At 31.5% G+C, this 62,099-nt stretch overlaps 5 protein-coding genes and 1 pseudogene across 5 annotated transcripts; 2 read left to right on the top strand and 4 right to left on the bottom strand.

Annotated features, from left to right (window-relative positions):
• Positions 1–8,241: 8,241 nt before the first annotated feature.
• Positions 8,242–12,498, top strand: LOC114423762 (annotated as a pseudogene).
• A 3,780-nt stretch (positions 12,499–16,278) lies between these two features.
• On the top strand, positions 16,279–20,130 carry LOC114423752 (probable pectinesterase 68). The gene is made up of 5 exons (XM_028390624.1): positions 16,279–16,708; positions 16,901–17,090; positions 17,833–18,039; positions 18,521–18,759; positions 19,782–20,130. Exons 1-5 carry the CDS (start codon positions 16,410–16,412, stop codon positions 19,936–19,938), a joined length of 1,092 nt encoding a protein of 363 aa, XP_028246425.1. The 5' UTR covers positions 16,279–16,409; the 3' UTR covers positions 19,939–20,130.
• A 1,775-nt stretch (positions 20,131–21,905) lies between these two features.
• LOC114423743 (40S ribosomal protein S30) lies at positions 21,906–22,628 on the bottom strand. The gene is made up of 3 exons (XM_028390614.1): positions 22,473–22,628; positions 22,253–22,390; positions 21,906–22,143 (listed from the first exon to the last, which is right to left on the bottom strand). The coding sequence occupies exons 1-3, from the start codon at positions 22,474–22,476 to the stop codon at positions 22,097–22,099; spliced, it is 189 nt and encodes a 62-aa protein (XP_028246415.1). The 5' UTR covers positions 22,477–22,628; the 3' UTR covers positions 21,906–22,096.
• A 1,440-nt stretch (positions 22,629–24,068) lies between these two features.
• On the bottom strand, positions 24,069–31,731 carry LOC114423734 (protein transport protein SEC16B homolog). Its single transcript, XM_028390602.1, has 13 exons — positions 29,566–31,731; positions 29,089–29,409; positions 28,477–28,605; positions 28,278–28,400; positions 27,971–28,138; positions 27,703–27,828; positions 27,486–27,620; positions 26,915–27,042; positions 26,732–26,840; positions 26,337–26,645; positions 26,098–26,232; positions 25,709–26,007; positions 24,069–25,234 (listed from the first exon to the last, which is right to left on the bottom strand). Exons 1-13 carry the CDS (start codon positions 31,312–31,314, stop codon positions 24,724–24,726), a joined length of 4,242 nt encoding a protein of 1,413 aa, XP_028246403.1. The 5' UTR covers positions 31,315–31,731; the 3' UTR covers positions 24,069–24,723.
• Positions 31,732–37,624: 5,893 nt separating this feature from the next.
• On the bottom strand, positions 37,625–44,984 carry LOC114423728 (protein transport protein SEC16B homolog). Its single transcript, XM_028390589.1, has 13 exons — positions 42,799–44,984; positions 42,323–42,643; positions 41,915–42,043; positions 41,716–41,838; positions 41,409–41,576; positions 41,140–41,265; positions 40,921–41,055; positions 40,363–40,490; positions 40,179–40,287; positions 39,790–40,098; positions 39,547–39,681; positions 39,157–39,455; positions 37,625–38,656 (listed from the first exon to the last, which is right to left on the bottom strand). Exons 1-13 carry the CDS (start codon positions 44,569–44,571, stop codon positions 38,137–38,139), a joined length of 4,275 nt encoding a protein of 1,424 aa, XP_028246390.1. The 5' UTR covers positions 44,572–44,984; the 3' UTR covers positions 37,625–38,136.
• Positions 44,985–55,084: 10,100 nt separating this feature from the next.
• On the bottom strand, positions 55,085–56,325 carry LOC114423717 (zinc finger protein ZAT9-like). The gene has a single exon (XM_028390580.1). The coding sequence runs from the start codon at positions 56,188–56,190 to the stop codon at positions 55,300–55,302; it is 891 nt and encodes a 296-aa protein (XP_028246381.1). The 5' UTR covers positions 56,191–56,325; the 3' UTR covers positions 55,085–55,299.
• Between the last annotated feature and the right edge of the window lie 5,774 nt (positions 56,326–62,099).

The following is a 62,099-nucleotide window of genomic DNA, read 5'->3' as shown; positions in this document are numbered from 1 at the left end:
AAATTCTAGAGTGAATTTTGGGATTTCACAATGGTTGATTTGATTGTGTTCTCGTTGTTTTGATTTTGTTCATTCTTCTTTTACATTTTGCTTGTGGTTATGTTGTTGATGCTGGTGTTTGTATGAGCTACTAATTTCAGTTGATGGTATTCGACATTATTTTTTAATTTAGAGAAACAATTTCTCATATTAGAAACCCCAATTTATGGTGAAGGAACTCACATGTCCTATAGATACTCTCCAATGGGGTTTATTTTAAGAAATGGTTTCTTAGAGTTAAGCACTTGGGAAGAAATCTTCATTGAAGATGCTCTTAGGATCTTGTGCTTTTTGCTTATAGTGTAGGAAAGGTAAGAAATAAGAAGAATAATGTTGAGCATGCATATGCATGCGTTGGGTTTTAGGGCTAAGGAACATTCAGCCCAAAAGTAATTTTAGTTTTATTTTTTTTTTTGAAAAAAAGTATTTTTTATAACCTGAGGAATGAGATGCCCATTATTAGTTGTACCCAAAAAAAATACTAAGGAGTAATTACTTGATATTTGTCCAATTTTTTAGTTTAACATGTTTGAAATGTTAGTAAAATAACTTACATGGTCCACTAATAAGAAATTATTATTGGTATGATTTTTAAGGTGTTTTATATAAACTTACTATATGATATGATAATTAAATAACTGTGAATGTGAAAAGATTTTAAATTGTCATTACATTTATTTTATTTTTTGCTACAACATGTATTATTTATTTTTAGTTTTTATTAAATTTAAGTTTCCAATCTTATGCATAAAAATAATTATTTGTCAAAAATAATTTTATAATTCTCTTGATCTGGTAGCAGACAAGTGTATAAAACAACAAAAAGATTAAGAGTATTATTAATAAATTTAAAAATAGCATAATAGGTAAATTAATTAAGAAAATGATTTAAATTTATAAAACTAATAAATTATATATTATAATTATTATTTAAAAATAATAATTTTCATTTTAATTTTTTTCATATAAAAATATAAAATATTTAAAATATGATTAATATAAAGTATTTGACTACATTGAATAACATAGTATAATATCATAAGATTGAATATTTATAACATAATAATATAATAAAATTTAAATTATAATATTTAAATTTAATAAATAAAATTATAATCAAATATATAATTGTTTGATTACAACATAATCAAGGGTGTGCAAAATTTAGTTCTTTGAAAAAATGAACCGAACGTTTTCATTTGTTCGGTCAGTTATCCAAATAGTAGCTGATTTGAAATCAAATTGTTTTTTATGATTTGATTCTGAATTATTCTGATTTCAAACTGTTCTAAGAATTGAAACGATTTCAAATTGATTTTTAAAGTCAAATTGTGTTATATTTAGTAAAACTAACCTATAAGTTATAAAATAAGAGTTTAAAAATTAAAAATTAATTGAAAGCTTATAAACTAATTGTTTTAATTAAAAATTAAAAAGTGTTTAACAACATAAAGGTCTCATCCTCTGAAAAAAAAAACATAAAGGTCTCATCCTGCACATCCATCGGGTGAAAAATAAGTTTAAAAAAAAAACGCAAGATCGATGTTTACACTAGATGCTCATCCATCGGGGTGAAAATAACTTTTTCTTGCTAGAAATTCTACAGTGCCTCTAACTAGGACCATGCCCATTATTTGAAGGTAAATTGTCAAGACTAAATTAACTCTTTGTGCTACGCTCAGGTCCATCCTCTGTGAGTTAACATAATTCAAACTCATTTATGCCACCATTATACTCCTAAAAAATGATGCCAGGTTAGATTTCGCTCTATCTTTCAACTTATATGTCACTTCACTATCAAAACTCTAAGCAATCAACCAATTTGTAAATTATAATTTGTATATCATATAGTATGTTTAGACATTCTTACAAAATCTATCATACTAATCATTAATATTTCTCAATTAAAAAAATAGTTTATATTCACACTAATCTATCATACTTTTAAGATGGTCCAATACTTATGATATTTCTCCTCATTATGTCAGTCATAATTCTTGATAACTCTCACACTTATATTCACATTTCTGAAAGTAAACATTCGCTTGATTTTCCTTCCAGTTTCAAAGGCCTCAAATCATACATAGTGTCAATCACATAAGTTGAACTAGAAATGAGTAAAGTAACATCATAAAATAACTTCAAAAATGATCAAATTAAACACAAATTCTCTATCACCATATATAAGAGCATTACTGGAGATCATTAAATTGCTGTATACATATTAAATACTTCAAATAAGTAATTTTTAGTATTTTGAATGGTCAAAATATCAACTATAAAAAAACATAATAAAATATAAAAGACCAAAATGAGAATATTAGAAAAATTTAATGGACTGAATAATACTTTAACCTAATGAAATTGAAGTAAGATCACTTTTATAAATAAATAAATTAAATTAAAAAATATTAATAACGGTTTTATTTTTAGGAAAATGAATTAGGAGGAAAGTTCTTTCCATGACCACTTGGCACGATATTATTTGTAATAACAAAGCGACAAAATTTCGTCTTTACTCTCGGAGGAAAGTTCGAGGAAATTTCTGCAATGGCCCCAGTCGGACAAAATTTCTCCTTCTAAATAGACCGACCAGATATCACACCTAAACCTTTATACGCCAATTCTTCTTTTGTGGATAGATTAAATATCTATTTTTAAATTGCAAAATCCGGTTAAATTCAAAATTTCTCCTCAAAATTTTCATTCCATTTTAGTTTTTAAATTTTTTTTTTTGGTCCCTCGTAGTATAATGTAAAACAGATTATTGGAGTCAATGAAACATAATATCTCATTAAAAAGCATAGATTATTCCACGTGTTCTTTTAACTACGCAAAGCTTCTATTTTTTTAATGTGAATAATTAGATAAATTTATCGTTAACCAAAAGAACACAAACCCAAGCAGAAAAACCTCATACTTTATAATTCTTAATTTACAAATTATATACGAAGTTGCCTTTGAATTCAATTGTGTTTATCAAAATTAAATTAACGTCTATAGAACTCGACAATTTTGATGTAACATATATAATATTATTTGACATCACGTGTTTGCTTGTGAATTAAATATTTAAATGTATCAAGAAATAGCATTAAAAGAATTATCAGAATGGATGCTTTGGGATAAATAAGTTTCTGTGAAAATAATGTAGTTTTTTTTTTGGGTTTTCCACAAGTATCTTTTTTTTTATATAGACAATTCTATAATATAAACAACTTTTCCGTTGATGTATAAAAATCAATTTAATTATACACTTTTCCTGTACGAAAAAAAAAAAAAAACTTGTCGATACACCAAACCTTAGACTTACATAATTACGTACTTCATTTTTTGGTGAACGCATATATACGCGCATGTTTATTTTTTCCACACCCAAATGCAAAGTTGTATGATTATATATAACAACTCTGGGACACTGAAAAAATCTCTCTAAGCCAAACCAGCCTTTACCCACATGCTAAGGTTATGATATGCTCTTTGGAAAGAAGCAGGGCCCGAAGGAGAATCGAACATAAAAAAACATGACCAAAATGGACATGGAATTCTCATCATCTTCCCCTTAAGTTTATCTTCATTATTATATTGGTTAATTTGAAGCTGCACGTACAGTGGTAAGTAACGGAAAATGGGGTTGCACATGGTGGCTGTGGCGAAGTTCCACTTGCATGTTGCCAGACACAGTGTAGGCCCTGTGGTGGCTTGGACCGTTTGTCCTATAGCCTTCAAGCTCTTATTGAGTCTGAGGATGTTCCGAGAAGAAGCACTTTACTCAACGAGGTTCTTCTTCTTTCGATTGGGGCAGATTGTCTTCAACAGGAATGGTACAAGGTTGGAGCGAGCTTTCCGACTGATGCTGCAAACATTTACTTCCACCACCACTGCTCCAACAACACAGCAAGAAGAACAGCTCAACCAGGACACCTTCAATACTCTTTTAACTCTCACACTATAGTCGCTTACTTTCTTCTTCTTTTTCCCCTTGTTTTGTTGGATTAATAAATGTTATTAGTTAGCAGAGGTTGCAGTACTCATATCATATGTGCTCTACATATCACTAAAATGAATTCATGCATTTTGTTATTTCTTCGTTATCCTATAATCTGCAGTCTGGATCTCAACTTGTCCGTTTCACACATTCTGTTTTCATGTCATCGTAGTTGATGATATTTGGAAACAGTACTGGTATTCTTGGTTAAATGTAAACACTGTTATGCATTTTTGATTTATATCAATGTAATTGGATCAAGCTTATACCTCAAAGATCGTGAATTTGAATCACCTTATCAGTGTAAAGATCTTGTTAGCTAGTCAATAATCTATAACTTTTTAAGTACTTTTATAAGCATTATTTGAATCTTCAAACTTGTATTGACAGGTAAGACTCAGATCCAACTTATCTAAATTTTATGGGGGAAAAATGCCATAAATTTATGCAATTTAACTATTATGCCGTTTAGTAAATAATAGCTGTCCTGATCGAGACAGAAAAGAAATGGGGCAAAAGAGCATGTGTTCCAGGTAATACGTGAATTCAATTCGACAGGGTTCATGGATGCATTCTTTCCAAATCAAAGAAAGACACATGAGGGATATTTTCCGAGTTCTTCGTCAGTATCATGACTCATGAGGGATATTTTTCTAAAATAATTACGAAGAATGTTAATCGAAAGTGCAAGGCAATGACTAAAATTATTATTTAAAAAAATTTCTAATCATGTACTTTGTTGTAACTTTCGATGTATTTTCGGTAACTTTATCTTAAAAAGTAGGATTCTCCTTTTCAATTGTTAGATTTCCCCCCTCACTAACACATTTTAATTGAAAAAAAATAAAATAATGGAAATTTGGTTCCATCCCACTATTCATACTTTTTCTTTGCAGACTCATTTTGACACTTAATAAAACTGTACAGGACTATGAGAATATTAAAATAATGAAGAAAATAAAGTTTTAAGAATCAAAGTCTAAGATATATTAATCTAAAATTAAAAAGTAATTGATCGGATCATGGAATTATTTCTAGTTGGAAAAAAATCATCATTGAGATTACAAATTGCCCGAAAGTGATTCGTAAAGATGTCCTGACCTCGTGTATCAATGAAACACAATATTTATAATATCAAAATTCCCACGGCTTGGCCTATACAGAGCATGTTTAGAAATTAGATAAAAAAAAATGTTTTTGATGTAAAAGTACTTTTATTAAAGGATTAAAATTCTTACTTTTGATTTTATTTTATTTTTATCTATTACATTTGCATTAGAACAATTTCAAACCAAAACATGCACATAATTGGTTCAAATTTCCTTCAACCCAATTAACACGGTGGACATTGTCCATATAATAGGTATATTGTTTCTTTATGCATCCTGGGCCGAAGCAGGGGTGTTATTCTCACCCTAAAGAATTGTAAATTACCATACTACCCTCCTTCCTTTCCTACACCCCCAATCCTCTCCCTCATTCCCTCACCATCCTCTCTCATGACATCCCCACCCCTTTTTCATCACATCCCAAATCTCCCTCGTATCAACCTCATTCATTAGCTGATTCATTTGATTAGTCTCTTTCACTGGTAGAACTTGGATTCGTGACTTGATAACTTTTATGTTTCATTTTGTGTCAACAAAATCATGCATGTTTCCATTTTATTATAGAGAATCACAAACTTGGAATCGTACCCTTGGAATGTTGCAAAGTACCACACCAGAAATCACCAACCACTGTCTTTGTTGTGTTGGAAATCACAATCACCACCGTATTTGTCATGCTAGAAAGTTTGACCAAAAGGCACAAAACACAAGTGGGGAAGTGAAAATGAGAATAGGGTTTCTAACAACGAACAAATATTTATAGATGTTTAGATAGGGGGTGCATGGCCTCAAGTAAATAAAGAGTCATAATGATTACAATTGCGTACAACCTTACTGCGTCCCTTTGTTCCACTAGGCATGAACAACAAGGAAAAGTCGTGAGTTATAGTGCTACATGTGATGCATTCAAATTAAAATGTAGCTTTAAGAACCATTATGAAGGTTGTGACTTTTCTCCTTCTTGTTGGGTATATGCTGACCTAGTATTGCTTTTAGCCTGTTGGCTCTTTGCACTTAAGTTTGAGGGAGGGGGGTACTTTTTATCAAGTATATATTGACCTAGCCTCACTTCTAGACTCTGCGCGCTATGCACTTGAAACCGAGGGTTATGTACCCTTTGATCGGGTATATATCGACTTAGTCTCGCTTCTAGACTTTTTACGTTATGCTCTCCAAGGCTGGGGATTATGTATCCTCTAGTCGAATGCATGTCGACCAAATCTCTCTTCTAGCCTCTTCATGTTATGCACTGAAGCCTTGAGTATGTACTCTCCAATCGTTTTAGGCCAAAAAAGACCAATGCTTTATGTCGTTCAGCCTCCAACCGAGAATAGACATTAGGATCACGGTTTCTGTATGTATCTAGGATAGTCACTTATTATAATGATAATTGTTGTGCATAAGTATAATTTGTAATTAAAATATAAAAAAGTGTCAAAATTTTCCTCTTTTATATTTTTTGTGTGTGAATAATCAAAATTTTGGAATCACCTAAGTTTTTGTTCAATAGGTGTTTAAACTGGTAAATTTATATTGTTTTGGAATTATATTTGTTGCAAAAATATAGAATAAAGCTTGGAAGAGAAGTTGAAGGTCTGGATACTCTCGCTCAACATTCCATACGTGCTCAGCGTGACACAATCGCTCAGTGAACAACACTCGCTTAGCATTAAGAAGTCACATGGAAAGCCTCACATCATGTGAATATACGCTTAGCACGAGTCGCGTGCAGTCATGCTTAGCTTGAGGTTGCAAAAAATAACAGAACAAAATTACATTTTAAAGGAAAAAGGAGGATTATTCATTATTCATTCATCTTTCACAAAATTATTGAAAATTCTAGAGAGCAAAGGCTAGGGCTCGTGCAAGAAGAAGGGAAATCACCCATTAGGAGCCATTTCATCCCTCCATCTCTACTCTTCTTCACCTTCTTCACTCCTCATCACCTTCTTTCAACCAAACACTTTTGATGTAATGATTCTTATTATCTATTTTATTATTTCAGTTTCATTGTTTCTTTTATGTGCGTAATTTCACGCTTGTGGTTTGATCACCCTTATTCATGCTATGTTTTAAGATTTAGGCATTGGAAATTATTTATCTCTTAAGATCTGGAAAGTGACATCTAAATTACTCATCTTTAGAAATAGAATAGTGCTATTTAGCTTGTTGAATGCATCTTCATTAACAATGCAATTTAACTAATTTATCTCTTAAGGGATTAGGAGAGGAATTAGGTAAATTAGGCTCTTTCATGTGAGAAATCATAGCTAAAGTATATGAGTAGATGTAAGTGATAATTATAATAATATCAAACAGAGAAAAATTACTAGCATTTCATCGATAATAATTTTGGTAGGCTAAACCCCAATAAATCCATATCCTGAATCAACCGTTGCTTCATCGCTCTAAGCGCTTATTTTTCTTCCCTTGCACATGATAGACAATTAATTTAATTTTCTGTCAATTTATTTTTAATGTTTTGTCTCACAAATATCTAAATCAATTCATTGATTACTTAAAAATTAAATAGATATAACTTTAAGTACAAACAAAATTTATATTGACTCAACATTCAAACTTTCGTTTTACTTTACTGCTTAGGACAAATTGATATATTATCTAATGAATTAAAATATAATTATGCCTAACTTAAATCATATAAAGATTTTATATATAATCATAACAAGTAAAAACTCATCATATCTCTACTATATGTTATCATATATTATTTCTTTAATTTTAAGAATAAGATACGATTAGATTGCATTTTGAGTCTTTATGTAAGATATGAAAGAATCAAGAGTAGAGACAAAATACATTTTATATTCTCGTTAGACAATTCTAAATCCTAGAAAAACTCCAGACGAGAACATAAAACATATATGTCACGATTAATTCATAGACATTTTTACCGAGAGACAACACAAATATCTGCTAATTTAACATGTACTAATAACCAGCACATTATATTTTGTACTGTAGAATCTAAACTTGTGTTTATCCCCTTGAGGATTACAAGAAAAAAGAATATTACATAATGATGCCAAAATATAAATTTATTGGTATCTTAGTAAACTTTGGTCGCGTGTTAAAGCGTTTTCTTTCGTGAGTTGATTCGTTCGTGCCGAGTGTAAGCTACCGCGTACCGGCCTAGCTAGCTACTACCATTTAAAAGCTGTTACTTCTGCCTCCTCTGCTTTGTCCTCATTGATTGTTGATGAAAAAGTCCTCTCTCTCTCTCTCTCTCTCTCATAAAACCCCTTCGTTTCGTACTCCGCCTTCCCCCTACCACTTGTTCGAAGTTTCATTCTTTCGTTTTGGCGAAATGGGTCGCAATGCAGCAGCTTTTCTGAGATGGTCGACGACGATGCTCTTGTTGTTATTGGGCATAGTAGGGCTGTGGCATTTACCCTGCACCAAAGCGACGTCGTACAGGAGGAACGCTTAGGCGACGATGATGTACGTCAACAACACACTTCCTTTTTCCTTTTTTTTTCCCTCTTAATTGTTAATATTTAATATTTATATATTTTTGGATTTATTCCTTGGTTTTTACGGCGTAGCGTTTCCTTCGATTAGTAGTATTAGAGTAGTGTAGCTGTTTCCTATGTTTCGGATGAAGCCAGAGCCTTCCTTCGGTAATGTAGTCACATCACAGCTACCGGTATTTGGGAATTAGCCTTCTAATAATTAAACTAGTAAATTATTATTATTATTAGGTTAGATAATTATTTTCATCTCTCTGAAGGTGGAATTTATCTTTTAAAGATGAAAAGCTAAAAAAATATAACAAATTCATTTATCTATTAACTTCTATCAATTATCATTAAAAAAAAGAATCACTGATAAATTTATCATCGCACACAAATTACTATTTATCCTTAGATTAATAATGTCCATTGAGCTAGTGAAGGTTGAATTGAAATTCCATTCCCAGCAAGCAATGCTCGGTCTACTTAAAATCCAATTAATCCTTACTTTAATATTACTATGAATATTTCTCTGTTTATTAACTTAAATGAGGGTTATTTAATTGAGAATTTAATATATATATATATATATATATATATATATATATATATATATATATATATATAGAGTATGTTATCTCATTATAGGTTATCATGTTTTTTTAAAACTATACTGACAGTACTTTTTTATTGGTTCACAGTTTGAATTTTTTTATATCACAATGATTTTATAGTTGATTGAAAGTATAATACAAAATTTTGAAGAATGCTAATAATACATTGTTTTTATACATTCTTTATTATTAATTAGTTTTTTTAAAACTACTATAAAATTAGAAGAGAGGACAATTAAATACTAGTAAGCAAAACTCAAAAAGTTATTATTTTTAATAAATTTGAGTCAATGATAAAAAATATATTTATAAGAGTAGTATGTTGTTAATTAGAGATGATTTAATTTAAATTAAGTTAGCGCGTTAAGTACAAGAGTTGCAAAGGACGGTTTGAACGAATTGTTTATGTACTGCTTCTAGTAGTTTTTGGTGGCACCAAACCAAACAGTTATGTTACTAGCAATCTAGCATTATTGTATGACCACCTGATCTGCTGTGCCTACCATTAAACAACCTATGACTCCACTTTCATTACATCAGGGGACAGGGAAGGCTGGTTGGGCTGTGCTGGGGTTTCGGACGGTCAACCTTCATTTCATAATTCCACTAGAACTAATTTGCCATGCACATACACTTGTTTGTTACTATTGAGTATTCATTTTTAATTTCTTTTCAATACTAGTATTAAATTGTGTAATATTTCTATTTGATAATTAAAAATTAGTGATAACAATTTGCAACTAATTTATTTATTGTTGAGTAATGTTTCATCTTCATCTTATAATATTCTCTCGTTCATCTTCTTAATATTTTATAGAAATATTAAATAAAAAATCAAATTATTTTAATATCTAGAAGATATAAAAAATACAAAATTTCCATAATCAATAAGAATAATAGCAACGAATTGTTATAAGAAAAATTATTTTTTTTACCTGTCAAATGAATAATTAGAGAAGGCATGAATATCCCTTTGCCAAATAGTGAAGTTACTTTCACTTTCACCAACTAGTAAAAGCAATTCTTACATGTTACTGTCACGAATTTCCAGAACTGCCCATAGTTTTTCCATTTTTAATTTTCAAAACTATAGTTCTGTGATGTCCCAGTTTAATGGACGCACACTTTGATGCATCCAATCAGCCAGCCAATTTTATGAGAGTAGGGCTCACACGTTTCCAAGTTTTGTTGTTTGGTCGGTGCCATTATTGAGCATTTATTGAGTCGGGGAAATTAATACCACTGTTTGGTTTTTATGGGTTTTATCAGTGAAGAAGAAGATGGTGCAAAAGTGGTAAGGGTGGAAAACATGGACAACCCCTACAAGCATCAAGATAGTTTTGACAAGAGATTCAAATTATCATTGAACAAACTCTATGCATGGAGCTTAGTGGACTATGACAGGATTGTCATGCTGGATGCTGACAATCTCTTCCTTCAAAACACAGATGAGTTATTTCAATGTGGACAATTCTGTGCGGTCTTTATCAATCCTTGCGTCTTCCATACTGGCCTCTCCGTCTAGCAGGTAACAATATTTACCTATATATACTAGTATATAATGTTTTAAATGCAATGTAACTAACTCCATACACACTTCATTATATGCACTATTGTATATACACTCCATACCTTTTTACAGTATGATTTTTAATTGATAGATAATGTAAAAGAAATTTATATTGATAATACATAGGAATTAAATTCTTTGACCATCATAATTGACCTGTGTAACATGGATTCTAATATTTGATACTGGCAGCCGTCAATGGTCGTGTTCAAGGACATGGTTCATGAATTACAGAATGGGAGAGAAAATCCAGATGGTGCATTCCAGGGTTTTATAGCTAGCTGTTGCTTGATAAGCCAATGTTTCATCCACCTGCAAATGGCACCAAGCTTGATGGAACATATAGGCTTCCTTTAGGTTATCAAATGGATGCTTCTTACTACTGTAAGTTCTTTGAATATATATATATATATATATATATATATAATAAACTTTTGAATGGTGAAATCTAAGTTTGTACTAATATCCTTCTTGACTACAGATCTTAAACTTCGCTGGAGCGTACCCTGTGGACCAAATAGCGTGATCACATTCCCAGGGGCACCATGGTTGAAGCCATGGTATTGGTGGTCATGGCCTTTTCTGCCATTAGGCCTCCAGTGGCACGAACAACGCCGTCAAACTTTAGGGTAAGTTCAAAGGGGGTTAATCAGTTTTGGTGTTCTCTAATTTTATTAAGAGTTTCTAACAACAAACCATTAAGGGGGTCAATACCTGAAAAACAGGATTTCAGAAAATATCTTAAAGTGATAGATTACCTATGCAACATTATGTGCATTTTTTTAATCATTTTTTTATTGCATTATGAAAGCTGTTGTAAAATTGATCTATCATTGGTGCAGGTATGGTGCTGAGATGGCTGTGATACTTGTCCAATCTGCAATATATCTGGGAGTAATAGCAATGACGCGTTTGGCAAGGCCAAGCTTCTCAAAGCTATGTTATAGGCGCTCTGATAAGAGCATCAACCTTGTGCATAACAGCCTCAAATTAGTAGCTTTGTGGTGCATCCTTGCTGCTTACGTAACACCATTCTTTACCATTCCTCACACGGTTCACCCTCTTCTGGGTTGGATCCTGTATTTGCTTGGTACCTTTGCACTTTGCTCAATTGCAATCAATGTCTTTATGCTACCAATGTTACCAGTTTTGGTACCATGGCTTGGAATTATTGGGGCACTTATGGTCATGGCATTTCCTTGGTATCCTGATGGGGTAGTGAGAGCTCTGTTTGTCTTTGCTTATGCCTTCTGTTCTGCACCATTTTTGTGGGCCTCTATGTTGAGGATAGTTCAAAGTCTTCAGTTATCTCTAGAAAGGGAAGCTTTTCTGCCAGCAAGATTGGGAGAATCTTCGCCAAATTCATGGTTTAACAAGTTATATTGAGTTGTCCGTATGGGCACAATACAAGGCTGGGACAGAGAGGGACCTTCGTGGCAAACTCAGCAACAAATAGAAGGGAGCATGATACCTTAAATACCAAACATGCCAGTAAGGCTTCACAATGAATCCAATCAACTCAAAATTAGTTTAAGAATTGACAGGTTAATTTATTTAAGTTGGTTCAGGAATTAAATGAATTGAATTTCTGTAAAAAATCCAGCTCAGTAAACAAATGGGCTGATCTTGAATCATGTATAGTTAGATTGATTTGATTGATATATGAATGTGTTATATGAAAAAAAATAATTTTTTATTCATATAAAATACTAAAAACTAAATAATGTGTAGTTTTTACTTATGTTGGATTTATATTATTATTTTTTAAATTTAACTCGTGATTATTAATATGCTATTATATTATAAAATTTAATTAATTTTTAATTTGAAATAAATAAAAAATGTAAAATCTTAAATGATAATGTTTTAGTTTTAAGAAATTTAAATTATATTAGTATCTTGAGGGCAACTTAGAGTGTCTTAAAACTAGTGGCATGGACTGTTCGAAACTGATTGCAAAGGAATAAGCTCAACAGGGGATAACTTGGAGTTGTCACACTTAACCCTTAAGTGTAGGAGTTTATTAGCCCTTAGTAAATCATATACAGTTGCATTTTTTCAAGAGATAAGTTAATGGTGTAGCCCATAAGCCTGTTAGGAAAGCATCATCCTTACCTAGCTTCTGTATTTGTTAGCATGTGATGTCTTGTATTGACTTTTTGGTGATGAATGAAATGAGTTAAATGTGTGTTAGTAATATATATATATATATATATATATATATATATATATATATATATATATATATATATATTAGATAAATACTCACTAATTTAAATATAATTATTATGCCTACATAACACCAAGTGCAATGAAAACATATACCAATTGCTTTTGTACCGACTGGGGAAGTGGTTGATTATTCTTCTAATTGATCCTCCTTCTCCTTTTTTTGCATAAGATGAAAGAAAATAAGAAGGGAAAATAATTTAAATTTTTTTTATTTTTATTTCAAAGAATTTTCTCCCCTCTCAACTTTCTCTTTGATCAAATAATAGGAAAATAAATAAATTTTAAATATTTTCCCGTCCTTCCTATTATAATTTTATTGACCGTCCAAAAAAGATATCAATACACTTCCGAGCAAGCTCAATCAGCAGCTATGGATGGTGAGAAAACGAGTATGGTGTTGAAAAATAAAATGCAAAAATCCCTCAACATAGTTTCATCCCTCTATGCTAAGAGGGATTCAATTTTCCTAAAATTTTGTTTGCTGAAGGCCTAACTTTGGGACCCCACCTTTACCTTACTAAAGCTCCTCCAACAACAACACAATTATGCGACATATGTATTATAATATAATATGTGAAGTGTTTTTTTATGTATTTCCCCCTAAAACCATTATATTTTCCATTGCAAATAGAATCGAATAACTATGCATGTTTAAAACTCTTTGGAGTAAATTGATAAGTATTGGGCATGGAATAAAAATTTGCTCAGCAATATATCGAAAGATCATTCAACAAATATATAACCCACGATCTTATAAAAAAAATACATATTTTCTATAAAAAAAAAGTTAGAAGTGTTTTTAAAGTCAACCTTAATATTAACTGTGAATTTGGCTAAACTTAAGAATCATCCTCGAACACTCGTAACATTCAATCTGATTTCTGATATGTTTTTAGATATTTTTATATTTTCAGTGATCATTTCGCTGGAAGTAATGTTAAATTCTCTTATTATATTCTCCTACAAATTTTCCTATTACCTTTTATAGTAAGTATTGAATGAAAAATACAAATGTTTATTGTCTTGGAAGTATAAAAAATAGTAGAATAATTTGTAGGAAGATATAGTCGAAGAATTAATAATTATTCTTTCCCTAGCCTTTTATTGTAGTTGTAATCTTCGAGCTCTTCCTCCACAAGGAGCAAAATTGGTACATAATAACCTATAAATCCTTTACCTCTCATGTTCGTGATGGCCAGAGGAGATCCAAGGACGAGAGTTTTTCTCTCTGTTTGTGATGTTGCCAAAACCTATGTAGAGGAAGGTATAGAGTTATACTTAATCTACAGACTATTTGTCCATCTTTGTCCAATCAGAAAAAAAGAAGTTGAACGAAAAGGGGACATTTTTGCCATATCTGTGAAAAAAGAATTGAATCTCAATATTTGAAAAAAATATAGGAGAAGCTCTTTCATAATTGGTCTATCAAAACTTCTCATCAAAATAACTACTCACTTATCCACTCAAAATGTTCATTTTGTTAATTATGTAAATGCTTTATCATTTTAATACTTGACAAATTATTTTTAGTTTCTATTAAAAAATAGATAAATAGTATTTGGTAGACTTCCTATTAAACTGTGAGAAGAGTAATATTATTTTTATAATATTTTTTTAAAATAAAAGAGTGAGATAAGGAGGGAAAATATAAAATTGTATTAGATAAGTAAAATAATTTAAGAAATAAGTAAATATTAAATGCATTTACAGTAAAAGAATTTTTATAATAAGACTACTACTTACAAATTATACTTATCATGATTTTTAATTGGTTAATAATATTATTTTTTACATTTTTTGTGCAGATTAAAATCTTAAAAAATATATAAATGTTTAAAACTTATTATAAAAATTTGTTACATAAAATATTGAAATAATTAACATTCCTGGTATAGAAGTAACAATGCCTTATGTGATGACAAATGCAGACCACTTGTCTATGCAGAGGTCCCAACGATAACAGAGCACTAGTGTGTGGCTAGCAGTTGCAGAAGTTAAAAAGAACCACGACAACACCACCGTGAAACTCCAATCACCATTGATTTTTCTATTTTTCCGCCATAATCATTATGAATGATTTTTTTGCAAGTTTGGGAAAATATTGTCTCATCTTATTGATGACGTAAATTGAAAGAGAGAAGACGACGGGGTTCGGGCCCCAACGTTCAAAAATATTGTGGGCTCGCAAACGAAGGGTGGGGCCCACTTGTCTGGGACTGCAAAGGTAAAAACGTTGGCGTTGGATAGGCCAAAATGCAAAAAAAAAAAAACATTGTTTTATCCATACGCGGACCATCATGGGTCATGGTTACATTACATATTACCCCCACCCAAATGACCGTTTGAAACACGACGTAGATGCTATCCATGGTGGTGAATCAGTGGACATGGCCAGCAAAGATAACACTATCTATTAAGAAAATTGGTAGTTGAAAGGGACGACTGAATCTTAAGAATGGACCCCATTATATCGAGCATAATAAAATATTCGAAACATTCACCATCTTATTAGGAGATTGTCAATTGTGGTTCTCGCATTTGATAGATAGATATATCTATGTACATTATTCTAGTTTACAATTGGCCCGTGAGTAATCCTTGTTAGAAAAAATTGGCCCGTGAGGGTCCGTAATTAATGAACCGAATAAACAAAATGGAAGCTACAATTGTTGTTGTAATTACCACATGCACTTTAATTTATAGCATCATTAGTACGCATCCCACCTTCTTTGACTTCGAAACGCAATTGAGTAGAGCATGTAAAGATCGAGTAAAGGAATAACAACAGAAAAATGAAAAGTGACTAGCTCACATATATACTAAAAAAAGGGAATGCTAAATTAAATTAAACAGTAGTAACCACTTAAAAAGAAAAATTTTCCTTTTACAAGTGTACGAGAATAATAGTAGTATATACCTCTATCAATACGATGATTGGAGAGAAAAGTAGACGTGATTAACATTAATCATCATCTATAATTATTGGAGTTGAGAGACATGCTAGTACCTAGGTGGTATCTTTCCTAGATATACCAAGCCAAAAGGAAGAGATTTTGTTTGCATTACCGCAATGCCAACCAATCAAATTTCCAAAAGGATATACACGAATAATTTTTAGTCTCCAAAAGCAGTAAAAATGACCGTTGGAAAGACTATCTATTTTTTTCTTGATTAAAAATATAGAAAAAAAACACAACGTTATAACCACTAGACACAAATAGTCTCTTACTATAAAATACTCCACCAAGTGCCTCTCTCTATCTTATCGCTTTTTGGCTAGCACGTTGCACATTCCTCAAATATTTAAGAATTCCCATACAAATAAGCACAGTGTGTCTCCGCTATTTCTTCAACATTTGTTCTCTCCGCGTTCGATGCTATCTAATGACTTCTTCTTCACTCTTGGTGTCACTGCAAGTAGCGCTTGCGGTTTTCGCTTGCATATTCCATGCAGCAACAGTGACATGTAAACCCCACCACCGCGACCGTACCTTAAAAATATTCTCTTCTACGAGCAACTCCTCAAAGAGTAGCCACCATTGGATCGGACCCATTGGTCACCGTAAAATCACCGTTGACATTAACGGCGGTGGCCACTACCGGTCCGTCCAAGACGCCGTCAATGCCGTCCCCGACAACAACCGAAGGAATGTCCTTATTCAAATCAACGCCGGATGCTACAAGTAGATAAATATTTTTCATATAAAGTTCATTAATTACAATTATAGCTTCTTTTTGCATTGCTCGGAAAATGCCGTTAGTTAATTGTTTTTAACGCTTTTTTTTTTTTTGCGCAATAGTAATATATACATGTTGGATAGCTAATACATATTTTATTATTGTTTGTTTGGGATTGACATTGGTGTTTGGTGCAGAGAAAAGGTAGTTGTGCCCGTGACGAAGCCGTACATAACTTTTGAGGGCGCGGGTAAAGAAGTGACGGTGATAGAATGGCATGATCGAGCAAGTGACCCTGGTCCTAGCGGACAGCAATTGCGTACTTACAGAACCGCTTCTGTTACTGTTTTTGCCAGCTATTTTTCTGCCAGGAACATCAGCTTCAAGGTACGTATCATAGTATATTATTTATAGGGTTTTACTAATTAGTACCTTTAGAATTTTATTAAGAAATTAAAAAAATATTTATCATAAAAGTTATAAAAAAAAGTAAATAAGTCGCAGATAATGTATTTTTTTTTTCTTTCAATACATACAACTGGCATGGGTGGTAACTTCGAAGCACGAATGGGAGGGACGAAGCAACTATTATGGCCTGTATATATCTCTATCTATTGTTTCATGACACAGCGAATATACATTTTTTTTAATATTTTTAATAATGTGGTTTACTATTACTAGTATCTTGGGCCATTTAGGTTTTTATATTTTACTTTTTATACTTGAATTCTAATGTAATTATAATCAGAAAAAAAATTCAAATTAATTACAGTAACTAGCATGATTCATTAAAAAGAAGTCAAAAACAAATTGCCTTGGTTAACCCAAAGTTCAAGATATATATACAACTGGGGTCCATACATCAGAGTAAAGTGTTTTAACTTTTTTAACTTTGCGTAGTTATAATCAATATATATTATACGTAAAGCCAACATTTTTATGATTTAATTTTATACTATGCGTATTTCTCTTGGTTTTCTTAATTTTGTCTTTCTTCTACCTACGTCTCTATTTCCTACACATTTAATTTAACTTTTTGGAAAGTATAGCTTTAAAATGCATAAAGCATCTCAAATGAGGGAATGGGTTTATATTAAATTACAATTAATACTACTGACTGGACATGCAGAACACAGCACCTGCACCAATGCCGGGGATGCAGGGATGGCAAGCGGTGGCGTTTCGCATATCCGGCGACAAAGCATACTTCTCCGGATGCGGTTTCTACGGTGCACAAGACACCCTTTGCGACGATGCAGGCAGACATTACTTCAAGGAATGCTACATTGAAGGATCCATCGATTTCATTTTTGGCAATGGCAGGTCCATGTACAAGGTACGTAAACCTAGCTACATAGAAAATTGATAAAGATAAAGTAATGTATGTAGTAATGAAAAGGACACAGAAAGAAACATAAAGTAAGTGATTTTTAATGGTATTATTGAGTATTGACACAGGATAAGAAGTTTTTCTGTTGTAAAATGTGTTTGCATTGAGGAACAAAATTTGAACATTTTAATTTTTCAAATACTTAATCAACATTTTTTTTCTCTCTCTCTTTTCATTTATCGTTATTTATCATACCTAAACTTTTTTTTTTCTCTTTCATCTGTTCAAATAGCCCACTTTGGATGCCCAAAAATATTTATGTATATATTTTTATATTGGTGCCTGGTTTGGATCAGGGTATTAGTGTTGCCAGAAAAAGGAAAACATATTTAACTTTTGTGTGCCTGGTTTGCGTGACTCCATCTCCAATCCTACCACTATTGCAGAATGTAGTATTAAAAAAGTGTTTTGGTTTGGTTTGGTGCAGGATTGCGAGCTGCACTCAATAGCAACGAGGTTCGGTTCCATAGCGGCCCACGATAGGAAACAGCCAGAAGAGAAGACAGGGTTCGCATTCGTACGATGCAAGGTGACAGGAACGGGTCCGCTATATGTGGGACGAGCAATGGGACAGTATTCGAGAATTGTCTACTCCTACACATATTTCGATGATATTGTTGCACATGGCGGTTGGGATGATTGGGACCATGCCCACAATAAGAACAAGTAACCAACCTCTATCCAATTCAACGTTGAGACAGATAAACCATTCATTCCTTTCCTCTCAATTAGTTATATCTTGTTGGTGCACTAGTTATATTTCATGTGAGTAAAGTAATAGGATCACACATTAATATAGACTTAAATTAAAAAAATAAAACAAAGTATAGGTTTTTGCTTCCTGCATTTCTATTATTGTTTCCTACACTTTTTATTGTATTATAAAAAGTCCATTCCAAAATATAAATATTAGTTTGACTAAAGATGGAATATGCATGGGCTTTGGGGCAACTATTAGTTTGAAAAGGGAGTTTCACACCTCCTCACATTTTTTTCTAAACACACTCCTTTCTTTTGCTTACCTAATTAGTTTTCCGAATACTGGAAGAGGTGTATTAAAAAAACGAAGGGGAAACATGTTGGGAGTGGTTTGAAAATTTGTTCATCTCCCTGTAGGATTCTCAATCTCTTTCGACTTGTTTACATATATTGTACATGACATGAGGATTGAGAAAAGTGCACACACAATTGCATCGTAATGCATGCAATCATAGCCTCTAGGAAATACTATAAGTCAAACCAAACAACCAATAAACAATAGTCCCAAAAAAACGCAATCATGAAAGGGCACTGTTGAATGTTCTCGTTTTGGGAACAATAGATGCAACATTGTCAATTAATTGCGGCGTGAAAATCTGTGGAATCTTTAATTCAAGTGATGTTTTAGTTCCAATTTATTAGGAAAAATCTTTTAAAATGGAGAAATTCTTAGTAGAATTTTAAAAACGGTATAAGCAAATTTTACTAATTCAAAAAATAAACCAAATCTTGATAGACTTTCTCGTCGGTTTTAAATATGAGAACAGAAGGAAAATCCCAAAAAAGAACGTGAAGGAATTTGTCATGCTCGCTTTTCTTCTTACATACATTTGTAGCGAATCTAAATTCCCTGAAATTGAACATTGATCATTATATATGATTGCTTTGGTGAAGATATGTTATACAGTGGTGTTTTTGTGATCATTTAGGACTGTGTTCTTCGGAGTGTACAAGTGTTGGGGACCAGGAGCAGAGGCTGTACGTGGGGTCTCATGGGCCCGAGACTTAGATTTCGAAGCTGCCCATCCATTTATCAGGAAGAGTTTCGTCAATGGGAGACACTGGATCGCGCCATCAGATGCTTAATTAGTCATAACGTCTTTGTTAACTCACTCACCCTTCACAAGTGAACAAAACAATTTACATTCAAATTACAAAACCGTTGTTGCATCCTTCATTCATTCATTTGTTTTTGTCAATATAGGAATTTTTTTATCCATCCTTGTAGAATGGCCGGAACACTTTCCAAGATTTTTTTTATTGAATATTCTTCCATCACCTCCAAATGCATAAATCCATCATTTTTTAATTTAATATCATATGGATATGAAGTAATGTTACATCGTTATCATGTATTATCTGAAGTGTCCATGACATTATGATGTACAAACTTTGACATAAACACTTCAACGCGTCTAAAATATAGAATACAGATACACCTCATACACACAAATAAAGAGATTCTAATTAAATAAAATATGAAGAAATATATGACAAAATATCTAAATTAATGATATATTCATCATTTTAAACCAAATTTTAATGCTTTTTCAAAATGTATTTAGTTAAGTAAAAGTGACATTTAAGTCAATATAAAATAATTTTTAAATCAAATACATAATAAAAAAATATCAAACAAGTGTAAATATGTCCAACAAGAACTTTCAGACACTAATAAAAAAATGTCAAACAAATATTGTGTCGAAAATGTGTGCAACAAAAACATGACTGACACTTTGATAGTTCATAAGACCCCTATCCTTCATAGCTTCTTCACTTGAAAAAAAAAAAAAAAAGCCGCCGAGAGCATTTTTTACATATCAGACTGCCATTTTAATTGCATGGACAAAATATTACATATATATTTTTAGGGAATGCGCCTAATGTTGGTGACAAAGCACAAATTAGAATATCAAATTGTTAAGTAAAGCGAAGGATTTGAGTAACACTTCCTATATAAATTCAGTAATTATAGTAGAAAATGTAGAAAATTTCACCAATTGTAGAGATTGGAATAACTGTTGATATTATAAGGTGAATTAGGATAAGATATTTGATGTTATCTATTTGCACTTTTGTTTCTATTGGTTTAAGTGGGGGGAACCCTTTTAGTATCTTGCTTGATAAGGTTTCGGATAAATCGAATATACTTGAACTTATTTTTCATCTATAACTAAAATCATTTAGACTTTATTTAAATACATAATATTAATAGAGTACATATTTCTAAACTTGCTCAACCTTGACCAAGAACTTTTTTTAAATAAATTTGGTCAACAACTTTCTAACCAATACCAGCAATTTTCCTATAAAAAAAAAAACTCAATACAAGCAAATAGGCATTTCATTTTATTAACTTATTATCAAGGAAAAATAATATATGCGAGTATTGATGTTTTTTCGACAATAATATGTGCAAGGAACTGCACTCCTCTGAAGGTTGAATATAAAATTATATTTACATGCCGTAAAATAAAAACAATGACTATATTATTACAACAAAGAGAGAATATAAATGATAATATAATAAAATTTAAATTTATGATTCAAGAATTGAGATAAATTTAGAGTTGTTTTACTAAAATGAAATGGAAATAAAATGGATGTGAATAAAGAATGGATAAAGCGTGGATAGGATCTACAGTTCAACTATTGTATGAGCCCATAATGTTGTTACTTTAGCAAATACTGCACCATTCTAGTATAGAGGACCTACCATCCTCTAAAACCAAGTTGAGAAATATTGCCGGCACATTTTATCACTTTCTTCCCATCAAATATTTCTGATGAATGAAATTTACATAGATCTACCAAGTGAATCTAATTCCCCCTTCAGTGAGAAATCCGTTCCCAAACCAGCAAAACTCAAATAAATCTCAACCAACAGGAGATCCAGTGTTGGAATAAATGTCAGGTAGAATGTTATGTGCACTACGCTAAGTCTCTTGATTGGTAAAATCATGTAGCTAAGATAACATTGCCCTGTCTACACAAAGGCTTTCTTTGAAGAGAGCATCAATAGGATAGATAGATTGTTAAAACCAACACAGAAATACCAAATCCTTTCCCAGTTGAAAGGAGCAATGAACTTAGATAGTTAGATATTGTATGCAAAATTTCAAGTTTGATATAAAGCTAACAAAAACCGTTCACAGAACACAATCAAAACATACAAATTAAAAATAAAAAAAAAACAACAAAGATAAATCAAATAGAGTAGCAACATATTCCTCAAGCCTCGGCCTCACTTCTCAGACGAGTTGGGTCCCCTCTTCTTGCCGAATCCCACCACTACAACAACACAAACCAAAACCCCTCATCAAAGACCGCACAATTATCTAATTTTTCAAACATAATACAATTATTCAATCGAAGCCAAAATTAGGGTTTAGAGGAATACCGGCGGTGACGAATCGGCGATTGTACTGCATCCTCTTGTGGGCGCGGCCACGTGGCTTCTTCTTCTTATCCTGCTTGGCCACCTTCGGGGTTTGCCCTCTAACCTTACCAGCACGTGCAAGTGATCCATGAACCTTACCTGCAAATTGCGTTCTATATGTTGTTATTCGTCGTGCGCAAGAAAGGGAAACACTACCATACCTAATTTTCAATCAACTTACCCATGATTACTGCGACGATGAATTTCTCTCTTTTCGCTTCGATCACTTGCTGCGGCTGCACGTACAGAACGAGATCGCGAATGAGTTTTTGCTATTAGTATTGCTAGGGTTTTACGGTAAGGGTTGCGGGCTTAGATATATCCAAAGTAAATGGGCGGGCCTTATTGGTCCAACTCATGACTAGAACCGGTAACTTGAGAGGAAGAAAAAAATAAGGGAGGAAGCTAAAATTATTTCTCACTTAATTTTTACTTCCCTCTCCATGTTAAGACCATTTTTAGAGGTGCAAAAAAAATTATATTAATGGAACTAAATTATTTTTAATTTAATAACTTCATTTGATATTTTAAAAATATAATAATAAATTTGTTTAGGAATCAAAGATATGTACACTATTTAGTAGTTAAGGCATTAAGCCCATGTTTGTTAAAAAGAATTCATTTTTATGTTGTAATCTTTTCTTTCTAAATTTCATTTTATGTTTTTATTTTAATTATTGACCTGTGATTTTCATTATTTTTTTTTTACGATTTTAGTCCCAATTTTTTTTTAAAATGTAATTTTAATTGAATTCTCAATTTTGGATACGATTTATTTATTTTATTTTGATCTAATTAAACTCTAAACCTATCATATTCGTGTTGGTTATCATAAAAAGAATAATTTAATTAACTTGAGTCTATGAGAAATGAGGATTAGACCAAAATTATGAATTTTCTAAAATCTGAGAATTAAAATTGCAGAATAAATAACTAAAATCTTCAATAATAAAAAGGGATTAAAATTATAATTTAACCTAATTTTTTATATCATTAAATTTTAATAAATTAACGAATAAGATAGTGTAAGGCTGCAATGCCATCTCTGATTATTGACGTGAGTGTGAAGTGTAGAACTGGTTCTTAGGGATGAGTGTGAAGTGTAGAACTGGTTCTTAGGGAGGAATTGGATACTTGTATAAGAATTGAGTCTTAACATTAAAAAATATTTTACTTGTATTTTTTTATGAGTATTTATCATTAGAGAGAGCTAACGTGCCTGTCAAGCGTACAACTAGTTATTATAAGAAAATTGGGTTTTTATAAAATTAAAAAATTGTTTTATTTTTCATAACTAATAAAAAAATATTAAGTGGGTTTCACTGTGACACCATCTTAATTTCTCAAAGATTCTTACATTATATTGAAAATTTGAGTTTTTAAATCTTATATGGCAAAGTGATAAAAAATAATGATGTGAGGCCCGGCAGTATTTAAGGACTAAAAACCAATTTTTTAAAATGATAAAGAACTAAAATGGTTTTTTTTTTTTAATTTGCAGAAGCAAAAATGAATTTATCCCAAATTTTAGAAACTAAAAAAAATTAATCCCGTACAAATTATTTAACATATAATCCCTTGTAATAAACAGCCGGAGTAAATTAAATTAATTAAAAAAAATTTAGACAATATTTGTCAAATGTTTTTTATACTGTTTTTCGATCAGAACTAAAATCCTACCTTAATAATATGCAGAATAAAAAATTGCATTAAACGTATTATAGATTAGCAAAAAAAATTACTGATCGAAAAAGAATACTAAAAACACGTAAGAAACTGCATCTAAATTTTATCCATTATGTACCATTGTAGACTTAATGCTATTCAAAATACATTTGCAAAATAATCGCTGGCGAGCAAATTCACCTCGCCTCATCCCTTTTGCCCCATCATCTCATCATATACAATCCAATTGAGGCCGAAGAGCATGATTCAGAAAATTTAATATCATTAATAACTATTAACTGAAACAAAAACAGAAGGAACAAAATTATATTTCACAATTGCATACACTATGCTTTTGTCCTTGATCCGTTGAGGTCATCTATCCTCGTGGGGCGTATTCGTGTTTAATAAAATGAACAAATGAGTTGTACTACTCAGCTAAGCAGGTGGTCTTGTCCTTTGTTGTACCACACCAGTTCCATAATCCGGAGATGGTGTCCACTGTCAACTCCCTTGGCATTAAAGGAGAAAAAAAATACATCAATAGGTTGGGTGGGAGTTGGGGACTTTAAAAAATACTGAAAAGAGGATGGAAAGAAGGGAGGAGGGGGATAGATGTCTGTTGTTATTCTCTGATCTGTTTGTGAGAACTCCATCTGATGTGTACCACTGTTCCGTACATCCAAAGAAATGCTGCAGAAGCAGGGACGTCCCAACTATTCTGAAGATCAAAAACAAAATTTGATATTTACAGCTTGAGCATCTGCTCAAAGTTCAACCTCTTGAAGATCTTCTCCAAAACTGCTACTTTTCACATGTGTACGCATTAAAGATTCATCAGGCAAAAATCTAGACGGGGGCATGCCCAAAGATTCCCCTAAAGGTTTAATATTGCCCATTTTTCGAGGGGTAAATGAATCATTAAAACTCCCACTCCATGAAGCTGTTCGGCGTGAATGAGGTAAATGAGAGTTATTTCCATCTGTTGCTCCCTGGTTTGAGATGTTACCCAAACTTGGAAACCTTTGTATGGTCGTTGATGATTTAGGGGATTGGTATGAACACTCATTTGTGGCAAACGTTGAAGGATCTTCATTTGTTGCACTATCTTCTTGCTTGCTTTCTGCTATAGCCTCCATTGTCTGCTCATTTGATGGTGCGGGAGTAGGAACGAAAAACTTCGCATTGGCAGCAACAGCTGGTTTCACAGATGGAACAGAAGGGAACTGAAACAAGTTTGCAGAGGTTCCACCACCTTGGTTAAAGGTGTCAACATACCTGTATAGTCCATTAAACATTTTCATCAATATTATGCCTTTCAAATTTTGTTTATGACTGAGACTAATGAATAAGAAAATTTTCCTTGTTTCTGGAAACTGAGCTAGCTGCATAGAATATCCAGAACCCACAGGTTCTTCCTCATTTCTTTTCTTTTCAATGTAGTATTTTTAAGATAAATTTAGTTAGGCCTACAAAACAATCAACCATATGGCAGCTCATCCAAACAAAAGAAAAGATATATTACATTTTAAGATTCAACTACTATGCTAGCTTGGCCTTTTTCTAGGTGCTACAATTCTTACAGTTCTTTAAAGGTCTTCAATTTCAAACTTTATAATCTAATAGGGAAACCAATGGGAGGTCCACTTTACAATGGTTAACAGCTAACAAGTATGCCTAAAAAAAAAGTTGACCCCTACGTGCGATTATAACAAATAATCTTTAGACAAAAGAAAAGGAATAAGCTGTTACCTTGATCGAACACCCAAACGACCCCGGGCTGAGAATTGATTTGCGCTGGGTGGTATTGGTGGCATCCCTGGACTAAGTTCAGGGCTAGAAGTTCTTATGTTAGAGCCCTCAATAGGAGGTGAACTTTCAGTCTTCAATGCAGATCTCAAGTTGTATTCAGCTGAACCATTCTGGAAAGCAGCAGTTGTTGGAGGCGGTGGCAGAGCAGCAGCTTCTTCAGCTGGAAGTTCAGCACCTTCTTCCACCCATCTCTTCAGCTTCTCATCATAATAGAACTTGTTTTTCTCACCCAATTTAGCCTACATATAGAGTAGAATAAATAACCATTTGACCATGCACAGTCAGAAGCACTGTTGTGAATAAAAAGAAAATAAAACAATTAATTATACCTGTCTACCAGAGCGAGGCTTCAAGACTAGTCCTACCGTCTTTTGCAAAAGTTGTGAGCCAAAACCAAAGCGGGAAAAGCGAGATGTACCTCCTGATGCCTGTGCTTTTCCTTGTGCATCAGGTGACATCGTTTCCTGTGATACATAACACAACTTTTCCATCAAAACTTTCAAGTAACCAAAGACATGCAGAGCAACGTGAAAATCTTCACAGTACACCTTTCATAGTACTCACACACCTGTCTTGGGGTTCTACCAAAATCTGGCTCAGAAACACTTCTATTAGGCTTTGCCATTCTATTATTGTCAGCTGTCCACTCACTAATAGGTTCCATTGAAGCAGATGGAACCAAAGACATTGTTGATTGGCTAGAGGATACTCTGGGTGCCATATTTTTGAATTGTTGTTCACTTCCATGAACAGTTCCTTGTGATGACGAAGGAGCAGGCGGTGGTAAACTACCAACAACTCGATGTGCAGTGCTATCAAAAAAGTTGAGCAATTTGCCAACTAATTTTGCAGGAGCTAAATTTGCAGCATATCCACCCTGAACATTAATCAACAAAATGATTATAAATATCAACTATCAAGACTATCAAAATAATGAAGATTTACTAAGGGACAAGGAAGTACCTGTTGGTGAATTCTAATCCTCTCCTCAAGAGATAGTGCTAACTGCTTCCATGACTCTACTTCTGGAGCACGGCCAGTTTTCAAGGATTTCAGTAGTGCTTGGCAGTACCTGAAATCAAATAACAATATAAGAGATCATATAAAAAGTAATATCGCAATTGAAATACGGTTACATGAACTTACTTCAGTGAGTCTGAAACCTTCCCCACTTCAGCTAGCATAAATGCATATATAAGCTTATATGGCTGAAATGGATGCAAAGTAAACTGAGAGTTTCCAACCACCTTTGAATATTCATATAACTCGGTCCTCTGTCCAAATACCAATCAGGTAAGATATGTTTGAGTTATTTAATAAACACATCATGCAACATGCTGAATCATATTGAACATGTTTTTAGAAAGCAACAGATCCTGAGGTGGCACAAGTATAACACACAGAAGAGTTATTTAAAAAGCTTACAAAACAAAAGGATAAGAAAAAAATAAATAAAATCATTTCATTTGAAGACAGACCTAGAAATAAAGAGAGAACTAGAAAAAGGCAAATGCCATCTTTTAAGCATATAGACAAAATAACAAATATAGTATGGAATATGAAACAGCCTAATCTGAGTCCGAGAGAGCTTTTGGCAGATGAACACAGCACAGCATCCACACTATTTTGTGAGAAAAAGGACTCAAGACATGTACATTCAACAGAAAATCCAAATTTTGTGCCAGAAGAAATTTAAGAACTAGAGACTTCAAATTACCTGGATAGCCTCTGGACTAGCATAAGTTCGAGGACATTTCCAGTGATCTGCTCCAATTAGACAGAGTCTTGCGCTATCTGAGTATGACTCAAAGTTTGCTTCAGCAACTAAATAGCAGATGTGTGCGGCAGTAATCTAAAATAAGTGTCTTAAATGAGAAGCAGAATGGAAAAGTACCAAAGTCATTAAAGAAAATAAATAAAAGACAGAATTGTACCTCACTTCTTTCCTTCCACAAGCAATCACCTAGGTGAATAATTACAAGTTCATCATCTTTGGTTCTGTTTGCAGTTATTACAGCCAGATTCTCCTCCCAATCATCAAGCATGCCGTTGGATCCAACCTGGATGGAAAAGCAACAACAAAAGATTGAGCTTCCAAATCAATTAGAAACTGATAACCTTTGAAACTATTGAGGCAATGGAACAATACGTCTTGATTTGATATATTTTGCATGGCTTCTTAGTTTATCCAATTAGGATTACCTGAGGAGACTGCTGAGCCATATTAGAAGCACCAGGATGCCCACTAATTGAGGTATCAGTAGAGAAAACTTCAGCAGGTTGCCCAGCAATTAGAAGGCATAAAGTGCGCAAAGGTGACCCTGCAACCAGCTGGCGAAGTGCCATTTGCTTCACTGTATCAACATAGAACTGCAAGCCAAATATGCAACAAATTCAACCCCCAACAAAGGCCGTATGAAAAAACCAATGTAAGACCTCAAAGGGACTGTCTAGCCCAGGCATGAAATATCAGCAGACAATTAAACAGCCTGAAAAACTGACATCTGACCTGTTCGCCAAGTTGTGAAGCCAGAACAAGTGCAGGTCCCCACAATTGTCCTTCTTGTGCACATTGTAAAGCCTCCTTCTTTTTCCCAGAGACAAGAAGATTTTGAACCTCAGAAGCCATTGCCTATATCAAAATCAAAATCAGCAAAGGGTACAAAACTATCTTAGGATTGGAAGCAGGTCAAGAGTTAAGTACACACCCTCATTTGTCCTTCAGAAGGCAAATTTTGCAAGCAGTGGCTTGGCATCCCATATTGAGGGAACTCTGTGCCACTCGTCTTGGCAGATGCAAAAAGTTTTGCAACTGCTGACTCAGGAGTAGCATTTTCCTGTATCAAATGCAAACCACAAAGTAAGTAAATAACAGAATATGATTGAATCCATAACGAATAGTATTTGTGCAGTAATACGATTCAGAATCACAGACTATTTAGAGTCATGATAAGTGAAGTCAATAGTTGTTTTTAGCCAAAAGAAAAGAGAATACAACACAAAGGTCGTTTGCAAAGCAATTATTAGTTATAATGTCATAAACCACTCCAAACAGAAGTGGTACAGAAGTAGATAAATAAAGGACAAATATCATCTACTTCAACATGGTACAAACATTGCAGCATAACAAACATATAACATATCAAAATATATCATTGATAAAAGTTAACCTAAAATTCAACACTTAAATAATGTTGCAAAATCTTGTGCACAATACAGCTCTAAAGAGGATGTTGATCAACATTGAAAAGTATAGCAAATTCAGTTGACACTGTTTACATAAGGGGGGAAGATTTTGAACAACTATAGATGTAACTTACTTTTAGTATGGTGCCTGTACCAAAAGCAGAACGTAGCTTTCCATAATGTTGGCAACCTATTTTAAGCAAGGAAAGAAGGAGTCTCAACCTTTCACCTTTCTTATAATCCATGTCAGGTGATTCGCAGTGTGTAATCCTCTCATCTAACCATTTGTACAGTTCCTTATTTCCAACACTACCGCCAACCAACGGACCTGGGAATGATTGCTGGCTCAGAGCACGGAAATAATTACTGGTATTATTTCCGATGCTCAAAGAATCCATATTTCCCGTGACAACTTCAATCAAGTTCAACACAGAAATGGAACCTTGTACAGAATCCTTCAGATATAAATGAATATACAATGTTAATCATTTTGATAAATCACTCCTAGGAAAGTAGACAGTAAAAAGGAAACAATACTGAGCAACCTCAACGCCTTTCGGAAACCAGATAAAGCATAAGATCAAAACTAAAATGAGGAATCAAGAATTAACCTGGCATCCATATGATGAGCTCAAAAGATTAGGATCTTTCATTATGATGAGTTTCCCCCCAAATCCAAAAGTTACCAGGGCATGAGAAGGACGCCCAGCTGATGATCTCCCAACCTGAGGGGCATGTGAGTACTGATGCTCACCATGAATTGATTGTGGAGAATAACTAAAGGGTTTTTGATTTTCAGTAAAATCATTTGAAAATACTTTTTGCTCCCCGAACTTTGTGGTTGAATAATTAAACTGTTGAACAGTGTCCCCAGTAGGGCCAAAGCTTTGTGGTTCAAAAGTTCCATTAGCCAAACCAAGATCATGGTTTACTCTATTGTACAATGCAACAGATCCAAAAGAACTAGAAGTATTTTGTTGATCTTTGTTTGCAGAAATACTTGAACCATAAGAATGATTAATTTGTTGGTTGCCACCCGAAGTTATATTATCCCCTCTAGTAGTGACAGACCCAGTTGTGTACATGTCAAAACCCTGCTGATGGTTAGTGCCATACAAACCACTCCAGCTGCCATCTACAGGCTGACTATCAATTCCCTGTATTCCATAATTATCAGTTTGGCTGTATTCGCTATACAAACTATTATCATTGGGCGAGAAAGTATTGGCAGAAGCATGCCCATTTTCAAGTCCAAGACCAGAAGACTGGATGGTTGAATTGTAAGTTTCCAATGAACGCCATTCTTGGGCAATTGTGTCATAATACCAACCAGGATACTGAGGATCAAAAATCATATGCTCTGGATACCCATTATTCCCTTCAGAAACCTGACTCCAGCTAGATACATTTTTAGTTGTGCCGGATTCAGCTAAAGTTCCTGCAACAGATTGAGCAGTTTGCTGCATGTAAGAGATCTCTGTTTTCCCATCAGAAGCAGCACTCAAATCCGCAGCTGTATTGGCTTCAGAGCTTTGCTGAGTAGTGGAAGTTACAATATAGCCATCTATTTGATACCATTGCCCAGTGTTGTGGTCATACTTCCAGCCAGGATAAAGATCCTCCCAATACTGACTACTACTCAGATCTTGTCCATTTGGGTGTTCTTCTGAAGATGCAACATAAGTTTCACCCTCTTGATATTGTACATGATTAGCTGAAGCATTTAACCCATCACCTAGCCTGTTTGTGTGGCTTTCTAAAGATCCATCATAACCTTGACCCTCATGATATTGCACATAATTACTAAAGGCATTTGAGCCATCGTTTTGAACTTCATTACCAGGCTTCACCTCACTACTTAAATTATCATACACATTCCCCAGAAAATCCCCAGACTGATCTCCCAACTCACTGAAAAAGTCAGAATATGATCCAAACCCGCCGCCTCCATTCAAATCAGCATGAAAAGAATTCCAACCCACCTCCTTAACCTCAGAACTACTGACTTTATCGCTCGTGCCTACAGCTGAAGCGGACGTGACTTCTGATCCCACCCCAATCCCATCCTCACCAGGACCCACCTTATTATCAAACCCAACTGAACTAGAGGAGGGCAACAAATTCCCCTCCTGTTCAAGTCCTGCATCGGATTCCACAGTACCAAATTCCCCTTTGACTTCAATACCACTCTCAGCAGCATCAACATCATTGATTCCCAGATTTGCAAATGCTTTAGCCTCATCGGAATCATCCCCTTCATCATGGCCAGACTTTACAGGCTCCATATCATCCTCAACAAGTTTATCAAAGAAATCCTCATCTGTCTGATCCTCCATGTGAAATGGAGGATTCGAAGCCATCGACCAAAAACCCTAAACCTTCACCGATTCCACTCGATTTCACCAAAACACGCTCAATTAACCTCAGGTTTCACCTCTCGCAATTCCCAACCTCAGTCTTAGAGCTAAACCTCGAGATCCAAAACGAAAATTCGCGAAGCTACTGCTCCCTTGAAAGCTAAACATCGAGTACAAGGCGCAATAACCAAAACAGAGAACAAGATCTGGGAATTCTGAAACGCACGCAATCCAATAACCAGAAATCAAGGAAAACGTACCCGGAAATTGCAAAACCCACGACTCAATTCAACAATACAACTCTGCGATCCATGTTCTCAATCTTGCAGACAACCAGATAGAGAACATTAGGAGAGAGGAAAAGCCCTCAGATTTCGCAATTTGCACTCACCACCACCAAGAACACAATACAACTACGTTTTTCAATTTTAGATATTTATTTTTTATTTATGATAAACACTTTATCTATAGTTTTTTAAGATGAAAATTATGGATTAAAAAAGATAGGAGGTTAATAAAAAATTTAAAAATTTCGATCATTAAAAAGTACTACTACTTCTTAAAAGAGTTTAATAATTACCATGTATTCTCAATGCAAAAAATATATATTGTTAACCTATTAATAGTGTTTTAAAAATGAGTCTGACTTTGTAAAACAAATAAAAATAGACTGATTATCAACTCTGCTGAGACATGGGTTGATGGATCATTTTAGTGACTGAGTAGTTGAAAAACATTAACCAATTTAAGTAACATAATAAATATATATATATATATATATATATATATATTAATTATGTGACATAAATTTATTAATTAATCATGGTAAATTAATGTACTAAAATAAATCAAATTCTAAGTCCAATATTGGATATCTCATTTTTCTTATATTTTTATGAAAGGTTTGAGTTAAAAGTAAATAAATATTATTTCAATCGGTACAATCAAATTAGTTAACTCGTTCAACTTTTATTAATTAATGATGGTAAATTAATCTACTAAAATAAATCAAATTCTAAGTCCAACTCTTGGATATCTCATTTTTCTTATATTTTCATAAAAGATTGGATTTAAAAGTAAATAAACATTAGTTTGATTGCTCAATCAAATTAGTTCACTTGTTCAACTATAGAATTGATGAGGTCAAATTGATCCAAATCGTATTAAAGGAATGTTAGTTAAATGAGTAACTTGAACTGGTTAGAGGTATTTATGGGTCAAGTTGGATCGAGTTTGGCTAAATCCTAAACGGGTTGAGTCGAGTTACTTGGGTCTAAATATTTAAAAAGTGTTTTTTTTTTGTTTTTTTAAACAAAAATAGAGCAATAAATTGTTTTTGCTTGCAGTTTAAGTATATAATAACTAAATGCACTTAAAAAAGATTAAATTGTAAAAAATATTTAACTAATAAAATTAATAATTTTAATAATAATACAATATTTTTGTAGATAAAAATAAAGTATGATATTAGCATGTAAAAATATTAACAAAATCAAGATAGAGATAAAAACAACTTAAAAAATTGTGGTTGATTTAAATTAATAATTTAATAAATTATGTGAACTAAAAATTAATAATATATTTTGTATTCAATAATTAATTTATATATAATAAATTAGATTATATGGTATGGATTGGGTCGGGTTAAAAAAAATAAAACTAATTATCCAATCAATTTATGATCAGATTTGATTATATCCGACTCAAATATTTTAGAAATTAAACTTAATATAATTGGATTGGATTCAATTACGGATTGATTTAAACTCATAAATATTCTTAGAATCGATTACACTATTAATTTTTGGTCCAATCAATCATTCTGATTGATTTGAATTGATTTGAATTGATTTTTAAAATTATGATGGTTGGTATGAGTATAACTATGAAGTTAGTTATAAGGATAAAATTAGGTGTGTTGCCTTATGTCCTGTTGGTATTGTTTTGCACTAAAAATATTGAAGTTAGTTTGTTTTGGGTAATGTAAGTTCTATCGCATTTTCACGTGATTTTTAGTGCATTTTGGAGTGTTTTTGCCCCTTTATTCCAACTAAAAAAACATGGAAGTTGGCAGGTTAGTAATAACGGCTATAAGAAAGGGAAAGATCAATTAACTAGTTTGAGATAATGCATGTTTTTTTGTGTAGAACAGTACAAAAAGTATATATGGTATTTTACATAAGTTTTTTTTCTTATTGTAAACTTTTTTTTTAGAAGATCCTTATTGCAAACGTACTATATATAATGGTCTGTAATTGAATCAATCATAGTAGTGCATTTTTTTATAAAAAAAAAGCTAAGGTATTTCCATAGCTAACAACCATCAGATTGAACCCTAGAGGACTAAATATCACTGAAGTAGATTTGAATTCTTTTAATATAGTATTCTCCAAATGCATGGGAATCAACCACTGTAATTATCTACTAATTTCGTTGATAATGTAAAATTACACTAACATGTATTATTTAAAATATATATATATTTTATACAATTTTTATTCTTATTTTACGTCCTTTGTTTTTATCATCCTTTATTTTAGTTTCTTAAATTTTTGTGTGCTTAGTTTTAGTCATTTAAGGGGTTAAACATAAAAAAAAAAATTAGAGACTAAAAATAATTTTTAAAAAAAGTTTAGGACTACAAAAATGATAAATTATTTTCATTTTAATTTATATATATTTAGAAGGATGTATTGTTGATTTATAATTAAAAAGATGGTTCATGTAAGTTCTATCACGTTTCCATGTGATTTTTAGTGAATTTTATGTTTTTACTATTCCCTTACATATATAAAATATTTAAGTCTATTTGTGCTCTCATTATTTCACTTTCCTCCTTTATCATTTAAATACTCTCCTCTCATGAACTCTCCTTAAATGCATCCAATATTTTTTCTTAACTTCTAATATTAATTGAACTGTTTAACAAGTTATAATTGAATATCAAAAATCATTTTTAAATACATATATTTTATCTTCAAAATTAAAATACACTTATAACATAACATGCATTTGAGACATGATCGGCGTTAAATGATTTAACTTAACTTTTTATATTTTTTAATCTATAATTTTAAAAGTCCTTAGTTATAACTCTAATTTAAATATTTTTAAAAAATTATAATAACTAATAATAAAAATATTATTATATAAATTATTTATCATAAATCTAAAATATAATTTATATGTTAAAATATTTATTTATAATTAATTTTTTTATTATAATATAATTTATATGTTTAAAATTAATTATTTATTGTAAAAATTATAAACTTAGGTATGTAAAATAAAAATTTATTTATCATGTGCATTTCACAGTCTAAAATTACAAATAATAACTATTTTGTAATTGACAAATTCTTGATGAATCACCGTTGAAAAACGACGGTGACAAAAAGTGGCATGAAAAATGTGAAATGCTATTTCCGCATACGGTATTCTGTCGTCACCTGTGTCTTCATGGAGTCAGAGGCCTTCTAGAATATTATCCAATATAAATATAACGATCAGAAAATCAAGTTTTGGAAAATCAAACTTATTTAGAAAGATAAATAGATGAATTTCCAAACTAAATGCTTGAAAATTTCTGCAAACAAGCTTCACTTTTGTACATATTGATCTAACAACTGAATGCAATATTTTATATGTAGTAAATTAAAATGTTTTATTACATTCTTTTAACGAATTAAATTAGATTAATATAACAAATATTTGAGTTAATTTTAATTCAAAACCAACAATTATTTTCGTGTGAGTGATATTAAACTCGATTTTCTTAAATAAGGTGTTAGGTTTAATCCTTGTGAATGAAAAATAAATACAATTGAAAAAAAAGATCCACTAAAGATGACAATCATATTTTTCATTAGAAATTGACTACTAATAAAATTGGTGAATATTTTACACTAATGTTATGATATAAAAAAAATCAAAAGTAATATAAATATGATAATAATATTTTTAAGATAATAGAATTTAGTAACAAGTTGTTGGATTAAATAATATCAAACTCGATTTTCTTAAGTGAAATTTTGGGATAAAGTTTGTGAGGAAAAAAAACATGCTTAAAAGGAAAAATTTAATGAAAAGTCATGTGATCCAAAAATATACAATAAAGTTTATTTGAATTTTTAAAATAAAATATAATTTAATTTAAAGTGACTTAATTATTAATGCAATCCCTTTCCTTTTTAAAAATGTTCAATTAGATTTGTTTCTTTTTATTTAAAAGGAGATTCCTTTCTTATTAGAAACTTCAATTAAGGATACGTTCTGTAAGCTGAAAAGCTAACAATAAATTAAAAAGTTAGTTGGCAGATAAAAGTTTTAAGTTAGTAAGCGTTTAGTAAAATTAGTTATTAAAATAATTGAAAAATATAAAATAATATAAATAAAATATTTAAAAAAATATAATAAAAAAACTGAATAAATATTTTAAGGATAAAAAGAAAATAAAATATAAAAATTAGAAGCTACCTTTTTAAAAAACAATAATTTAAGTAACATTTAAAAAAACTAGAAGTTATTTAAAAAAATTGTTTACCAAACAAGGAAATAACTTTTTTATCGAGTAACTTTCTTAAATTTAAAAAATGCTTCAATTGACTATTTTTGTCTACTTGAAATTGATTTCGTTAAGTTATAAGTTTTGATGGTTTAAATTTAAATTGACTATATTTATTGTTATTTTAAAATTATAAAAATATAATAAATATAATTTATAAATAAAAATTAAAATGGCAACAACACCATGGAAGGATTTCATGCCCATAAGATGTTTTATTGTAACAAGTTTTCATTGTGTTAGCGTGGAAGTACACAACGAAAATTCATTGTGATTAATATTTTGGTCATTATAATCAATGATAATGTCAAGGGGTACCATTAGCCATTGGAGGGTGTTCTTTTTATTTTTCTCATGTCTAGGGAGTATAGCTTAGTTGATTAAATGAGATGCATGCGTTCTTGTAGGTTTGCTGATACTTATCTTTTTATTTCTATGAATTAAAAAAAAAAATCTAAGTCTTAAACCCACTCTACAAAGTTAATTGGAACAAAAATAAAGGAAGGAGACTAAAATTATTTCTCAGTTAATTTTGACTTCTATCTCCAAATTGAGAAATATTAGATGGGAAAGAAACTTTTATGTTAATTGGATTAAATTATTTATAACAATTTTAATTTGATATTCTAAATTTAAAATTAATAAATTTGTTCATTTTTTCTTCCTTTTTCTGATATGAACTAAGTAAAGTGTTATCTTTTCAATTAAATTCTCTGTTTTTCTTTGGATTAAGATTATGTTTAGCTTAACTTCTCTTTTCCCTTTATTTAAAAGTCACTTTAAAGTTAAAATTTAAAATAAGAATTTTAAAAATAAAGTAGAAGTTGTTTGATAATTTTAAATTTTTTAGTTTTAAAGTTTCTCTTAAATTTAAAGTTGTTGTACATTTTTTAAAAACTATTAAATTTATACAAAACTAACTATCTATTAAAGGGTCATCAGTGGTTGGAATTATTGTAATAGTTTTTGCTTGTATACCTATAGAGGCATGATACAAAATAAAAATTAAAACCAGAAAAAATTAAATAATTATCTATCAAAAACATTAATGTATCAAAAAAATGATAACTTTTTCAGTGATTTAAAGTATATAATTAAATTTATTTAATACATTTATATAATATTTCATGAATACATTATAAACATTTCCTTGTATTAGATTAGATAGCAGAGTTAAATTAAATTAATTAATATATACCATTATATATTTAGGGCCGTTTGTTTAAACTTTTAAAGAAAATTGATTCTAAATGATTTTTTAAGAAAAGAAATAAAAGTTGTTTCTTAAAAAAAGTATAAAATTATTTAATAAAAAAACAATTTAGACAAATCCATAAAAAAGAAAAAAATACTTATTTTATTACAGAAAAAGAGAAAAAAAATTATACATTATCAATGTAAAATAATTTTTTATCATTATTCAATCATAAACCATCAAATAAATTTATTTAACTTTTACAAAATCATCTTAAAAGTCATACAAAATGTAATTTTAATTAGAAGATATAAAATTATTTTATATTATTAGAACATCATCATTAAACTCATTAACATTTTTTTTTAATGTTTAAACAAACTATCCTTAATCCTATTCAAACAACATTGCAAAATAATTGGCGAACAGATTCCCCTCATCCCCTTTGCCCCATCGTCTCGTCATATATATATAAATGTGAAGTAATATAAACGCTTCCATTTGAGACTGAAGACAATGATTAAGAAATTTAATATCATTTAATAAATGATAACTGAAACAAATACAAAAGGAACAAAATTATATTTCACAATTCCATACACTATTTTTTTTATCTTTGATCTGTTGAGGTCATCTTTCCTCGTGGGGCGTTTCCTTGTTTAATTTAATACAATGAACAAATGAGTTGTACTACTCAGCTAAGCAGGTGGTCTTGTCCTTTGTTGTATCACACCAGTTCCATAATCCTGAGACGGTGTCCACTGTCAACTCCCTTGGCATTTAAAACAAAACAAAACCTGCTATCATTATCAAGTGAGCCAACCACATTTAATCATGCATCACCAGGTTTGGAGTTGGGGACTTTAAAAAAAACTGAAAAGAGGATGTGAAGGGAAGGGAGGAGGGGTAATAGATATCTGTTGTTATTGTCTGATCAGTTTCTGAGAACCCCATCTGATGTGTACCACTGTTCCGTACATCCAGAGAAATGCTGCAGAAGCAGGGACCGTCTAAACAATTATGATGATCAAAAACAAAATTTGATATTTACAGCTTGAGCATCTGCTCAAAATTCAACCTCGTGAAGATCTTCTCCATAACTGCTACTTTTCACAGGTTTATGCATTAAAGATTCATCAGGCGAAAATCTTGACGGGGGCATGCCCAAAGCTTCCCCTAAAGGCTTAATATTGCCCATTTTTTGAGGGGTAAATGAATCATTAAAACTCCCACTCCATGAAGCTGTTCGGCGTGAATGAGGTAAATGAGAGTTATTTCCATCTGCTGCTACCTGGTTTGAGATGTTACCCATACTTGGAAACCTTTGTATGGTCGTTGATGATACATGTTTTGGGGATTGGTATGACCACTCATTTGTGGTAGAGATTGAAGGATATTCATTTGTTGCATTGTCTTCTTGCTTGCTTTCTACTATAGCCTCAATTGTCCGCTCATTTGATGATGGTGCAGGAGTAGGAACGAAAAACTTCGCATTGGCAGCCAGAACTGGTTTCACGGATGGAACAGAAGGGGACTGAAACAAGTTTGCAGAGGTTCCACCACCTTGGTTGAAGGTGTCAACATACCTGTATTATCCATAAAACATTATCATCAATATTATGCCTTTCAAATTTTGTTGATGACTGAGACTGATGAATAAGAAAAAAATCCTCAACCTCAAAAAAAAAAAAAAATTATCTTGTTTCTGGAAACTGAGCTAACTGCACAGAATAGGTAGAACCCATAGGTTCTTCCTCATTTCCTTTCTTTTCATGTGTATTTTTAAGATAAATTTATTTAGGCCTATAAAACAATCCTCCATATGCCTGCTCAGCCTAATAAAAGAAAAGAAAAATTACATTTTAAGCTTTATTATAGCTCAGCCTTTTTCTAGGTGCAACAATTCTTAGAGTTCTTTAAAGGTCTTCAATTTCAAACTCTATAATATATCAGGGAAACCAATCGGAACTGGGAAGTCCACTTTGCAATGCTTAACAGATAACGAGTATACCTAAAAACAAAGTTGACCCCTACTTGAGATTATAAAATATAAATAATCTAGACATAAAAAAAAATCAGCTGTTACCTTGACCTAACACCCAAACGACCCCGGGCCGAGAATTGATTTGAGCTGGGTGGTATCGGTGGCATCCCTGGACTGAGTTCAGGGCTAGCAGTTCTTATGTTAGAGCCCTCAATAGGAGGAGAACTTTCAGTCTTCAATGCAGATCTCAAGTTGTATTCAGTTGAACCATTCTGGAAAGCAGCAGTTGTTGGAGGTGGTGGCAGAGCAGCAGCTTCTTCAGCTGGAAGTTCAGCACCTTCCTCCACCCATCTTTTCAGCTTCTCATCATAATAGAACTTGTTTTTCTCACCCAATTTAGCCTACATATACAGAGTAGAATAAGAACCACTTAAACAGGCACAATCAGAAGCACTGTTGTGAATATAAAGAAAATAAAACAACTAATTATACCTGTCGACCAGAGCGAGGTTTCAAGACTAGCCCTACTGTCTTTTGCAAAAGTTGTGAGCCAAAACCAAAGCGGGAAAAGCGAGATGTACCTCCTGATGCCTGTGCTTTTCCTTGTATATCAGGTGACGTTGTTTCCTGTGATACATCAACCAGAACTTTTCCATTAAAACTTTATTAAATAACCAAAAACATGCTGAGCAAGGTGAAAACCTTCACAGTACACCTTTCATAGTACTCACACACCTGTCTTGGGGTTCGACCAATATCTGGCTCAGAAATACTTCTATTAGGCTTTGCCATTTTATTATTGTCAGCTGTCCAGTCACTTATCGGTTCCATTGAAGCAGATGGAGCCAATGACATTGTTGATTGGCTAGAGGATACTCTGGGTGCCATATTTTGGTGTAGATGTTCACTTCCATGAACAGTTCCTTGCGATGATGAAGGAGCAGGCGGTGGTAAACCACCAACAACTCGATGTGCAGTGCTATCAAAAAAGTTGAGCAATTTGCCAACTAATTTTGCAGGAGCTAAATTTGCAGCATATCCACCCTGAACATTAAATAAATAAAAACATGATAAGTATCAAGACTACCAAAATAATGAAGATTTAATAAGGGACAAGGAAGTACCTGTTGGTAAATTCTAATCCTCTCCTCAAGAGATACTGCTAATTGCCTCCACAATTCTACTTCTGGAGCGCGGCCAGTTTTCAAGGATTTCAGTAGTGCTTGGCAGTACCTGAAATCAAATAATAACAAAAAGAGATCATATAAAAAGTAACATCGCAATTAAAATAAGTTTAAATGAACTTACTTCAATGAGTCTGAAACCTTTCCCACTTCAGCTAGCATAAATGCATATATAAGCTTATATGGCTGAAATGGATGCAAAGTAAACTGAGAGTTTCCAACCACCTTTGAATATTCATATAACTCGGTCCTCTGTCCAAGTACCAATCAGGTAAGAATATGAAAGCAACATACTGAATCATATTTGAATATGTTCTTTTAAGAAAGCAACAGATCCTGAGGTTGCACAAGTATAACAAACAGATGGGTTATTTAAAAACTTACAAAACAAAAGGTTTAAGTAAAAATAAATAAAATAATTTCATTTGAAGATAAACCTAGAAATAAAGAGAGAACTAGAAAAGACAAATGCCCATCTTTTAAGCATCTAGACAAAATAACAAATATAGTCCAGAATATGAAACAGCCTAATCCAAGTCAGAGACAGCATTTGGCAGATGGACACAGCACAACATACGCAATATTTTGTGAGAAAGGAACTAAAAATATGTACATTCAACAGAAAATCCAATCCAAAATTTGTGGAAGAAACAACTTAAGAACTGAAGAGATTTCAAATTACCTGGATAGCCTCTGGACTAGCATAAGTTCGAGGACATTTCCAGTGATCTGCTCCAATTAGACAGAGTCTTGCGCTATCTGAGTATGACTCAAAGTTTGCTTCAGCAACTAAATAGCAGATGTGTGCGGCAGTAATCTAAAATAAGAGTCTTAAATGAGAAGCAGAATGAAAAAGTACAAAAGTCATTAAAGAAAATAAATAAAAGATAGACAACTGTACCTCACTTCTTTCCTTCCACAAGCAATCACCAAGGTGAATAATTACAAGTTCATCACCTTTGGTTCTGTTTGCAGTTATTACAGCCAGATTCTCCTCCCAATCATCAAGCATACCATTGGATCCAACCTGAAATGGAAAAGCAACAACAAAAGTTTGAGCTTCCAAATCAAATAGAAACCAATAAACTTTGAAACTATTGAAGCAACGTAACAATACATCTGGATTGCAAATATTTTGCATGGCTTCTTAGTTTATCTTATTAGGATTACCTGTGGAGACTGCTGAGACATATCAGAAGCACCAGGATGCCCACTATTTGAGGTATCAGTAGAGAATATTTCAGCTTGTTGCCCAGCAATTAGAAGGCATAATGTGCGCAAAGGTGACCCTGCAACCAGCTGGCGAAGTGCCATTTGCTTCACTGTATCAACATAGAACTGCAAGCCAAATATGGACCAAATTCATCCCCCAACAAAGGCAGTATGAGAAAAAGACTGTAAGACCTCAAAGGGACTGTCTAGCTCAGGCATGAAATATCAGCAGACAATTAAACAGCCTGAAAAACTGGCGTCTGACCTGTTCACCAAGTTGTGAAGCCAGAACAAGTGCAGGTCCCCACAATTGTCCTTCTTGTGCACATTGTAAAGCCTCCTTCTTTTTCCCAGAGACAAGAAGATTTTGAACCTCAAGAGCCATTGCCTATATCAAAATCAAAATCAGCAAAGGGTACAGAAGAATCTTGGGAGTGGAAGTGGGTCAAGAGTTAAGTACACACCCTCATTTGTCCTTCAGAAGGCAAATTTTGCAAGCAGTTGCTTGGCATCCCATATTGAGGGAACTCTGTGCCACTCATCTTGGCAGATGCAAAATGTTTTGCAACTGCTGACTCAGGAGTATCATTTTCCTGTATCAATACAAACCACAAAATAAGTGAATGACAGAATATGATTGAATCCATGAGGAATAGTATTCATGCAGTAATATGATTCAGAATCACAGACTATGTAGAGAATAAAGCACAACAGCCATTTGCGAAGCAATTATAACTTATGTCATAAACTGCTCCAAACAGAAGTGATTCAAAAGTAGAGAAATAAAGGACAAATATCATATACATTGACATGATACAAAAATTGGGGGGGGGGGGGGGGGAGATTTGAATGCCTATATAGATGTAACTTACTTTCAGTATAGTGTCTGTACCAAATGGAGAACGTAGCTTTCCATAATGTTGACAACCTATTTTAAGCAAGGAAAGAAGGAGTCTCAACCTTTCACCTTTCTTATAATCCATGTCAGGTGATTCGCAGTGTGCAATCCTCTCATCTAACCATTTGTACAGTTCCTTATTTCCAACACTCCCGCCAACCAATGGACCTGGTAATGATTGCTGGCTCAGAGCACGGAAATAATTACTGGTATTATTTCCGATGCTCAAAGAATCCATATTTCCCGTGACAACTTCAATCAAGTTCAACACAGAAATGGAACCTTGTACAGAATCCTTCAGATATAAATGAATATACAATGTTAATGATTTTGATAAATCACTCCTAGGAAAGCAGACAGTAAAAAGGAAACAATATTGAGCAAACTCAAAGCCTTTCAGAAACCAGATAAAGTATAAGATCAAACTAAAATGAGGAATCAAGAATTAACCTGGCTTCCATATGATGAGCTCAAAAGATTAGGATCTTTCATTATGATGAGTTTTCCCCCAAATCCAAAAGTTACCAGAGCATGAGAAGGACGCCCAGCTGATGATCTCCCAACATGAGGGTTATGTGAATACTGATGCCCACCCTGAATTGATTGTGAAGAATAACTAAAGGGTTTTTGAATTTCAGTAAAATCATTTGAAAAAACATTTTGTTCACCAAACTTTGTGGTTGAATAATTAAACTGTTGAACAGTGTCCCCAGTAGGACCAAAGCTTGGTGGTTCAAAAGTTCCATTGGCCAAACCACGATCATGGTTTACTCTATTGTACAATGCAACGGATCCAAAAGAACTAGAAGTACTTTGCTGATTTTTGTTCGCAGAAATACTTGAACCATAAGAATGATTAATTTGTTGGTTGCCACCCGAAGTTATATTATCCCCTCTTGTAGTGGCAGACCCAGTTGTGTACAAGTCAAAACCCTGCTGATGGTTAGTGCCATACAAACCACTCCAGCTTCCATCTACAGTCTGACTATCAATGCCCTGTGATCCATAATTATCAGCTTGGCTGTATTCGCTATACAAACTATTATCCTTGGGCAAGAAAGTACTGGCAGAAGCATGCCCATTTTCAAGTCCAAGACCAGAAGACTGGATGGTTGAATTGTAAGTTTCCAATGAACGCCATTCTTGGGCAATTGTGTCATAATACCAACCAGGATACTGTGGATCGAAAACCATATGCTCTGGATACCCATTATTCCCTTCGGAAACCTGACTCCAGCTAGACACATTTTCAGTTGTGCCAGTTTCAGCTAAAGTTCCTGCAACAGATTGAGCAGTTTGCTGCATGTAAGAGATCTCTGTTTCCCTATCAGAAGCGGCAGTCCAATCTGCAGCTGTATTGACTTCAGAGCTTTGCTGAGTAGTGGCTGTTGCACTATAGCCATCTATTTGATACCATTGTCCGGTCTGGTGATCATACTTCCAGCCAGGATAAAGATCCTCCCAATACTGACTACTACTCAGATCCTGTCCATATGCGTGTTCTTCTGAAGATGCAACATAAGCTTGATCTTCTGGATATTGTACATGATTAACTGATTCATTTAATCCATTACCTTGCCTGTTTGAGTGGTTTTCTAAAGATCCATCATAACCTTGACCCTCTTGATATTGCACATGATTACCCGAGGCATTTAAGCCATTATTTTGAACTTCACTACCAGGCTTCACCTCAGTACTTAAATTATCATACACATTCCCCGTAAAATCCCCAGACTGATCTCCCAACTCACTGAAAAAGTCAGAATATGATCCCAACCCGCCAACTCCATTCAAATCAGCGTGAAAAGAATTCCAACCCACCTCCTTAATCCCAGAATTACCGACTGTATCGCTCGTGCCTACAGCTAAAGCGGATGTGACTTCTGATCCCACCCCACTCCCATCCTCACCGGGATCCACCTTACTATCAAACCCAACTGAACTCATGGCGGGCACTGAATTTCCCTTCTGTTCAAGTCCTACATCGGATTCCACATTACCTAATTCCCCTTTGACTTTAACACCACTCTCAGCAGCAGCAGAATTCTCAAATGCAGCAGCATCAACATCATTGATTCCCAGATTTGCAAATGCTTTAGCCTCATCGGAATCATCCCCTTCATCATGGCCAAACTTAACAGGCTCCATATCATCCTCAACAAGTTTATCAAAGAAATCCTCATCCGTCTGATCCTCCATGTGCAATGGAGGATTCGAAGCCATCGACCAAAAATCCTAACCTTTCACCGATTCCCCTCGATCCCACCAAAACACGCGCAATTAACCTCAGATTTCACCTCTCGCAATTCCTAACCTCAACCTCAGAGCGAAACCTCGAGATCCAAAACGAAAAGCCTCGATGTTACGGCTTCCCCTGAAAGCTAAATCTCGAGTACAAGGTGCAATAACCAAAACAGAGAACAAGATCTGGGAATTCAGAAACACACGCAATCCAATAACAGAAATCAAGGAAAACGTACCCGGAAACTGCAAAACCTAAGACTCAATTCAACGATACAACTCTGCGATCCATGTTCTCAATCTTACAGGCAACCAGATAGAGAATATTTGGAAAGAGGAAAGAAAAGCCTTCGATTTCGCAATTCGCACTCACCACCAAGAACACAAAACAACTACGTTTTTTCTATTTAGATTATTTTTTTCTTATCTATCATAAACAGTTTATTCGGTAATGTAAAAATATTTTTAACTATTGATAAAAAATTTAACATTAAAAATAAGAAATTAAGATAATTCTTAAAACTACTATCATTAAAAAGAACAAATGTTTAAAAGAGTTTAATAACCACTTGCTCTCAATGTAAAACTTTAGTATTAATTATTATTAGTATGCCTTTTAAGCTTAAATATTTAAAAAACTTATTATAAATAGTAACTTGTAATAGAATAATAGTTTAGAGTTATTTTTTCTTCTTAAAAATATTCTAATTCAAAATAATTATTTTAATTTATAGTTTATATATGAATTGTTGATTTGTTTTATTCACCTCGTGTAATTTTCTTATGATGGTCCGTTTATTTTATTTTTTTCCGCGTGGATGCTGTGTATAAGAATAGATAAATAATAATATTTTGGTAATTTGAAAAAAAATGTTAATGACAAATTCTTTGGGTACGGCCGTTGAAAAAAAAAGTGGCATGAAAAATGTGCAATGCTACTTCCACATACGGTATTTTGTCGCTTCACCTGTGTCTTCAAGCACCGGCAGGGTGGGTGTGGGTCAAAGGCCTTCTCATATATTTTCCAACATAATGATCACAAAATCATACTCTACTCTTTACAAAGATAAATAGATGAATTTCCAAGCTAAATGGTTGAAAATTTCTGCAAACAAGTTTCACTTTTGTACGCATTAATTTAACAGCTGGAAGTAGTATTTAGTACATTACTAATGCAGAATCCGCCAAACGAGCACAAATCAGAAAAATAGATTTCATTTTCCATCTCAAACAAGACCAAATAACGTTGTTTAAATTGCATGTCAATGCAACCCGTATTAGTATTTAGTATACCCAACTTTACATAGTATATCTCCTTATATCTTACACCGACAACTTTGATAGAAAAAATTAGTTTGCATATTACCATAATTATTGATTATTGATTGGCAGTTGCAATGGGGTATGCAACAGTGACTCTTGTCTTTATATGTCATAAAATTAGGTGCGTAAGCGCGGACTCAAAAAAGGTTTGGTGGGTGTGCATTATATTTTGTACTTTCAATCATAGTGTCAAAAATCGGAATATAATATCAGGAATGAAATTCTGGGAAACAAACTTTGTGTTTTAGGTATTCAAGAAAGTGCCACCGAAACTTGTGTATTTTCCAGTATTATTTTTAAGAACTTTCATTATATTTTGTTGAAGAACTTTCATCAAACATGTAGTGTACAATGTAATTGAATATCCCCTCCAAAACTTAAAGTGAAGTTGCTCGAACTCAATCACTTTCTTACTCTTTGATGAGAACTTCTTTTCAAGCCACACTGATTTCTAAACAACGAGTTTGATAAGTTCAGAAATATCACTAATGTAGTATTTCTTAAGAGGAGAGATCAAATTATATCAAATATCAACAAAATTCACATCAATTATTACATTAATATATGTTTATTATTATTTAAAATTAACTTAAATATATTTTTAATCCTATGAGATGTTTTTTTAATTTTTCAAATTAAAAAATATATTTTTTAGTCCCTTAAAGTTTATCAATATATTTTTTAGTCCTTCCATCAAAGCACTATTAAGGAAATCTGTGATATTTTATAATTTAATCTTCTCTCCTTAGTCATACATGTTTTTGTCTGGTGATTATATATTTGATTTTCGTTTTTCTTTTCCTTACTCTGATTGGGGGGGTTTTCTCTCTATTACAGGTTGTAGGAGTGCGATCGGCTTTGTGGTGGCAGTGACCACAATCTTCTATTCATCTTTTCATCAAGCTTTTACTTGAGCATGAGGATTTTATAATATGAGGTTTTGATTTTTAAAGATACTCAGTTTTTTTCGTTTAATTTTTTATATATTACAGCGGTTGAAAACCGTCAAAGATCATATTTAAAGATTAAATTATAATATATCACGTATTCATTAACGACACTTTAACAAAAGGACCTAAAAAAATATATTGAAAAACTTCGAGAGATTAAAAAAAAAAACTTTTAATTTTTATGATTAAATAAAATATATTTCATATTTAAAGGATTAAAAACATATTTAATCTTTTAAAATTTATATAATTTGTGATTTTTATTTCATAATTTACAAGTATTATGTATTGCCCATCAGTCTCAATTAATTTTAATCAATAATAAAAACTGTGTTAAAAAGCATAATATTAATTCAAAACTTTTGATAACACAAACCAATTTAACATTTAATGTGCACTAACATTTAAGAAACAAACAAATTAATTTACACGTGCACTAGAATGAAAACCTATTTGACTTATAGTAATTGTTAAAGTCATAAGCTAAATTTATTTTGCCATAATATTAAGGAGCAACATAATATTTTCTGTAATGTCAACAATTATCAAAATAACCAACAGTCAATATAAAAAAATCAAATTAATGTTTTATTCTAATAATTATCACCCAAAACAACTAATGGTTTCTACTGATTTCATAACACATAGCTAGAGTTGCTTATGGTATACTCTTTTAGCTAGCAACACATATGTATGAATATGTGGAATGTGATAAAAAAAAATCTTAATAATATAATGACATATATCATAAATTTGATTATAAAACTCATTGAAATTAATTTAAAATAACTTTTTGAATAAATTGTGTCAAAAAATATATTTTTTTAAAAAAAGTTATGATAGTTATTAATTGTTATCATTACTTTTCCCAGAATCCCATAAAAAAATTGCCAGAATCTCTTTAAACACTCGTAAATGTGAGCTTACAAGCTTAAATTAGTGAACTATTAGCTAAACTTTTAATGAGTGAAGTTCATTTACTGTTTGTTAATATATTTTATAAGTAGATATAAAATATAAAAAAAGTAACACTATCTTGTGCATTATAAAAGTATTTATAGAAACATATAAAGTATATATAAAAAATAAGATTATAATAATGTTAAAGAAAATATATTTTATTCATAAAAAATAAAAAATAAAATGTAAAAAATGCAGAATTTGAAACTCTTCTTTAAATTTCAATCTAGCTCACATTGTTGTTTTTCTTTTCAATTACAGGCCCAATAAAAAAACTTGGACGCGTCTAACAAACCAATGAAATATAACCACCGACAAAGGCATGTATAAAACCCATTGAGAATGCCAATATTAAACCAAACGATGAGGTAATAAAGCTAAAGCTGATGGTGCTACTAACCGTTGACTTAATCAAGATCTCAACACTATTATTCAACACCATTCTTTGGCCTTGCTGTTCACTTACAGGTTGGCCACCTTGCAATTCCTGTCTTCCTCTGATTTGTGTTTTTTTCCTAAGTTACGTGTTTAAACCTGAATTTGTTGACCAGTATGATATGATATGAATATTGGATATTCGAGCACTATGAATGGTGAATTGAATACCTTTTCTAAGGTCCAAATGGGAAGATGGTATGTATGATAGTGATGAAAACCAACAATTGGATACACTACAGTTTAGTAATGGAGCTTATTACATTGTCGTTGAACTTCAAGTTGGGTTCCTTTTGTCTATATAAATTCACCGACATAATGTAATGAATGGAAGGAAGTTCTCTTGAAATGAACAAATCCAAATCCTTGGATAGGTTCTGTTCATATGATAATGCTACTATACTAAATTATAGTTTTGCCTATATATTATGTTTCGGAGTATGACATATAAATGGCTACAGTGTACTTGCAATTGTGTGGTTTGTTACTTTGTTATATATTCTTTTATGTAATTTTTACCATTTTATTATAATTTCTCACACACCATTCTTATGTATAAAAATTAAAAACCATAAGACTCTTTAACTGTCATTAAAAATAATTTATTTATAGTCTAAAATTATCAAAATATAATCATAAATCCATTTATTTTATTTCATTTTCATTTAACAAAAATGATTTAAAATAATATAAAATTTAAAAATTCATTACTCTAATTTTAAGACGGTGAATAATTTGAAATAAATAAAATTATAAATATTTTAGTTATTTTAAAATATAATACTAATAGTTATCAACTTTCAAATTATAGTTAGTTAATTAAGTATGTCTTTTTATGTTTTTTTACACTTATATATAAGCCAGTTCAATAATTAATTTTTCAAACACTTTGAATCCACTTAACTACCTTATCAGTTGTAGGTTTCTAGTATTCAGCTATAGATTTTAAGCCTTTGATTGGCTATCACCTTTTAATTTTTAGCTACCCTATATATATATATATATATATAAAGGAATAGTTACCTTATTTACTAACTGTACCGATACACCTAACATTGAATATCTTGATAGGAAGCAATGTTGCTAAAAAAAATAACTATAACTAGTTATATAAAAATAGTTATAAAATTATAACTAATTTTATAGTTATGGATATTTTAAATAACTTATTTTTATTTAAAAAATAATTATAATTATAAAATTATAACTAGTTTTCTGAAAAAAATTATTTTAAATAACTCATTTTTATTTATTTATAATGGATTATGTAATTGATTTTAAATATAACTTATTATATAACTGATTGTATACCTAATTTATTCATAATCGGTTATGTACTCATGTTTAAAAATAATAACTGATTAATTTTATAAAATTAGTTATGATTATAATTATAATATTCGTTTATAATCTAATTATTTATTAGTTATAGTTATGTAAATATCTAAACTATGAGCACCCCTAATAGGGAGTGAAGCAATAAAATCAAAGATAAAATGTAAACGAAAGACATGCTTCAACTGAAATTTTAAAATATTTTATTATCTCTTCATTTTCATCACAGACGAATCATCTATTGACCTTAACACCCATTTTAGGTTAAAGAAGTCTGAAATGGCAATGGGATATTTTAAGAGGCCATATTAGCAGCCACAGTGGGTTTTTAACAAACATCTAAATCATTAAATTTATATATCCTTTTATGTTAAAAGAAATTTATATATCTTTTTTACTTATATAATTCTTATTTTAGTTAATTTTTTCCAATAAATTGAAGGTCTCTATTCTAAAGGATTGTTGTAGTAGTGTAAAATTCCATTGTGTTCACATAAGTGAAAATCCTTTATTTAGCAAAAAAATTAGTGTTTAATTCTCATTATATGTAAAATTTCTTAGATCAGCGATAATTATGTGTCACGAGCAAAATTAGTCTCTGACCCATTAAGTTAAGAGACACCCTAACCTTTGGACCTAAAACAAAAATAAATAAATTAAAGGCCTTTGTACCATGTGCAACTTAAATTATCTATTTTTCTAATGGAAGATGATAATTATGCATTTATGTTTTTTTAATGCTTCTACTACATTAACCTGCACATTACAACCTCAGCTTCCAAAAAGTACACGCTTACCCATCCCCATTACTCAAATATAAGATATATACATATATATATATATATATATATATATATATATATATATATATATATATATATATATATATATATATATATATATATATATATATCCAATGCACACGTCTCTCTGTGTATAATGTATCTTTTAAAAAGTATTTCAATTTTTTTTAAAAAGTTAATGTTTGACTTTATAAAACTCGTGCTAAGTATATTTAGTGTGTGCCTTTACTAATTACATCTTTATATTTTGAAGCTGATTTTTACTAGATTATTGATTTTTTTTCAAAGTTTATTGAGGAAATAAAAAAAAATGCTTATTTCTTAATAGTTATGGAACCTAAGACATACGTTTTGGAATGGGCCTGACAAGTGGAAACGTACATATATGTTGTTTCACTACTGTACTTAGCAAAAAAGGAAAGTGGATACAGCAATATTTCTGTACTTAACCTTGAAGCCCTTTGGACCGAAAAAAATTATAAAGCAAGACCTCGAGGCCGAAGCCGAAGTATCGAGTAATCTATTAGAGGACAATGTTCTTTAAAACAAGCAGCGATATATCTAACTGTTAATTTAATTCAAGTTTATATCATTATCTTAACTTACTAAATTTAAAGGCGTGTTTTTTAACTTTTATTTGGTAACAAGAGAGGAAGAAGAAAAAAAAAATGCTTACTTTTAAAACAGATTTACATAAAAGATTTTTTTTTTTGGGTTTGTGTTGTTTTTGAAACCTGGAGAGCCACGGGAGTGGATCCTTTGCAACGATATTTTGCAGTGTTGAAATCTCACCATTAATTTTTGAAAACTTTCATTTTATAATAAAAAATATTATGTTAATGAAATTTAATGAATGGTTAGGATTTTTTGCCGTAATAATATCACCCTGGAGGATCCGTTCCTGTAAAGCCAAATAGATTGTTAGGAGGATATCCAGCTGAACTACGGGGCAAATGGTTAGGTGCCAAGCTTTGTAATTTGATGTATGCTTTTAAGAAAACTTCAAATAGGAAGAGCAGGTTGAATCAAAAGAAACGGAAGAAAGAAAAAGGATGGGGAAAAGGGAAGAGAAAGTGAAGGAGAAAAACTAGGACATAAAGAAAATGAAGTTATTATCATGTCAATGGCATGAAACTTAAGACCAGTTAAAGTTTCCGGAGAGGCTGAGATTCAATAATTTAATAGCCATATTTAATGGAAGGATTAAGAGTTAATTAGAAGTTCAAAGTTGTTCATATAAATAAAAGAATTTAGTAAAACTAATTGTTAAAACTCGTTGATAAGTTAACATAAAAGAAAGAATTATAATAATATAGTGAAGATAAAATATAAAAAAATATAAATTCAAATCCTTCATGTAATAATATAAAAAATACTTTTCAGGTTGACAATCTACCACACGAAACTAATGTAGTATGTAACACAGTGATTATTTTGTAATATTAAGGCCAGTTTGTTTAAGGGTAAGTTTATTTAAACTTTTAAAAAATAACTTTATAATAAGCATTTTTTGTATAAGTAATTTTTTAAGAAACATATAAAATTTAATTTCTTAAAATAAATAAATAAAATATTTTATAAAAAAAACAGAAGCGGTTTAGATAACATATTAAAAGAATAGAAAGTTACCTATTCTAAAATGAACACTTATTTCAACAAAAAAAAAGTTTAAACAATTTGACCCTAAACTTATTTGTTAAAATAACTTTTCATTTTAATAAAATAAATGGTTTTTTTTTTAAAGTTTAAACAAACGAACCTAAGATAAACATTCAAGATTAATTGATAAAGATATAATTTAGAAAACACTTTTTAGATGAATTATAGAGGAAGCGGTATAGAAAGTGTTTCTAAGTCAGTTTTGTAGTTACTAATTAATATAGAATGTCAGTACTTTCTAAATCTTTATAAATTTTAGACCAATTATTTAAGATTAGTTTTTTTATCAATAAGAATTGAAAAACAGTATTAAAAAATTTATAATAACTCACATATTATATTTAATCCATTGAGTTAAATTTTCTTAATTACATATTAATCTTATTTTAAACGCTATACAAAAAGTCACTTTCTATATTCATTGGTATTATAATTTATCTAGAATGTTACATATTTTTTAAATTTTAGACTTGATTGTTGAGCATGTGTGCAGTGGTGTTATGGTCGTGTTGGTTTGCCACGGGGAGGGAGAGATGGTGGTGTCATTAGTGGAAGCATAATGGTGTGAAGGGTTAAGCTGACTTGACTGCTTGCGAGAGAGTGTGTTTTTAGTTTGCTATTTTTCAAGAGCAAGCTAATAAATTCAAAATAATATAATATAATCAATTGATTCTAATTTGATATTTTGTAACTATATACATTTCAAATAATCACCACTTATTATATAATATATTTATTATCTAAAAATATAGATAATATTTTTATTTTTTCTTTTTAAATATATTTATTAAATGAAATGGAATAACATAAATGAATTTATATTATTATGATTTTAACAATTTTACATTAGAAAAAAGTGATATTTGATGAGTGTGAGACCATATTAAAGGTTCCTATGCATAAGAAAAAAAAAGAGAAATTCAAATATAATAATTATGATAAAAACTAAACTAATAAAATAACTTAAGAACTTGTTAACTCAAATGTAACATGATTTTTATAAGAAAAAACATTATAAGTCAATAAAAATTAAAAAACTCTTTTACAAAACAATTTTACCTTTGTCAAAGAAGCTTTTTAATCTGTACAAAAAAAAAGAAGCTTTTAAATGAGTCAAAAAAGAGGAAATATATTGAATTTTTTATTTTAAAATAATATTAAATTATAAAGTTAAAATAAAATTATATTACAAATAACATGGTTGTAGTGACATGGTAGAGTTTAAGGATAAACACATTATAGCAGAAAGGCTGGAAATATACGACAAATTTGTAACGAAAAATTTGTGGAATCTCTTTTTGATGTTTTGTAATAGGCAAATTACACCCTTTCAATCTCCAGTACTCCAACTCACCCCGGATTAAGCAAGCTACATAGGACCAAGGCTGTCTTGATGTGTCGAAAGCGATGAGCCAGCCATGACTCATGAGTTACGTTTCACACTTTCACCTTTGTCCTCATGTTACTTTAATACACTTCTACTTATGATTAAGAAATCAGAAAGGCTTCTGATGATGTCATAAAATGCTACCTCTAACAGCTTCGATCTTAATTTTCATGTGATTTTTCACATTTTTGGATACATAAGAGCACATATAAGACGGCTACTTATGCCAATTATTTAAAAATAAGATGTATTAATTTGATGCCATATTTTCCACACAAGCATTATTTTTTTTATCAATAAAATATTACTTTCCTGACCAAAAATCAACACAGATTCAAGCAATCACACATGATTTCATAAAATTTAACATATAATTTTTCCAATCTAAATAAAGCAGGTTTTTTTATGAAAAAATAAGTTAAGTCCTCACTTTAATAAGCTCAGTCTTAGAGTGATTTTTTTTTTTAAAAAAAATCCTTAAGTCTATATAACATTATAGAACACCCAAAGTTAAAATAAACAACCCATTTAAAAAAGCATACGTTATAGATGCCTAAATATTTTTAAAACACATTAAAAACTATCCTATATGGACCTTAACACAATTAATAATTATTTTTGTGTTATCTTAACGAAATTTTGCACTAAAAGTGAACCCAATAGAAGATTAAAAACGTACAAAATTGCAAAAATTTATTACATCTTTAAACTTAATTCTTTACTTTTCGATGAGATTTTAAACACACGCTTATTAGGGATGTAAGCGGATTATGTTCAACCCACAAACTTCAAAAGTTTTTGTGAAGCAAGACATCACATGATGGAACAAAAGGCCACCTCTTATGTTAATTCTATTCCAATCGTTATTACTATCATAAAGTAAACAAACACACCCCCCTCCAAGTTGTTAAACTCTTATTTTATATTAATCTTTCATTAAGCATTTGATCTGCGCGTACTCTATCTATCTTATCATAAAAATCTGACTATTTCTTCGATAAGAACAGTACACTACGGGGCCTCCTCTTTCTACCCGAATTCATCGTTCTGTTCAACAACAACCAAGATAAGTCTTTCATAATAAAACAAAAGTATACCTATCTCCACCCAAAAAATTAAAAGAAAAGAAAAGAACAGCACATAAAAATTGAAGGATTCTTTTTCCCTGTAACATCCTCCCGGTCATCACGGAACTAACTGCAGGGCTCACAGAAAGGAAACGATTTGCAGCGTTTATATTGCCGTCTTTCAACTCCTTCCACGGAAAATCCATTTCATGCTTCACGCGATTTAAAGAAAAGACAATGATGAAAAAATAAAAACGAAGCGAGTTGAAGTTTTAGATTATTATTATTTTATTTTATATCAAAAGTGGAAGAACAGGTGAGAGACCTGGTGAAACAGAATCAGAGCACAAAAACGGAATTGATCAGCACTTTAGTACTTTCAAAGACCAAATCCCCAAAAACACACAACAACTGAGTCTGCGTTGCAGTTTGCAACTAACTAGGAATGCTTCTAGTTTATCGAGCCAAGACTCTTACTACCAGAAGGAATTTACTTTTTTTTTTTTATGAGAAATCAAAGTAATGATGATGGAGTTAAGTAGAATTATACTTAAAAACACAAACTTGAGATCAGGGTAATTAAAATAAAATAATCTTATATTAATTGATTACGATGTTACCTAGAGTAACAATTTAGTTGAGAATCTAGGCACAATAGAGCATAAATTATAAGCTATGATTGTAGCATCAAAAGCATCTGATCTAACAATGAACCGCAATGAAATATCGTTACCTACTATAAAAAAAGAAAAGGACTTTACCCAATTGCTGCAGAGAAGAACAAGTAATTATCAGGCATCAGAAACAACACTAAGGTCGTCATCTTCGGGCGGAGCTGGCAAGTTGAGATCTATGAAGCTCTCTTTCAATCTAACAGAATCATTATTAGCGGTTGTGGAAGAAGAAGGCATGAGGTGAGATCTCTTGTGGCCACCAAGTGCTTGACCAGACCCAAACACCTTGGAACAAAAGGGGCATTGGAAGATTTTACTATCGTTACCCGAACCTTCGCAAATGCTTCTGTGACTGCCCAATGCGCGTGAAGATCGAAACGTCTTCCCGCAGCTCTGACACTGGTGCTTCCCGCGAACTCTCCTCAACTTTATCTCTAGTACTGATCTCCCACCCTCCTCCTCTTCTTCTTCTTCTTCCTCTTCGACAACATCATCATCATTAACATTAACAACGTTGATGTTGTTGTTCTTACTCCATCGGTCTCTCGACAACATCATGAGACACATGGCGACATCTTCCTCGGGGGAAGTGTCGGAGACCGAACTCACGGGCTCAGGCGACTCCATGAAACTCAGTTTGGGCTTTTTTTGTTCCAAATTCACGGGCCTTCGGGTTCGCTTGGATCGTCGGCGAGTTGGGTTCTTTGACTCGGTCTCGCTCTCCCTGTCTTGAACGACAGAGCCCGTGTCAAACTCGGGATCTGCGAGCCTGAAGCATTTCTTGGGATTCTCTCTTAACCCATAAATCAGGGACTTTTCATCGTGTGTGGCTTGTTCTTGTTCTGAAGAGGAATTAGAAGAGAAGGAAGCAGCAGCAGAGGGAGAAAGTGGTGGTTGTTGGTTTTGGGGGGGAAGAGGGAGGGTGGCTAAGTGAGCCTTCATGTGGCCACCGAGGGCTCTGCCATTGGAGAATGTTCTGGAGCAGAGCTTGCATTTGTACCGCTCCATTAGAGAGAGGACTTTCTTTGTTTATTCTGATACGTTTGGTTTGGTTTGGCCTTAGGCTTCTTTGGGGAATTTGGGAACTTAAAAAGGAGTAGGTAACAAGCATTCCTCCACCAATAGGACACACGACCCAAAAGTTATGGTTCTGCATATTATTATTATTGTTATTCAAATATATATATATATATAAGACTATGTGTACGTATTTATATGGGCTGTGATTTGGGAAGCGTCAACACAAACAGATTGGAACAGTGGCATTCATTATTCGGTGGCAAAAAATTAACAAAGTGTGATCGTGAACAGGGAAAAGAGCAACAACCAACATGCAAACCTTGCCCGTATGGAATAACTTTTTTCATTTACTGTTTTCTGTTTCTCAACCTCTAAAAGGGTGTATCAAAACAAGCACTGCATATTTTCTTTTACAAAATAGGATCTTCAGGATTAAAAAAAAGTTTTACATTGTAAATTCACCACAAATTACTCTGTATATATAATACTTATACTAATAATGATTTTTGATAATTGTTAATGTAATTTTTTTACACTAATTAACAGTATGTATAACTGTTTTCACCAAACAAAAAAACTGTTAAACTCTTTTTTCTTTCTAACTCATATTTCTTCAAAGACCATGCTTAAAATACTTTTGGAAATTAATTGTGCACGTTTCATTCTGAAATTTAAACCTTAATTTGTAATTTGTCATATCATGTGAGACTAATTTTTTTAGTTAAATTCAATCATCACCGCTAAGAAACATGTTAATATTATTCTTGTAACGTACTAAATTGTACATGAGGTTTAACATACCTAGCCAAGAAACATTCAATTAAGAAAATATCATCTAACATCTTAGGTCTATCCCTGGATTCTTATTCATGCCTCACCCTCTCCATTGAATAGTAACATTAACACAGGTTTTAACTATTTATTAACTGTTAAGACTGACGAAACTCTTGAATGACCTTATATGACTCTTAAGATTGGAGATGTTATGAGTTGGTGTGTAATTGGAAACTGACCATTGAGAAGGTCAAGTGTTAAATTGGAGATACACAGTCCTTCAATAAACACAAAAAAATTTTAATAAATAAGGATGGTTGACCTACAATCGAAGAGGTACAAATGTATATTAGTTTAAATAATTTAATTTTATAATTTTGTTGAAAGTTTTGTCTTTTATAACTTTCTTTAATAAAATAAAATTTTAATTATTGTTAATAAAAATATCTTTTACATTAATATTTCCTTTAATTTCAAGATGCACAAATAAATTCCGTATAATTGACCTAGTGATAAAAGATTAAGTAATATATATGAGGTCTTATGTTTTATCCTTATTTATTGTACACAAAAAAACATGAATTTTTCCTCATTGTATGATAACAACAATATTTTCATCTCTTGTATTTTTATTTTAAAATTTATTTAAATTTTAAAAATATTCATTCACTGCATAGAAACTTGTTAATACTGCCAAAATATTTTAGAAAAGAATTACTATACCATTAGGAAAAAGTGGCTAATGAATTACTATCATACGAGGAAGAGAATTCGAACATATATGAACATTTCTTTTTGCAATTCAATTTTATTTTCATTTTGTTTGGCGACTGTAATTCAATATTTGAGAAACAAAATACGCAGCTAAAAAAGGTTCCATAATCGACTAGCATTTGGCTGTGATGTGCAACTCTTTAATAGTAAATGGTTGGTATTATGTTGCAAATTATAATAAAGATGACTATAATTGGCGTTCGGATACCATATCAACATCATGCTAATGGAAACTTTTCCTTCTTTTTTTTTTTTCTCTTTCTTTTACCAAGTAGATGAATGATCGATAGTTATCAAAATTAGCACAACATTAAAACCTTTCCGTCATACTTTCAAAAATATCATAAGACAAAGTCAAAATTAAATTGCTTCTTTACGGGATGGTCAGAGATAATTTGCTTCCGATCGAATCCCAATTTCCAAGCCATATTTTTGATGTGGTAAAGCCGAAAGAAAATGCGCTAAAGACCTAAAGTATAAGAAGCTATATATTATATGTTTTATCATGAGGCAAATTAATTATGACCCATTCTTTAGCAAGGGAAGCACAATTTCATGCTGGCAGCGATCTTTTTGAGATCATTCCTCAACAAAAAAAAAAAAAGAATTAAGTGTTCTGTTTTTTTTTTAAAAAAAAAGAAGCTATATATGTCATGTGAAAAATCAAAGGAAATATATATCTTAAATTGGAAAATCATGTTTTTATAAGTATTTTATGGATTTACTTATAGTATTTTATGGATCTTATTTTAAGTGTTCTGTATTATGCATTTACTTATACTCTTTAGGTGCAAATATACAGAGAGATGGATAATTTGAATACAAGTTATAAGTATTGGATTTCACTACTTTCAAATAAATTAAGTAAGTACTTTTAATTTATTTATTATATTATTGGTGTGAAATGTTTAGTAATTTTATTTACTCACGTTAAATAAAATTATTTTATGGACATAAGTCTGAGAGGGTTAAACCAAGTTAAATAAATTTGTGTGATATTTTACTTTTGAAGAGAAAAATATAATTATAACCTATTAATTAAAAATTAAAAATCAAAATTGTGATAAATAATATATAATCAACTATGAAATTAAATTTACATAATTTCAAAATAAATTAGATGTAAGATTTATTTTTATTGACCAAATATTAGTTCATGTTAATTGCTAGTTTTTATTGGAAAAAAAAATATTAGTATATTGCAAGAGAAAGCCAATGTTAATTTGTGTTAGTTGTTAATTTTTGTTGAAGGAGAGATTAGTATATTGCAAGAGGTAAATGTTTATTTTTGTATAAGTAAAGTTTATAATAAATACATATTTTTAAACGTATCAATTATCAGAATAAAAAACATGTAAATTGTAATTTAGATCAATATTAAAAAATATATTATGATGCGAGGTTATTCTTAAATGTTGATGATGTCTTTTAAATAATAAAAAATAATAATTGGAGCAAAATAACCCCCCTCAATCAATCATTCATTTATCGTATGAGTTCTGAAGTTTTTGTACGAAAGAACTAAAGAAGTAAGTATTTTAAACCTAGTAATAACACAGCAAAGAGCAATGAAAGTGAGGTTGAATTCTTTGTGGACAGCATGATTAATTAATGAATTAAGTGTCATAAAAATTCTGTTAATATAGGCAGCACAGTGGTGTCAGTGGCATCTGTCCTAATGGCATGCATGGTGATTGACAACCTGTCGTGCGCAACCTCTCACCATGAGACATGTCAGTTTCATTTCGAATAATAAGATGTGACTCCTTTCAGTAAATCCTCTCTTTAAAATCACAAAAGAGTAGTATTATTTCACTCATTAAAATTATTAAATGATAATTAGTTTCTCTATTACAAATGCAGTTTTTTGGTTTACAACCCAAATGAATAAATTTAATATAGCACTCGTATATATTTTAATATGAATAATGATACTCATACAACAATATTTACAACATAGCCAAGTCAGCAAAAATTCAAATTTCAATAAGAAAAAAAGAACAAAAGTTCTATCTTGATGGGTAAAAAAAATAAAAAATAAATCTTAGTTTTTGTTATAAAAAAATCCAGCAACCAGAAAAAAAAAAAAACAAATCATGTGGTGTTCTTTTTCATTCAGCTTCATCTCTCCCGCTTCCTTTCCCCTCCTTTTAATGGTTTTTATTTTTTATTTTTTGCGAGAGATTGTTTTTTCAGAAGATGATCCTTCAATGGTTTTTAGCCAAGATATTCTTTTCAACCCATGATCCTATCACGAAGCTGTTTTGAGTGAAGCATATATAATGGATTGGATGCAGGACACGTTGGCTCAGTAAAACCAAGATGGAAATATGGTACTCTCGGTGAAAAAGGACAGCGATGCTTGTAATTGAAAAACATGGAAGGAATTTAATGGTGGTGCCATGAACAAGTAAAGGGAGAAGATAGAAAACCATTGAAGGAGGGGGAAGAGCACGAGAAGATGAGGTAGTGAAGGAAAACTGGCATGCGAGAAGTCTGGAATGTGTATTCTATCTTTATCAAATTTATTTATTTTATTTTGTCGCTGGATTTTTTTTATTAAGATTTTATCTTTTATATGATAGGAAATTTGTTTTTTGTATATATTAAAATTTGATCTATTGCTGACATGATTATTGTTGTACAACTTGTTATAAATATTATTGTATGTGTATCATTATTCTTTTAATATATTTTAATTTGAATATGATATAAAATTATATTAAAATATATATCAGTATTTTCAATTAATTAATTTGAATAAAAGGAAATATATATATATATATATATTTCAGTTATTAGTTTAAATGTTCAGATTATAAAAATTATACAATCACAATGATCGTTGTTATTGTAATTATAATTTTTATGAATGAAAAATATATATAATTGTATTTAAAAAAAAAAAGAATCAATATGTTGCTAATATGTGACATTTTTTTTCTTTCAGTCATTGCAAATTTTATGTTACTTTTATATCATGACATATTCTTATCGTTTTCTTTAGTCCTTACTAGTAGTTCTAGTTAGTTTATTGAATATTTTAAAATAAGATAATTAAATTATTTTTAGGGGTGTAAATAATTAAGTAATGTATTTGTTATTTTATATGAATAAGAGGTTTTTTTTTATTTTTACATTTTGATACTAATAAGATAATTACATATGATTTACTCTCATATTTATTTAATATATTATGAACAATGATTTTTTTTTATTGATTTTAACATTGTTCTTACTTTTCTATTCACTAATTTACTTTTAACAATACACTTTTTAAAAATAATTTACTTATATGCTTATAATTTATTTTTAATGTATTGCTTTTGTTTAACGAGGATTGTTTGTTAATTAAACTGCAATATGATTTTTAATGTACAATAATGCTCATCAAGCGAACACAGAATAGCGATAATAATGGGAAGAAGTGGCTAGAGCCGATGTTTTTCTTGAAATTCATTTCGAGAACACCCAACAAATGCTAGCTGGTCGATCCAAACAGGCCTTGCCATAAATTAATCTTGGTATATATAAGATGCTTGTCTTAGCTAGGCTTCCAATTGTGAAGTACAATATATATAATGGGCATGAGGGATGGTCGAGGCATTGCATTTTGCATGCGAAACCGAGTGATAGATGAATGATCATGAGGGACCACGATCGACTAAACTTTATATATCTCACAAGATTATAGAATGCCCTACATGCATGGCTACACCACAAGACAAGTAACTTAATGCCATTTACTATTGCTACTCATGTCTGCTGGAATTATCTATATACAAACTTGCATTACTCAGATAAAATTTTATCCACAAATGATAGTTATTAAAATATTATTTTTGTTAACAGATAAAATCAAACTTAAAATATTTTTCTTCTTCTTTTCTAACCCTCCAATTCATCTTATATCTCTTTAGTATGTAATGACTCATTGTATCCCATACCATGAAAAGCAATTGCTAAACTAAAAAATGAACAATTTTTAAAGAAAATACTTTTACATTACACTAATTAATTTAAATTATATAACATAAGCCTGAGTTGGATATATGTGGAGGTTAAGTGAGTGAGATTCTGGGGAGAGGACATGTGGGGACTGGGGATACCTTGGTTAAAGGCAGAAAAAAAATAATTAATTAATTTGCAAGTCCTGTTATTTATATGAATTAATATTTTTAAAAATATATCATAATTAGTTAATTAATGGTTTCACAATATAAAATACTACGTTAAGTAAATATATGTTAAAAATATTAATCTCATCTCATCAAGTCATTTCCCATTTATAATTTATAATTCAATAAAATGGTGTCAATTTCGTCTTCGATCTTAAAACCAACTCGATG

The sequence above is a fragment of the Glycine soja genome, chromosome 1, assembly GCF_004193775.1.
Source record: "Glycine soja cultivar W05 chromosome 1, ASM419377v2, whole genome shotgun sequence".
NCBI classification, from domain to species: Eukaryota; Viridiplantae; Streptophyta; class Magnoliopsida; order Fabales; family Fabaceae; genus Glycine; species Glycine soja.
The sequence above is the reverse complement of the archived record's forward strand: the minus strand, read 5'-3'. Positions and strand labels throughout refer to the sequence as shown.

Excerpts from the sequence above, each read along its gene's own strand:
- LOC114423717 (XM_028390580.1), bottom strand. The coding sequence starts at position 56,190 with ATGGAGCGGTACAAATGCAAGCTCTGCTCCAGAACATTCTCCAATGGC.
- LOC114423752 (XM_028390624.1), top strand. The coding sequence starts at position 16,410 with ATGACTTCTTCTTCACTCTTGGTGTCACTGCAAGTAGCGCTTGCGGTT. Across the intron at positions 16,709-16,900 it reads ATCAACGCCGGATGCTACAA|AGAAAAGGTAGTTGTGCCCG; the intron begins GTAGATAAATAT and ends TGTTTGGTGCAG. Across the intron at positions 17,091-17,832 it reads CCAGGAACATCAGCTTCAAG|AACACAGCACCTGCACCAAT; the intron begins GTACGTATCATA and ends CTGGACATGCAG.
- LOC114423728 (XM_028390589.1), bottom strand. The coding sequence starts at position 44,571 with ATGGCTTCGAATCCTCCATTGCACATGGAGGATCAGACGGATGAGGAT. Across the intron at positions 40,491-40,920 it reads CTAGTCCAGAGGCTATCCAG|AGGACCGAGTTATATGAATA; the intron begins GTAATTTGAAAT and ends GTACTTGGACAG. Across the intron at positions 39,456-39,546 it reads AACCTCGCTCTGGTCGACAG|GCTAAATTGGGTGAGAAAAA; the intron begins GTATAATTAGTT and ends CTGTATATGTAG.
- LOC114423734 (XM_028390602.1), bottom strand. The coding sequence starts at position 31,314 with ATGGCTTCGAATCCTCCATTTCACATGGAGGATCAGACAGATGAGGAT. Across the intron at positions 28,401-28,476 it reads CTTCTGAAGGACAAATGAGG|GCAATGGCTTCTGAGGTTCA; the intron begins GTGTGTACTTAA and ends ATTTTGATATAG. Across the intron at positions 26,008-26,097 it reads AGCCTCGCTCTGGTAGACAG|GCTAAATTGGGTGAGAAAAA; the intron begins GTATAATTAATT and ends CTCTATATGTAG.
- LOC114423743 (XM_028390614.1), bottom strand. Across the intron at positions 22,144-22,252 it reads TCGCCGATTCGTCACCGCCG|TGGTGGGATTCGGCAAGAAG; the intron begins GTATTCCTCTAA and ends GTGTTGTTGTAG.